The sequence below is a fragment of the Tenrec ecaudatus genome, chromosome 18 (assembly GCF_050624435.1).
Source record: "Tenrec ecaudatus isolate mTenEca1 chromosome 18, mTenEca1.hap1, whole genome shotgun sequence".
Lineage (NCBI taxonomy): Eukaryota > Metazoa > Chordata > Mammalia > Afrosoricida > Tenrecidae > Tenrec > Tenrec ecaudatus.
The window spans coordinates 4,434,302-4,504,482 of NC_134547.1; the positions used below are offsets into that span (position 1 = coordinate 4,434,302).

A 70,181-nucleotide genomic window follows, 5' to 3' on the forward strand; every position below is an offset into this window, starting at 1 on the left:
GCGTCCCAGGCCAGGGTCCCCGAGCAGCGGGCGGGCGCAAAGCGGAGCCGCGTCCTGCAACCGCCGCGGAGCCGGGAGCCGGGCCAGTACCCCCCCCCACCCGCCGTGATGTCAGCGGGGCCACTCTTAAAGGGGCAGGCCGCCCGCCGAGGGTCGGAGCAGGGGGGCTGGGACCCGCGGGCACGGGACAAGGGGACACAAGGGGTGCTGTCGGGGAGACAGGGTCAGTGCCAGCATGGTGTTGGACAAGGTCGCGGGGATCCAGGCGCTTGCAAGGACAGAGAGATGCCAAGGCCCTCGAGGGGGGCCCTGAGAAGCTTTGGGGATCGGTCCCCTCCAAACACGAGGACACGGGCTCACGGCCACACGGCTGGCCTGCCCGAGTCCGTGGACTACATTTCCCATCGACGCAGTGGCGAGGGGCCGCCAATTGTGGGGAAGGGTTCGCCGCGGTGTCTGTTGGGAAGTGTAGTCTATTCGGACTGGCTCCTCCACTCTTTCCCAGCGCACAAGTGGGTCAGCAGGGAGAGGGGGAGGGCGAGGAGGGCATCGCCGCCTGCTTGCGGTGTTCTCCAAGTACAGGGGTTCCTATGAAGGGCGGAGGGATCTGATGGGATCTCCAGTCTCCCAGTGGGGCCTGGCCTGCTTTTCATCCCATTCAGGGAGTGTGTGTGTTATGTTTGCGTGTGTGTACCCGCGTGTATGTGTGTCACACGCGTGTGTCCTAATGGGGAGCCTGTCGCTGTCCACTGTCTGTGCTCTGGGCACCAGAACCTCTCTTTGTCCTGCGCGGATCCCTTTCCAGTGGCGGTGCGCTGCAAGAGCTCACTTGGTGAGGGGTCAGTGCGTGCTTGCGTGCGTGCGCTCTCTTTCTCTCTCTGCGTTTTTCCTTTCTCTCTCCCTCTGGGGTTCTAGTCTCCCGTCTATTTTCTATTCTCTGCTCTGGGTACCTGCTTTCTCTCTGCGCGTACATCTTTCTCTTCCCTCTCTCTCCCTCTATCAGCTGTCTACCTGTTTGTTTATGGAAGACGGGCTATCTGCTCTTTGTCTCTTCCCTCTGCCTCTCTGCCTCTGCCTATCGGCTCGCTCTCTCTACTGTCTCTGCTCTGTCATCTCTGTCTCTTGCTCTCTCTTTCTATTTCTGGCTATCTTCTGTCTCTCTGCTCTGCTCTACCTCCGGCGATCTGTTCTCTGTCTCTCTATCTCTCTCTCCCTCTCTGGCTGTAGTGTCTGCCGTCTCGGTGGGTCTCCATGTTTATGTTTTATCTCCCCCACCCTCCCTCCCCTCTGTTTGTGTCTATGTATACCACTGCCCCCCTCCATTCCCCAAGCTTAAGGAAGGTGGGGGAACACATCCAAACACACTTCAGCATCAGCATCCCAAATTTATTCTCCAGCAGCTGTGGCTGGTGCAGGAGAGGCAGCGTGTGTGGACTGGGGGCGGGGAGGAGGCTGGGGGTGTCCCAGAGAACGGCAGGCATGGGGGCGGGGTGGGGGTTCCGAGCAGGGAGGGGCCATGCACTGGCATAGCAGTGATGAGTTTCTGGGTAGAAATGTCTAGAACGAAAGCCGACCATAGGGGAAGGGTCCTCCATAAATCCCAGGGACCCCACCACCAAGGCGGGGAGAGGGAAGGAGGGGGTTGTTATGGGAACAGGGGGGCACAGCCTCCCAATTACTCTAGAACTGGAGTGGGGGTGAGGGCTCATTCTGGAACAGCCCTCCCCATGAGACTGTCCCCAGAGTGGGCGTGGAGGAGAGGCACAGAACCTATGGGGAGGGGCGTGTGTCTGGAATCCCCTGGAGCGGGGACAGGGTCCAGGAGGCTGGGGAGAAATCTAGAGCTCATTATAGCTCAGTCTAGAACACGGGCAGGCTCCGAGGTCTGTTTGGAGCCTGGGATGCTAGGGATTCTGCTGGGGTGGGGGGGAGGGAGCTGGGGTCTTGGGGGGTATCTAGATCCCAGTAGGCTTTGGAGGAAGTAAGCTGTGGTGGGGTGAAGCTGGAGTGGGGTGGCGCCGGCAGAAGGGGCAGTAGGGACACCTAGTGGCAGCAGCTGAGATTACATGACTTGCACAGGCATCGGGCTAGTGGGGCTGCGGACGTCTGGGTGCAGGAAGTCGGGGTTCACGTAGGTGAAGCCCTGGAAGTCGGACTGGTCGATGCTGGCCAGTACCAGGCGGTCTGGGGGGGTCAGCGCGGGCGCCGCCCGCGTGAAGAACTTGTCGAAGTTCTCGCCACTGCGACCGCACTGTGAAAAATGAAGAAGAAGAAATGAGGGTAGGGGGTGAGGACTGGGGGATGGGGGAGCGAGTGTCCTTATGCACGCCATCGGCTGTCTCCCCAAGTGCAGGACGCAGACAGTCAAGCGCTCCACCCTGAGACACCATGGAAGACAGGCCTGGTGATCCGATTCCTACAAGCCCAGTTCTATTGCACAGGTGGGGGGGGGGCGGGTCCCGAGAGTTCAGTCTCTTCCAGAACCTCTACATGTCCCGCCTCCCATGCCCGCCTAGAGGGGGGGTGTCTCTGCAATTCCTTCAGGAGATTCCCCACCCCCACCCATGCCGCCCCCTAAACCCAAGGGGGTGGGTGACTGACCGGCCTGGGTCTGAAAGGAGGGGCAATCTCCAGCCGCTCTAAGCGCTCCCAGTCGATCCAGCGGAAAAACCCGTGAGCGCGGATTGTGGGTTCCCCGTCAGGCCCGGAGCCTAGGCGCTTCGCAGGGTGCTTGGTCAGGAACTGTGGGAAACAAAACAGAGAGAGAGAGAGAGAGAGAGAGAGAGAGAGAGAGAGAGAGAGAGAGAGAGAGAGAGAGAGAACGGATAGACACCGACAGAGACCCAAGGAACCAGGAGGGGGAGCGAGACATGATGGAGAGATGGGGTTCCGGGGGGCACGCAGGGAAGCAAATAAGAGAGGAGGGCGAGAATAAACAAGAGCAGATGAAATCCGCACTCAAGGGGGTGGGGTAGATGGTGGGAGTAGGGGGCAGAGAGATCCAGAGAGAGGGGTAGGGCAAGAGAAGAATTCAAGAAGGGGTGGGGGGATGGAAAGGAGGGAGATGAGAAGGAAGAGGAGGATGTTGAAGAGTGTGGGGCAGGGGTGAAAGGGGAAGGAGAAAGAGAAAACAAAAAGGAAGAAAGGTATAAAGAAAGCACCCAAGGTTAAAAGCAAGACCCAGGGACAAAGGGGGAGGGATGAGGGATGCCCAGAGGGATGGCAGCGACATGGTGAAGAGAGAAAGACCAAGGTGAAGGTGGACACACACAGAGAGCGGGGCAGAGACCCAGAGTGAAGGGAGTGGGATGAGGGATGCCCAGAGAGAGAGGGGCAGAGACCCAGGGTGAAGGTGGACACAGAGAGAGAGAGAGAGAGAGAGAGAGAGAGAGAGAGAGAGAGAGAGAGAGAGAGAGAGAGAGAGAGAGAGAGAGAGAGAGACAGAGACCCAGGGTGAATGCAGACACACAGAGAGGGGGGAGGCAGAGACTCAGGTGAAGGTGGACACTCACAGAGGGAGAGAGAGAGACAGAGAGGGACAGAGAACCAGGGTAAAGGTGGACACACACACACACACAGAAAGACAGACAGAGAGAGAACCAGGGTGAAGGTGGACACACACAGAGAGGGGGGACAGAGACCCAATGGCCAAACATTCAGAGGGAGAGACAGAGACCCACCCAGCAGGACAGAAACATTCAGAAAAAGAGTGGTATATGTGTGTGTGAGTGTTTCCAGTGTGTGTAGATGGAGAGGAAGGTAGCAGAGACCCAGAGTGGAGGGACAGAGAGACAGAGAAGAGATCCACCGGGGTTGGGAGCAAGAGACCCAGAGAGAGGGGGACAGAGACCAACAGAGAGAGAGGGAGAGATGGAGGCGCAGAAAGAGGAGACAGATGCCCAAGGAGAGGGGCACAGAGACAGAGAGAGGCAGTGGGGGATGGAAACCCAGGGGAGGTTTAGGACAGTTCAGACAGCAGCGGGTGGGGTGGGGGTGCAGAAACCCAGAGAGAGGGGAGGCAAGACACAGTGGAGGGTGTAGGGGCCGAAAGGGGTGGGGGACAGAGATCCAGAGAGAAAGGAAGACAGAGACCCAGAAAGAGGGGGTGTGGGCAGAGACCAAGAGACCAACAGAGAGGGGACAGAGATGCCAAAGCGTATTGGTTGAGACCCAGAAAGAGACCCAGAGGAAACAGAGACACGGAGAGCCCTTGTCACATGTTGATGGAGAGACAGAGAGACAAAGGAACCCAGGAGCCCGAAGCTGAAGTGTACTGACATGTGTTGAAACCCACTGGGGGCAAGCATACTTCCCCCAGCTTGGCCTCCATCAGCCCAGAAGAAGAACTGGAGGTTCAGAGAGTTGAGGGGGTGCAAAGCAGCAGGCGTTTGGCTGGCTGAACCCACCCAGTGTTAGTGGGGGGCGGGCCTTGGCCTCTCCGCCCTCCCTGCAGTGAGTTGAGGTTTGGGGAGGGGTGGGGTCACCCTTGGGATGACGGGCGGTGAGTGGACGTTCCAGAGAACTGTGGACATGCTAAACCTTGTCCCAGCGGATGGAAACCAAGTGGTTGGAGGAAGGAAGGCCTTTGAGTAATGTGCACCCAGCTCGGTAGGAACTACGGGACGGGAAGCCCTCCACAGGAGCAGTGAGGGGCCATGGTGGGCAGGCCTGGTGAGTGTGGGGTCAGTGAGGCGCTCACCCCCTTGCAGATGGCCACGGCTTCCCGGGAGAGAGACTTGGGGTAGGTGACCGTCTGTTCCATGATGGCCTGAAACAGCTCCTCCTCATCCTCCCCATCAAAAGGGGGCTAACGGAGTCAGGGGAAGAGAGAGTCAGAGACACACAAAAAATGGCCATGCCCACACCTGCCCCTGGCCCACCCCAACATCCAATCAGAGAAAGCCGGACCCGCCCCCCTGCTGAGGCCAAGTCTTTCTCCCTTCTCCCCCTCTCTCCTCCCCTCCTCTCTCTGCATCTCTGCATCTCTTTTATATTCTGTCTCTCTTGATCTGCCACACATACCAGCAGGGCGTTAACTAGGCAATATTGTCATTTTAAAAGAGACAGAAAATATATATATACATTTTTTTTCTCCAGGGTGGATGATAGCCCCCAGTCTTATGAGCTTCCAAACACCCACTGCTCTCAAGTCAATTCGGACTCGCAGCCACCTGCATAGGGTTCCCGGTGCTCTTAATCTTTGCTGGAGCGGACAGCCTCATTTTTCTCCCTTGGAGCAGCTGGTGGGTTTGAACCTCCGACCTTACAGTGAGCCTCCCAATGCTGAATCTGCTATGCCACCAGGGTGCCTTGGTTTTGACTCTTGTATTTATCTGGTTTATTACTTTGTCGTCCTATAGTTTCTGGTTTTTTAAATGTTTATTTATTTATTGTTTAGGCATTAAGAAATATTATGCTGAGGAGGAGTTCATGGTACACACCCATCATTGCCATCCAGATCACTGCTGTTGAGGCAATCCTGACTTGCAGTGACCCCTTGGGCAGGATAGAACTGTGGGTTTTCAAGACTGCACGTCGTTACAGGAATAAAGCCTCATCTTTCTCCCACATAGCAGCAGGTGGTTTTGAACTGCTAACCTCGTGGTTGGAAACCCAACTCATAACCCACTACAACACCACAGCTCCCCCATTACATTAACAGGACCTTTTTATAAAACTTTTAGGTCGATGCAGTTTCCCAAAGTGGTTGACACCAACCCCTGGGGGGCACTGGAATGATCCAGGGGAACTCCAAAAACAGATACTTACACTTTATCTTGGATTATGGGGCAGAGCACAATATTTTTAATTGTCAGGGGCCTCTGGGTAACTTTTCTTTCTTTTTGACAAGGGGTGGTAGGACAAATACGTTTGGGAACCTAAGGCGTATAGTAAAATAAAGTTGGGGGGACTTCAGGACCACGGACAGCGTTAACCAACTGCTCACACCTCTCCTTAGACCAGTGGTTCTCAACCAAATGCCAGGACCCTTTAATCCAGTTCCTCATGTGGTGGTGACCCCCAACCATAAAATTATTTTCGTTGCTACTTCATAAGTCCTTTTGCTACTGTGATGAATCTGGCGACCCCTGTGAAAGGGTCATTCGACCGCCAAAGGAGTAGCGACCCATACCTCAGACTACGGTACTATATAGTTTTGGACCAATGGAATTACAACAAAAAGCAACCTATCCGTGAGCTTTCTGACACCCCCTCCTATTGTTATAACCTGCGCCACCCTCGACAGGGGCCATGCCATGTCACCTCTGTCCCCAGATGTCCAATTCCTGCGCTGCGCAAAGGGAAACCACGGCCTGAGACCACGCCCTCTCACAAGACCCCGCCCCGCCCCACGACTCCCGCCTCGCAGAGGCCACACCCCCTTTCCCTTACCTGTCCCGCCAGCATTTCATAAAGCAGAACTCCAAAGGACCACCAATCCACGGACTTCCCATAGGGCTGGTAGGCAATTATCTGGCAAGAGGGAAATGGAAATCGAGCGGCTTAAGACGAATAAGAAGCCAAAACGTATCGGTTTACTTCATGGCGGTGGGATGAGCCTTCGCAAAGCACATCCCTTTTCCATCCAACGCTGTGTGCCCGAGTCCTGTCGCAAGTTCCCTGCTCCCATGCATTTTTCTTTCTCACCCCTTCCTGCATGGTGAGCTTGGTTTGGGGAATAGGGATGGGAGGCAAATTCTGCCCTTTGTGTCTTGTAATGTTGAGAGTGCTGCTGACCATGTTTTTCAAGGATTGGTCACTTCTTAGGCCTCTCTGTTATTCGGTTGCAACGTAGTCCCCCTCTCAGGGTGGATTCAATTCCAGGTTCGAAGGGCGTCTAAGGAGCCACGTCTTTTCTTGTTGGTTCTTGTTCATTGGGATTTAATACATGTGTGATCTCATTCCACAGTTCAATCACGTCCATCAGTACTGGACAGTAGCTACCACAATCAGTTTCCAAACATTTCTTTTCTTTTTTTAAACATTTTATTGGGGGCTTGTACAACTCTTATCACAATCCATCCATTGTGCATCAAGTACATTTATACATTTGTTGCCATCATCATTCTCAAAACATTTGCTGTTTGAGCCCTTGGTATCAGCTCCTCATTTTTCCCCTCTCTTTCCACCCCCTCCCTCATGAACCCTTGATAATTTATAAATTATTATTATTTTGTCATATCTTACACTATCAGACATCTCCCTTCACCCACTTTTCTGTTGTCTATCCCCCATGTAGATCCTTGTAATCAGCTCCCCCTTTCCACTCCACCCTCCCTCCACTCTCCCGGTATCGCCACTCTCACCACTGGTCCTGAAGGGATCATCTGTCCTGGATTTCCTGTGTTTCCAGTTCCTATTTGTACCAGTGTACATCCTCTGGTCTAGCCAGATTTGTAAGGGAGAATTGGGATCATGATAGTGGAGGAAGGAGGAAGTATTTAGGAACTAGAGGAAAGTTGTATGTTTCATGGTTGCTACACTGCACCATGACTGGCTCATCTCTCTGCAACCCTTCTGTAAGGGGATGTCCAGTTGCCTAGAGATGGACTTTGGGTCCCCAATCTGCACTCCCCCTCATTCACCATGATTTGATTTTTTTGTTCTTTGATGCCTGATACCTGATCCCTTCGACACCTCATGATCACACATGCTGGTGTGCTTCTTCCATGTGGGCTTTGTTGCTTCTGCCCTAGATGGCCACTTGTTTACCTTCAAGCCTTTAAGACCCCAGACGCTAGATCTTTTTATAGCCGGGTACCATCAGCTTTCTTCACATTTGCTTATGCACCCACTTTGTCTTTAGCGATCATGTCGGGAAGGTGAGCATCATGGAATGCCAGGTTACTAGAACAAAGCATTCTTGCATTGAGGGAGTACTTGAGTGGAGGCCTAATGTCCATCTGCTACCTGAATACTAAACCTATACATATATGCACATAGATCTATTTCCCCATCCTCATATCTAAATATATTTACAAATGCACATGCCTCCATTTTCTACATGGATTCTTTGATCTCATCTCCCTTTTGCACCCCTCCCCACCGCAAACCCTTGTTCTACTTGCTGTCCCTATAGGGTCAACAATCTTGGGTTTCACAGACCGAAACAAACCTCCATTGATGTAACACTTCTGAGATAGGCTCCGATAGAAACACACAAAAACCAAACCAAACAGAACAAAACAAAAAGATAGACAATTTTGGAAACCAGATCCGGCCCTGCTTGCATCATGATGGGGTGGGGTGTGGGGTGTGGAGTACTGACAAAGTTTGAACTGTATGAGGAGCTGATGCCAGGGGCTTAGGGGGAGAGCAAATGTTTTGAGAATGATGAGAGCAATGAATATACAAATGTGCTTTACACAATTGATGTATGTAAAGATTGTGATAGGAGTTGTATGAGCCCCTAATAAAATGATTAGAAAAAAATTGAACTGTGCAAGTCAGATTTATGCTACTGATTGTCTAGGACCCATACTTCAAGGGTTCTTCCTGTCTCTATCACACCAACCAGTCTGGTCTTTAATACAAACAAACTAAAAAAGACCCTTCCAGATGATTTTGGGGGAGGAGGCACTGCACCCTTTGGAAAAGCTAGGGAGCACACCTTGTCTCTTTTGTTTGGAGTTCTGTTGTTGCTTTATGCTGTTGTTTACTGGCTTCCTGTCACTGTTAGGAGAAGCAAGTCCTCAGGCCTACTTCCTCATTCAAGCTGCTCTCCGTACAGCAAGAACCAGCTTCCTATAAGCCCCGGACACCACCCAGGAACCACAGGAACTGCTGTTTTGTTTTGCATACACAGAAGGTGCACAGGTGGCCTAGCGGGTTACCCACTGAACCAACAGCTAGCTGTAAAGTCAGCAGTTCGAACCCACCAATTTCTCCACAGAAGAAAGACGAGGCTTTCTGGTTCTATAAAGATTTAAAGTCTCTTTCTTACTCCTTATTTGTATTTTTGGTCTTCGTGTTATTACTCTTTGAACCTTACTGCTTCATTTCAATATCTATATATATATAGATATATATTTTTCCTGTTAGATTTCCCAGTCTGTGAAGCACCGGAGTGGATGCCTAGTGAGAATAACTGATACCAGGGTTGACAGGGGAGGCAGGGGTGGGCCGTGGGTGTTAGGGAGGGAAAGAAGATTTAGGGAGTAAATAATGAAGGTGGGAACGCTAGAAGGGACTGTGATTGCACAATTCATTTTAAAGGTGATTTAACCATGGGGAGGTGCTCTAAAATTGTTGCAGGAATGATTGTACAATTCTTCTTGATATGATTGAACGATTGAATTGTCTGATCTGTAAATTATGTGCCAATAAAACTGTTGGGGGAAAAAAATATTTAAAGCCTTGGAATCCCAGGGGGTCAGTTGGACTCTGTCTTATAGGGTCATTCTGAGTCGGAATCAACTCGTCGGCAGTGGGCTTGGGTTGGTCTCAAATATAAAAGTGACCTAAGGCCCCAAGCACAAGAGCCTGCACCCACCTAGAATATTTGGTTAGCTGCACAAAGTCCAGGGTTCAAACCCACCAACTGCTCTCTCCTGGGGAGAAAGATGAGCTTGACAGGCTTGAGAGCTACACAGAGGCCACTACGAGTCAGAATTGACGAGAGGGCAGTGGGTTGGGTATGGGAGCCCTCTCTCAGAGCATCATGGGAAATGGCCCAAATTTCAGAGACCAATGATTTGGAAACCTGAACGCACACCAGATTCACCTGGAGGGGGAGCTGTTGAATATTTAGACATTCACCAACAAATCAATCGACCAAACCCACTATCATCCACTTGCTTCCAACTCATAGTGGTTCTATAGGACAAAGTAGAGCTGCTCCATAGGGTTTTCCAGGCTGCCCTATTTCGGCCCCCTAGTGGCTCTGTAGGAGCCCTGGTGATGCAGTGATTACACATTGGGCTGCGATGCACATGGTCAGCAGTTCAAAACCACCAGCCGCTTCAGGGAAGAAAGACAGGACTTTCTACTGTCCCAAAGAGTTACAGTCTCGGAAACAAACCCACAGGATTAGTTTTACCTGGCCCCATAGGGTCTCTATAAGTAGGTAATCCATTCAGAGGCTGTGAGAGTTTGAGAGGCTCTGAGCTGACACCCCAGCAGTTCAGCAGCCACTCGGGGTTAGGGGGTGGCAGGGATTAGATACTGCCTGCTCCCATAAAGGTATAGGCTCTAAACCAGTGGTCTGACTCTAGGTTATTTTTATTTTTGAGACCAACCCAAGCCCACTGCCGACGAGTTGATTCCGACTCAGAACCTTCCTACTGCTGTGACCCTTTAATATAGTTCATGTTGTGGTGACCCCCCCCAACCATAAAATTATTTTCCTTGCTACTTCATCACTATCATTTTGCTATTGTGATGAATCAGGTGACCCCAGTGGAAGGGTTGTTTGACCCCCCAAAGGGGTCGCGACCCACAGGTTGAGAACCACTGGCTTAGAGTCTCAGAAACCATATATGGGAGCCACTATGAGTCAAACTAAGGAGGCCTGATGTTAGAATGGGTTCAAAGGTGCTTTTTATGGTCAGCAGCTCAAAACCACCAGCCACTTTGGAAGGAAGATGAGACCTTCGGCTCCCTTCGAGATTTACAGGCTCAGAAACCCACTGGGGAAGTTCAACCCTGTCCTGCAGGGCCTCTGCCAGTCAGAACCGGCTTGGTAGCTGTGAGGGGAGTGGGCATGTAGTCCACAAGGGTGAGCGGGTGGAATCTTCCAGAAGCTGACCGCTACATCTTGTTCCCGAGGAGGGGCTGGCACGGCTGGGTGGTTAACCCACTTCACCATCAGGATTTGTTAGACCAGTGTTTCCCTTCCCAAGATGGGCAAGAGCCATGTGTACGGCAGCATTGCCCACAATAGCAACAAGGGGCCCCTGGTGGCCGCAGTGCAAAAGGTCAGCAGTTAGAAACCACCAGCGGATGTGGGAGACGGGAAGCAGCGGTTGGTGTAAGATAGGAGGAGAAGAAGAATTTATAGTCTATCAAAGGGTCATGAGGGAGGGGACAAAAAGAGGAGCTGATACCAAGGGCTCAATAAAAAGTAAATGTCTAGAAAATGATGATGGCAGCATTATGCACAAATATGCTGGATACAACTGATGTATGGATTGTTCTAAGAGCTGTAAGAGGCCTGTGTGCTTTACACAATGGATGTATGTATGGATTGTGATAAGAGTTGTATGAGCTCCCAATAAAATGATTTTAAAAACTTAATAGGAAAAAAAGAACTGTAAGAGCCCCAATAAAATGACCTTTTAATAATAACAACAACATCATCAAAACAACCCATCAGCCTCCCCATGGGAGAAAGATAGGGCTTTCTACACAACTCAATGCTGACTCATAAGGACCTCATAGGGCAGGATAGAACTGGTCCCAAGAGTTTCTGAGACTGTAACTCTTTTCAGGAGTAGAAAGCTGCGTCATTCTCTTGTGGGTGGAGCAGTTGGTGGCTTCAAACTGCTGACCTTGCAGTTAGCAGCCCAGTGTGTAACTACTACTCCACCATGGCTCCCAGGACGGAACACAGGGGCCCGGTCATGAATAATGATGCACTGTCCCAACGCCTCGGGACACAGGCCAAGCTGGATGGTACCATGCTAGGCAAAGTCAATCAAACCCATAAAGACAAATATAGCGATGGGCCCAGCATTATAAAAGAAAATTGTTTGATGATTAAAAAAAAACACAATGGTTTTCACACCAAAAGAAGCAGACTTTGATGGTTACAGCAAGGAGAGGAGGGGAAGGGAGGATGGGGGAAGAAAATTTAAAATTTTTATTTTATTTAAAGACCACTACACTTAACTGGAAGATCCATCTGAAACACCTGTAGGAATAGCTTCCAACCAATCCTGAGGCTCAAAGGCAGTCCTACCCACTTAGAGTACTTAGAGGAGACAGCTTTCAGGAGCCACTCAGGATTTCTGGGAGGGTGGGGGTGGGCGTGGGAGGCTGTGGGGGAGGGGCAGGCCATGCTCACTCAGCCTATTCTGGAAATAGTCACCACCTCCTGAGAAAGTCCAGAAACTTGTGCTGTGCACTTAAGAGTTCCTACCTACGAGCTAGTCCCACGCCTTCAGAGCGTTCCCCCATAGATTCTGCCTACTTTGGCTCTTAAGGCTTCCAGCTACCTCCACTAAGAACACTCAGTCCTGGGGCTTTGTACACAGTGGATGTTTCTGCCCAGAGTCCTGCCCCCTGCCCCTACCCCATGAGAACAACCAAGACTTGTTAGTAGGTCCCCCACCCTCAAAATCAGGCCCCACCCATCCCCAACACTCGCCCACCCGGCCACCCTTGCCCAGAGCCCAGCGAGGAGGAATTAGCAGTTACCTCAGGGGCTATGTAGTCTGGGGTCCCACAGAAGGTACGGGTGGTGCTCCCTGGGAAGACGTTCTCTTTGCACATGCCAAAGTCAGTGATTTTGATGTGTCCTTCCGCGTCCAGCATGACGTTGTCCAGTTTCAGGTCTCTGGGGGTGAGAGGTGAGGAGAAAGGTAGGGGAAGGGTCAGCAGGCTGAATAGAGTCCTACATTGGAATCCTCATCCCTCTGATAGGGCCAATGTCCCTTGAGTTGACGTCAATTTAGGTTGATCTTATGGGGGAGGGTGTATGTAGGTAAGGAGCCCTCATGGCATTGTGAGTTATGAGTTGGGCTGCGAAGCACAAGGTCAGCAGTTCGAATTCCCTAGCCACCCTTTGGGAGACAGACGAGGCTTTCTCTTCTTGTAAAGATTTATATTCCTCGGAAACCCACAGGAGTCCTACTCTGTCCTTTCGGGTCACTATGAGTCAGAATTGACTCCATGGCTGCGAGTGTGTATGTAGCTGTGTATTGCATTCTGTCTTAGGTGGAAAATGAACACAGCACATCAGGGTCCTGTTTGACAATGAATGTACAAAGGAATCCCAATGCTGCAGTGAGTTTAGTGTTTTAGCAGCATAACTTTAGCTGCTATCCCCAAGGTCATTGGTTTAAACCCACCAGCCGCTTGGATAGAAAGACATGCACACCTGTTTCCAATAGAAAGTCTCAGAAATCCTATTGGCAGTGCTACTCTGTTCTATAGAGTCACTATGAGTTTGAATCCACTCAAGGGCAGTGGGTAGGTAGGTCCTACTGCCATTGAGTCAATTCCAACTCATAGTGACCCTATATGGGGTTTATTTGGTTTTCTTTTCTTTTTTGAGACTGTAAATCTTTATGGGAGCAGATAGTCTCATTTTTCTCCTGCAGAGCAGCTGGTGGGGCAGGAATTGGGTTGCACACTGCAAGACCAGCGGCTCAGCTCCACCAGCCCAATGCTCACCCAAACATCTCCACCAGGGCTCATACGTATCCAATGTTCAGGGACACGAGTTACACTTTCTAGAACATTCTCTTTCACTGTGTTCTGGCTGTTCCGTTTCTGGTACTCTAGTGTCCCTGCCCTCTTTCCGTCTCGGCTTTGCTTTGGGGTTATGGTTGACCATCAGTCTCATTCACATAGATTTTCTTTTTTTTTTTTTTCCACCGGAACACCATACTCTCAGATAGCATTCCTTATTCTGTGAGCTGATTTGTAAATTTCCTAAAGAGGCGGGTGACCTCAGGGAGAGTTTTGGTTAAAGGCTTCAGGGTGCTGGTCTCAGCAAGTTCTCTAGTCTCAATTAGGCCATCCTATCAGAGTTCATCTATCCCGGCAATGATCAGAACAGTCGGGCACCATCTAGTGCTTCTGATCTCAGGGCAGATTAGGTCACCGGGCATAGGGTTTTCAATGGCTGCTTTTTGGGGAAAGAAGATAGCCAGGCATTTCTCCCCTCCTCCCCCCCAACTAGGAGCCTAGTCTCTCTCCCTTGAGAGGCCTGGAGTTGCTTACCGGTAGATAATGCCCTGATTGTGAAGGAAGAAGAGCCCAATGGCGATTTCTGCTGCATAGAACCTGGAGATGCGGTGGAGAGCCAGAGATCAGACTAGATTCCACCCACTCCCAGCTCCCCTCCTTCTCCTTCCCAACCTGACCCAAGACTCACGCGGCATGGGGCTCCTTAAACTTGCCCAGTTGCTGGATGTGGTACATCAAGTCACCTCCAGTAACATACTCCATCACGAAATACAGGCGGTCCTAGAGGTCAAGAGGGCGGGCTTTAGCGCCAAGGGCACGCCCACTCTGAGCAGAAGTAAGAGGCTCAGCATCCACCCAATCAGAACGGGAGTGTAAGTGGCCACGCCCAGCTGAAGGTCCCAACGTTTCAAACCCACCCGGCTACCAACTTCCACTCGCCCAATCACCAGTCACTCCCTGCCCTCTCAGAACGGAAAATTGAGACCCACCACCTGCATCGAATTGGAAACACTGGAATCTCTACTGCACATATATGCTATTCTGGCCACGCAAAGGTAGGTGGATCAAGGCCACGGGGCCACTCTGCAGCAGAAAGCGTGCCGGCGTTGGCCGCTGTGAGTGGGAGCAAGCTCCGCTGTGGTGGCCTAGGTTTGGTTTGGGTGCTAACACGTGAAGGAACCCGAGTGGAGGTGCACCTTCTGCAGCGACGCCTCCTCAGGGGCCCATCCACCTGACCACGCCCACTCAGGACTCAACTGCCTGGCTATGGTCACAGAAGGCCTCATTCAGCTGGCCACGCCCACTCATCCATCTATCTGGTCACGCCCATTCATGACCCACCTGGCTTAGCTATGCCCACTCACGAGCCAGCCACTTGGCCACGCCCACTCAGCCCCAGCCTCGGCCACACCCACTCAGGACCCATCCACCTGGCCATTCCCACTCAGCCCCAGTCTGTCAGATCCAGCATGGACCCTCCTGGCCACGCCCATTCAGGGACCCACTTGCCTGGCCACGCCCACCAGGCCCTATCTGTCTCCCCAAGCGGCCCACCAGAGCATTTCAGGGTCCTTGCCGTGTCCTCAGCTCAATCCCATAGCCAGTGGCCCATCCAATTCCTCCAGGGTCCACCCACCTCAACCGCCACTCCTTACCGGAGTCTGGAAAGTAGAATGCAGCTGAGTGAGGAAGTGGGGTCGGCCGCCTGGGCCTCGGCCCCCCAGTGCCAGCACGCGCTTCTCCACCAGCGTGCAGTCCACGTCATCGTCCTGCACGATCACGTCCTTCTTGAGGATCTTGATGGCGTAGAGCTCGTCAGAGCCCCTGCGCTCGGCCAGCATCACCTGCAGGAGGCAGACCTGGTGATCCAGAGCCTGTTGGGGACTGTGGGCGGAGGGGCGGGGCGGGGCGGGTACAGGATGCTGGTCCGCACGCACCCTTCTCTGAGAAGCATACTACCCATCCCCCCCACCCTTGCCTATCTCTCTCCCTGGAAACCTGGTCCTCCCTCATCCCCTGCACTTGCTCCTGAAGGCTCTGGCCACCCCCTGACATCGCTGGCGCCCCTCCCCAGAGTCTAACCTTTCCAAAGCTGCCTTTCCCAAGAACCATGAGGAAGCTGAAGTCGGAGATGTGCAGGCGGCCCGAGCTCAAGCCGAAGAAGCAGCGCTTGGAGTCCGTGGGACTGGGAGATGGAGACGGGATGGGGGAGCCGGTCGGGCCCATCCGCACCCGCTGTGAACCAGGGGCGAGAGAGCAGGAGGTGAGTGTCAGGATCCAAACAAATTGAGAGCCCCAAAAGAGCCAGCCTTCAGAAATGAAGGAGTGGAATGAAGGGGTGGGGTATACACGAGAGGATGAAAAATTGTCTGCCCCCTCCCTGCTTACAAACGTTATCTGGCTCCCTGTAACCTTTATGTATTATCTAACTCAGGCTTGACTTGCTGTAGGTAGCCCAGGTGGTGTATTGGTTAAGCCTGGGGAGCCAGCCTGAACCGTCAGTAGTTCAAAACCACCAGTCACTCCTCAGGGAGAAGGATGAGGCTTTCCACTCTTGTAAAGAGTTAGAGTCTGGGAAACCCCCAGCAGTTCTACCCTGCGCTGTAGGATCGCCGAGTCCATGGAGTTGATGGCAGTGAGTTATTGTTGATGTAGAATTTAGTTCCTTTGTTGATTGTTGACATTACTATCCTGGGATAGTTGGGTTATTTTTTTTTAATCGTTTTATTAGGGGCTTGATAGTTGGGTTTTGTGTTGACATGATTGGGCCAGGATTCCCAACGGTTTGAGAATTGAGGCCTCCCCCACCCCGTGATGTGACCTAATTATCATGTAATCAACTCCAAGACAGGATCTGCTGTGAGCAGCAACAAACAACGAAACCAAACTCACTGCCATCAAGTCGATGCCGGCTCATAGCAACCCTACAGGACAGGGTAGAATTGTTCCTGTGGGTTTCTGAGACTGCAATTCTATACCATAGCAGAAAGCCCCATCTTTCTCTCCTAAGGAGCAGAGAAGCTGGTGATTTTGAATTGCTTCCCTTAAGGATTGGAGTCCACTGCATAACCACTATGCCACCAAGCAGCCAAGATGAGGGTGGCGCGCAGTTCCCTTACTCAGGTGATCACTAATCCTGATACAACTGAAAGGAGGTTTCCTGGGGTTGTGGGCTACTTTCGATATGAATCTCATTGTGTTTGGGGCTCACAGTGACTCTAAAGGAGAGAATAGAATTGTCCCTGTGGGTTTCTGAGGCTGTGAAATTTTACAGGAGCAGAAAACCTCACCTTTTCCCCTGAAGACCGGCTGGTGAGTTCAAACAACTGACCTTGTGGTTAGTAGCCCAATGCTAACTCGGCCACCAGAGCTCCTTTCTTACAGAAATAGACCCCGTGGAAAGCTTGCTTAATGGTTGCTGGTTCTGGCTCATGCATCTGGTTGGTTCACCTCCAGCCTTTAGACTTCAGCCAATGGCCTGCCATATTGTCTGTTGATCCCGAGAGCCACCGGCGGCCTGCTGTGTGACTAGTCAATCAACCTATCCTCTCACAAGTCTGACCTGCTTACCTTGGACCTCCTTGGGTGAAGGAGACGGGGGTAGACAATAAGAGGGGACGGGTCAACCCTAAATAAGCAGAGACACCCAACTTGGAGGAGGACAAGAGTTAAAGACAAGAGAAGTGGAGGTGTGTGCTGCTGCGGAAGCAATCCTGCCACACGGTGATCCAACACTAGATGCCTGGAGAGACAGGCAGGCTGAGCAAGTGTGGGCAGGAGCGTGGGAGTGCACCCATGAATATAAATAGGTTTGATGGTGCCTATTTGTACCTGGGTATTTCCCTTTGCTGCAAGCATATCCCTGAGTGTGGTGGGGCACACAGGAGGCAAAATGTTGAACACTTCTTAGACATAACCAAACACCTTGAGGGAGTGAGTCACGGAGCCTGGGGGCTCAGGGCCACGATGTCGGGAGACACAAAAGTAAAAGCAACCACACACACAAAAATGATGAGTCTGTGTGGGAAACTAACACGGAGGGAAACAGGACGAGGACTATATCCCCTAACCTGACAGAGGGAGTCTGGAAAGCTGGTAGTCCATGGTAGGGAAGCCTCCACGTTGGTAAGTTAGAGATAAAGTCCAAGTACACGATCCTGCTTTAAATAGCATTCCCACAGACTCTCCCCTGAGCAGCTATGCTGCCTTCAAGTGAGCACACGTTTGGTTCGATCTCCCTACAGAAGCAACAATGATCCTTTTGCTCTCTCTTCCCACCGTGACAACCAACCCCCCTTGTACCTTTCCCCAATGCAGGTATTAGATTTCCTCACCTGGGAGCTCAGGGACCTTAATGTAGATACCACCCACCTTGTGATACATGTAACTACTGAATATGCATGTCTTCTGGCTACCTATAAATATCCCAAGATAGTAAAGCTTCTCTCTCACTTCTCCCAGTTACACGTGGTCCATCAAGAGAAGTTGAGTTGAGCATGCGACCATACACTGTGTCTACTCTCTCTCCTATCCTCTTTGACTTTACTATCACTTTTATATATTATCGCCGTACAATTGTGCCCACTGGTCCTTCGGCTGTTGGAGGCTGGTTTCCTCTGACAAGGGACTCTGGTCTCTTCTCTTTACCTAGAGCTCTGGGGGCCCCATGGTTAAAGTGCTCAGTAGCTAATGGAAAGGTCGGTCGTTGGAACCCACCAGTTGCTTCCATAATGAGTCACAGCCTCAGAAGCCCCATGGGGCAGTTCTACTCTGTGGTACAGTGTGTTGAGAAGGCAGTGTCCAGGGGGCTGGGTGACGTAGTGGATTAGGCTGCTAACCACAATGTCAGTGGTTCAAGTGCTCCACCAGGCTTTCTGCTCCTGTAAAGATCTACAGCCCCCCAAAACTCACAGGGTAGGGGGCAGTTCTGCTGTGCCCTGTCGGGTTCCCTGTGTTGGAACCCCTTTGGTGGCATGCACTTCCATTTTCTATGAGGCCATGTGGGTAGTTTTGTGTCTTTCTCTTTCTCGGGGTACCCTGCAATCAACTTTCAGGAAGCTCTCTGACTCTCAGGTGGTGCCAGGACTCCCTGGTGCCCAAGGCTGTCTCTGTAAACGAACACATTTCTTCCCTGTGTGAACATCATCTTCTGTCACTCTCCCCCGCAAAAGGAGCTCACCCACAGCAGGGGCCTGCTCGGCCAACACCTCAGGAAATAGGTGTTTAATGAGTGAGTGGACCGATGAGAGCTCTGGGCCATCATCTTGGGAAGTGGGGGGTGGTGATGGCACTAAGTTCAACTTGCATAACATAATCCACAATGTGTCCATGTTGTCGCTCCTACTTGGGTGAGGAGAGACTGGGATCTTAAAGGCTTGAAGATAAACAAGTGGCCATCTAACTGAGAAGAAGCAAGGCCCACAAGGAAGAAGCACACCAGCCTGTGTGATCATGAAGTGTCGATGGGATCAGGTATCAGGCATCAAAGACCCAGAACAAAAAATCATATTGATGTGAATGAGGGGGAGGGCAGAGTGGAGACCAAAACCCATCTGTAGACAATTGGACATCCCTTTACAGAGAGGTCACAAGGAAGAGACGAGCCAGTCAGGAAGCAGTATAGCACCGATGAAACATACAACTTTCCTCTAGTTCTTTAATGCTTTACCCCTCCCCAATGCACCCCCTCCCCATGATCCCAATTCTGCCTTACAAATCCAGCTAGACCAGAGCATGTACACTGATACTTATAAGAGCTCAAAACACAGGGAATCCAGGACAGATAAACCCCTCAGGACCAATAATGAGAGTAGCGATACCAGGAAGGGAAGGGGAAGGTGGGTGGAGAAAGGGGGAACTGATCACAATGATAAATGTACACACACCCACAAACACACACCCGCCAGGGGGACGAACAGAAACATAGGTGAAGGGAGACAGTGGTCAATGGAAAACATGAAAAAATAATTTATAAATTATCAAGGGTTCATGAAGGAGGGAGGGTGGGGAGGGGTAAAAATGAGGAACTGATACCAAGGACTCAATTAGAAAGCAAATGTTTTGAGAATGATGAGGACAACAAATGTACAAATGTGCTTGACATCATGGATGGATGTATGGATTGTGATAAGAGTTGTACGAGCCACCAATTAAATGATCTAAAATGAGGAAAGATGTTTTGAGTAAAAAGTGCGGCATGATTTTGTCAATAAAAAAAAAGATTAAAAATACTTTAAGGTTTAAAAAAAAGTCTTGTGGGTGGACATCAAAGATGGAACTGGTGGCCGCTCTCCTTCCAGAGCAAAAAAGAATAAAGACCATCAAAGACACTTGCTGCGGCTGTTAGGGGCCATCAAGTAGTTTTTGACTCACGGCAACCCTGTGCACACCAGAGCGAGTCACAACCTGGTCCTAGGCCAGCCTCACCATGAATGGAAGAAAGCCACCAAAGGACAAAGGGACCACACGAACCCTAGGATTCAGGAAACCAAGTCCAGAAAACTAGTTGTTGCCTAGTGACCGCTACCCACCTCTTTGAAAACCAAACTAAACTCACTGCAATTGAGTTGATGCCAACTCACAGATCCCCTGGACGTCCGTCCTGTGGGTTTCTGAAGAGGCTGTAACTCTGGACTGGAGCGGAGAGCAGACTACCTCATCTTTCTGTTATGGGGCAGCTGGTAGATTTGAACTGCTGACCTCGTGGTTCCCCCACCAGCGAGCAGCCCACTACACCACGAGGCTGAAAGGGACCACCAAAGACCGGGCGGGAGAAAATATGTGAAGCAAAATTAAAAATCATAAGGTGCACCGGTGGGTGGAACCTGCAAGACCATGGCCCTTAGACATCCTTCAAGCCTGGCACTGAACTCCACCTCCTGATTTGCCTTTCAGCCAGGTCTGTAAGGAGGCCAGTAGCACCAGGAAATACCCATTCCTTAGAACAACAAACCACTAGTGATCAAAGGGGCAGCGCTAGCCAAGAGACAAAGTTCAGAAGGCAGGTGTGGGTGTAGGTGTGGGTGGGGAAGGTGTTGGACAGGAGAGAGTAGGAGGAATAAGAAGGAGAAAAACATGAAGGACTTGGGTGAGTGACGTCACATTGTGGGGCTGGCAACCCAGGACGTGACACAGAGTGTGTATGGAGTGTTGAGTTGAAAAGCGATTTGCTTTGTAAACAAACGTTCACCCAAACCACAATCTAAAAAGTTAAGAGTGGGAAGAGGGAGTGTTAGAACCAATTGTGATGACATATCTACAACTCCGGTTTGATTGTTTTTTAAGCGATTTAACGAAGGAAGTGGATGATATGTGAATGTTGTATCAAGAAAGCTACTTAAAAAAAAGGAAAGGAAAGGAAACCAAACTTGATTACCATGGAGGGAGGGTATGTTAATGGTGGTGGAATCGTTTGGAAAAGCACATGAATCATGGTCGTACAACATGAAGCGTATGAGCCTCGCCACTGAATGATACATGTGGAAGGTGTTGAATTGGAGAATGCGTCGTGGCGGTATAGTCTGGCCATCATGAAAAAGTGTAAGGATCACATGAACAACCATGAGTATAAGGAAGAAGAATGTGTTCTAGAATGCACTGCGGTGTCTACTGCACGGTTCCTCTTGATATGATTGGAGTATTGAATTGTATGGCATGCGGATGAAGTGCCGATAAAACTGTTATTTAAAAAAAAAACGGTTAAAGGTGAATGGAGGAGAGAAAGGCTACCATGATCAAGTCAAGCATCTGGGAAAGTCCCCACTGACCACCTTTCCTGCAGTTGCATTAGTGGTCTCACCATGTTAGTCCAGTGTCCCACACCCAAACCACAACCAGAGCCCAGCCCAACCCATGGTGAGCCACATGCGTCTTGGGCTAATTAGACTTCATCTCACCACCCTCTGTTTTAAGCATCTACGCTGTCCTACGCTTGAGAGTAGGGATAGGATTGGATTCACCCCGAATCCCTAGGATTGCTCAGCAAGTGCTAAACCTGGAACAAAGTAGAGGAGGAAACAGCATGCATGGAATTGAAGGCAAACATCAAAGGGCGGGGCGGGGGAGAGAAAGAGACCCTAGAATGAAAATATCTCCTTCAACATCTCATTCTACTCACCTCATAGAGTTCCAGGGGGTAGTTACAGGCCTGGGAGAGAAGAACACCAGGGTCAGGGCCCTGAGAGAGGAAGGAGAAGGGGCCCACACTACACCCCGCCCCCAGTCGTGGGGATAAATAAGAACTACAATTCCCATCAGACCCAGGGGCTAGAGCTCCCTAGAAGAATAGAGAAGGGATCCCCAAGGCCTCTTGGAAAATGTAGTCCAAGGGATAGTGGGCACCACTGGGTGTTGGGAGAGACCAGCCCTGAGCTTTTGAGGGCTGTGCTAGGCGCCCCTGGGGAAGCCAGGGTCTGGGTACCTCAAACTTCTGGAGGAGGCTGCAGTTGTCAGCATCAGCCACCGGCACATTGTAATACTCGCCTTCCTCCTGGTTCAGTAACTTGTACCTAACATGCAGACGGAGACCAGGACAGGGCGGGGGCCGGGGAGACGGGGGCACCCATGGGAGAGGCCGAGACAACACCCGAAAGGAAGAAGAGAGACAGACACAGAAACAGAAAGAGAGGAAGATTGAGGTAAGAGGAGGAGAGGGAGAGGAGAGAAAGCAGAAGAGTGAGAGAAAGAGAAGAGGGGAGGGAGAGGGATGGAGTTCCAGGGATGGAGGGAGAGGAAGGGTGAGATCAGGAGAGAGAGAGGAAGAACAAGAAGAAAGGAGGAAGAAACGAGAGATGAGGAGGGGGAGGAGGAGGAAAGAAGGAAGCGGCAATGAGGAGGAGGAGGTGGCAGTTACATCATCTCCTGTCAACTTGAGTGAAGGGGTGGAGTCTAGCGTGTCAATCAGGTCATAGCCAATGAGACCTCTGGGTGGGCATGGCCTTCTCCTGGGGATTCTGGGAACTCCTGTCTTCCTCCCTGGAGGTGGGACACACACTCTCCCTGCCTTCCCTTCCCTGCTGCGGAGATACCCAGAGAGCTGGAGGAAAACCATGGAGACCTGCCACCAGTGTTGAGATGCTTCGACCTCCATTGGATCCGCAAGATTTTTCACTCACCGGCCTGTGATCTCCCTGCATTCGGCATCATTGCATGTGTTGTGTGAGTCTACAGAGGAATTTATGGACTGGTATCGGACAGATGGACTTGATCTGGCCTGGGCTGGGATGTTTTCTCAATGTACAATTACTCTTTGATAGAAAGCTCTTCTTATCCACATAGGAGTCTCCCTGGATTTGTTTCTCTGGTCACCCCAGCCTAACACTAGGGGGAGAGGATTGGAGAATGAGGAGGCCGTGAAGGAGCAGGTGAAGACGAGGGGGAGTAGAAGGAGATGCAGAGTGCATGAGGAGGAGGAGAGGAAGAATAGGAGGAGGAGAGGAAAGGGGGGAAGAAGAGGCGGAGGAGGACATGAAGAAAACGAGGAGAGGTGGAAGAAAAAATGATGACAAGGAGGAAGAGGAGGGGGAGAAGGAGAATAGGAAGAGCGGATGAAGAAAATGGGGAGGAGGAAGATGGAGGAGTTGTAGCAGGGAGAAGAAGGCAAATAACCACACAAGTGGAGGAGGAGGAGGGTAGGGAAAGCAGAGGAGGAGGCGTAAAGGGGGGATGGGGAGGGGGAGGGCTTGAAGGAGGAGTGAGTGAGGGACAGCAGCAGATGGACAGAGGGACACGCTGAGGCCCTGGCCCGGCCCCTCCTCACCAGCCGTCCACAGGCGCCTTGAGCAGCTCCGACACCCCAAAGGACATGGCCCCCATGAAGTCGTTGCGGGAAGTCCGATCCCAGTCCCACACCTCCACACTGAGCCGGCGTTCCACGTCACCCGGCTTCAGGTTGCTGCAGGAATGTGGGGTGCAGTGAGAGGCAGTGGTCTTGGCTCCCCAACCCTTCTTCATCTCGGGGAATTACCCGGTGGGTGAGCTGGGGTCCTCAAGCCTCTGTTAATTGTTCTGCAAAGCACTCTTCTATCTCGGTTTCTTCTGAAGGGGGTCCCAGTCTCAAACTCAATCTCAAACTAATTCAATCTCAATTTCAAACTCAAAATCATTGCCATTGAGTGGAGTCTGACTCATGGAGACCCTGAAGGACAGAGTAGAAGTGACCCCTGTGGGTTTTTGAGACCTCAACTCTTAAGGAGAGTAGAAAGCGTCATCTCATCTGCTGAGCGGCTGGTGGGTTTGAACTGCTGATGTTGTGGTTTGCAGCTCAACACATCACCCACTGCACCCCCAGGACTCCTTTCTTCCACCCTCTGGGCATCTTATAAATACAGACAGTTACTCTGGGCTCTCTCAGGAAGTCTTGGTCCACTCCTCCCACCCGTCTCCTGGATTCTCTCTTTCACTCTGTGCTGTGTACATGTGTGTGTCCTTTTCTCTCTTCTCCCCTCCTTGCCACTCATGCCCCCCACCCATATACACTCCCACCAATCCAACCACCTATCTACTTCCCCGACCATTCAGTCGCCTACTCACTCACTCCCCCAACCGGTCACTTCCCTCACTTTTATAACTACCCCACACATCATCTATCCATCCCCAACCCATCCACTACCTCCACCCAACCAACTACCCCATCCACCAATTCAATTAACCCACATCCTTATCCACACCCCACCCTAGCTGCTACCCCATCCATCCAGCTATCCCCATTTGACCTATCCTATTATCCCACCCACCATATCCAAATTTCATATCCACCTATCCAATTATGTCACACTACACCCCACTCCTATCCACTACCCCCATCTATCCAACTACCCCACTAACCTATATCTAACTACCCCATCCACCTATCCAACTTTCATACCCCCTATCCAATTACCTCACCCTACTCCTACCCTCACCCATCTGACGACCCCCATCCATCCACTACCCCTATCTATCCAATCACGCCACCTATCTTTACCCCCACCTACCACATCCTCTCCCATCCATCCCTCCCTCCCCCATGCATATCCCACCAAAGTCCTCCCTCTCACCCTCTCCCCTTCCACCTAGCATTCTGTCTGGTCTGCATGGATCTTTCTGTCAGTTTGTGGCTCTTCTTCTAAGACGCTTTCTCCTTCTTTGGGTCTCCCTCCCTCTCCTAGCTCCCTAGGTCATTTCAGCTGTCTCCCATCTGCCTCTTTCTTTCTACACATCCACTCCACCCTACCTTTCCCTCCTCTGAACACCATCTTCCTCAGGACCCTCCCTCTCTTAACACCCTTCCCCCTTCTGAACACGTCTCTGAGTATCTGTGTGTGTCTGTCTGTGGTCTGTGGTCCTGCTCTGAACCTCCCTTTGTTTCACAGGCCCTACATAAAGCTTCCTGGTCGTGCAGTGACTGAAGTAAGCACCTGCCAACTGATGCAGCAGACTGCCTCATCTTTCCCCCAGGGAGCAGCTGGTGGGTTTGAACCACCAACCTTTGGGTTAGTGGCCTAACACTTGACCCACTGACCCCACCAGTGCGTCCCTTTCAAACAAACAAACAAACTCACAGCCATGCTGAATCACAGCCACCCTATAGGACAGGTAGATCTGCTCCTGTGGGCTTCTGAGACTGTAACCTTTTAGGAAGGAGCCCTGATAGGTAGGTGGTTGTGCGTTGGGCTGCTAAGCCTGTAAGGTCGGTAGTTCAAAATCACCGGCTTCTCCGCAGGAGAAATACAGGACTTTCTACTCCTGTCAACTGTTACAGTCTTGGAAACTCACAGGGTGGTTCTCACCTGTCGCAGTTGCCCCCTAAAGTCAGCCACAGTTACAGTCAAACCCATGGGAGTCAGGATGGTCAAAGGGCAACAGAAGTGATTAAGTGATTACTGCCCCCTCCCACCTCTGCCACCCACGAAGCACAAGGACCAACCGTTTCAGAAGCATGCCCGCAGTGTGGTGGGCTGAAACACTCACCCAGTTTACTCTCCCTTCCATCTCCCTAGTCCCTCCACTCCCTACTCTGCTTCCTCTGACTCTTGAGATTCCCTCTGTCATAACGCCTCCCACCAGGTGATCTTGTGGCACCTCAAGCTTGTTCTCGCCCCGCCATCCCCTCCGCCTCCTCCAACCCCGGGCTCACAATACGAAGGTTTCGTTCCACACGGGGTTTAGCGTGGCTTTCACCGTCCGGGTCTTCTGCTTTGTCAGGTTCCGAGGGTCCGGGATGAGCTTTAGTTTCACGTAGGGATCTGACAGGCCATTGGGGTCCATCGGAATAAGGTTACGGGCCTCCCCCACTGAGGAGAGAGATGACTAGGGTCAGGATGGGGTGGCCATCTCTGCCCATCTGCACCACCCCCCACCATCTCAAACCAAGCCCACTCCTGTGAAGTTGATTCCACCTCATAGTGAGCCTAAGAGATAATACTTTGGACACATCATCAGGAGGAACCTGTCCCTGGGGAAAGACATCCTGTCTGGTACGTTGGAGGGGCAGCAAAAAAACAGGAAGGCTCTCGACGACATGGATGGGCACAGTGCCTGTACCAATGGATTTCAACCTAAGAAGAACGGTGAAGATGGCGCAGGACAGGGCCTTGCTGTGTTCTGTTGTGCACAGGTTCGCTGTGAGTTGGAACAGACTGGACACTACCTAACAACACCAGGCAAAGTAGAGAAGCCCACCGCGGCCCCAGGCTGTCAATCTTGACAAAAGCCTCGTCTTCCTCACACAGAGCGGCTGGAGGGTTTGAACTACTGACCTTTCCATTAGCAACCCCAACGCTCCACCTGCCCATATTACCACACGGGAAATCCGAGCCCGTTAGGATCCTAAAACCCCAAGCCTCCACTGCTTCCACTGTGGATTCTAACACAAGGTATGGAAGACATGGGCAGAGGAGAAATTAAGGGAGGAGCCCTGGTGGGGTATGGTTATGCGTTAGGCTGCTAACCTCAAGGTCAGCAGTTCGAAACCACCAGTTGCTCCTCGGGAGAAATACGGGGCTTTCTACTCCCATGGTCAGCAGTTCGAAACCACCAGCTGCTCCTCAAGAGAAATATGGGGCTCTCTACTCCCGTGAATTCCCACAGTCTCTGACCCCCCCACAGGGGGTAGCTATGGGCCAGTTCCACAGCAGTGGGTTTGGTTTGAATCTTTATGGAAGCGAATTGGACCGCTTCATCTCTCTCACATGCGTGTATGTGTGTGCACGCACTGGCGACTTTAAACCACCACTTAACTCGCCGCGCCACCAGCGCTCCCTAGAACTTGGCCCTCCCATTGCACCTGGACAAGAATGTGGATACCTAGAACAGGTTATCTATAGAGTCAAAGGTCCAGTAGGAACCTTGGCGGGAGTGGGGGTGGGGTGGGGGAGGGAGTTTTTGATGATCAAGCATAGGGGAAGAACAGCTCAGAAAACGCCCCCTCAAAGAACACCAACTTGGCCGCCAATGTCGTGGAATTGTGCGTGCGCAGAAAGGGTTGGAGCAGACACGGAAGAGGAGAAAAAGAGGGCGGGGAAAGAGGCTGGAGGCGGGGCTGTGAGCGAGAGTGGGCGTGGCTGGCCCAGTGCTCGGCCTTCTGGCGGGCGGGAGCTATTGCGTGGGCGTGGCCTCTTGAGGGGCACGGTTTCCCAGCTAGGCTTGAGCCCCGAGAGCAAGCCAAACCATCTCCACCACCACCACCACGCACCTACACACGCACGCATGCATTCCCGTGGCATCAGTTCCGACTCTGGGCCACTCCACGTGTGACAGAGCCGAACTGCCAGGCCTTTTCTCTACAGCACCCCGGGGCGGATTTGAACCGCCGACTTTTCCTAGATCCTCGTCTGAAAGCAAAGTGACAGCTACCTAGAGGAGGGGTGAATTCAGTGGCACCCTGGCCCACACCAAAGGACCTCTCTTGGTGCTTTCTGATAAGCTCTGAGCTGCTAAACTCCAGCAGGTTGGTGGTTCGCATCCTATGAGCTGCGGTGGCGCGGAAGAAAGAAGTGGCAGTCCCGGAAAAAAGAGTCATAGGCTTGGGCAGGGTAGTTCTACTCTGTCCACGGGGTCAGAAATGGTCTCATGTCCGGGATTAGGGGCGCAGGGAGCATTGGGACTGGGTTTCTCCGCAGGGCGAGGGCGGGGGGCTCACCAGTGATGTGGATCTCATCTGAAGTCGGGGCGCGGATTTCCAGTTGCAGGCGTCCGCGGCGCTCGGTATGGTCCACCCCGCACAGGGAGGGCACGCTGCGCACACAGCGGCGGTGGACGTTCATCTCGCAGCCTGCGGGGCGCGGGGCGAGGAGGGGGGGACGTTGGAAAGACCAACATTGGGGATCCTGCTTCGAACTGCAGGCCCCGTCCCTTGGCATTGGCCTGCCGAGGCCTGGCCCCTAAACCGCCCACCTCCCCACACCCCATCACCGAGGGGATAAAGGACTTGGAATGAAGTGGCGGGCCCCATACTCACAAGAGCATTTCATGCCCTGGTGAACCAGTCCGTAAAGGAGGGAGCCACAGTGGTCGCAGAAGGTGGGGCTGCTATAGCTGTGCAGGCGGAACTTGTGCTTGTTTCGGGGGTCCTGGGGGTGGTGGGAGGGTGCGAGAGGCAGTGAGCGCGGAGGGGGGGGGGCGGTGTCTGTGTCACCAAGCCCTTGGTTCCCTGTCACTCACACGTTCACCCTCCCTCCCATGCGTGCGCCCTGGTGACGCTGGGGGGTTTGCCTAGGGGCTGCTAACCTCAAGATCTGAGAGTTCGAACAGGCTCGACCAGGAGGTTAAAGAGCGAAAGTCTGACGGTTTGAACCCGCCAGCTGCTTCTCAGGAGAAAGATGAGGCGGTCTGCTTCCATAAACATTGACAGCCTTGGACGCCACCTGGGAGTTTTACTCTGCCCGCCCCCCCAGGGTCGGCTATGGGTCATGATCAACTTGGCAGCGGGCTTGGGTATTTTTGGTGTTGTTGTTCCAACCAAGGGAGGAAGACAAGGCCAGCTGCTTCTGAAAACAGGGCAGCGTCCTAAACTCCACGAGGCTGTTCAACTCTGCCCTACAGGGGTCACTGTGGAGTCAGGTTTGGCTTGGGGTTGCTGGAGCCTCTACGTTTGAACGCAGGTGATAGAGGCGACTGTCCTGTGGCCTTTCCAGGAGCAAACTATGAGCGTGTGGATCCTAGAGGATCTCACTGGGCAGGTTCCAATGTCCACCCTTTTTGCTCACAGCCAAATGCTCACCCACTCTGGGCTTCTGTGGGACCTGAAGGAATGGGTGATTGAAATGTCCAAGAGCGTCCAGGCAAGTCTTTTGTGAACCGATGTGCCCCCGCTCCCCCACCCCCCACATCATCCCATAGTCCCTGCCTTCCACTGTTCCCACAAAGCAGTTCTCCAAGGACTTGAAGTCCACTCGGAATTGTAGATCATCCAGGGTCAGCCTGTGTAATGCAGCAGCTGCACTGGTTCCCAGCCTTTGCCTGGTGCCTGGGTCTCCAGTGGGTTGAGAAATAGGACTCTTCTCTCCCAGGGAGTCGGGGAGACGAAAATGAAAGAACAGCAGGGCCTGGAAGGTTGATTGCGCTCCACTGGGCAGTTAGCCTTCCTGCTCGTTTTATTAGTGTGGTGATCATTAGCGACTGCCGTGCCCACACAGACCTGTATGTAGATCAGCGTCCTTCCACTTCCCAGCGGTGTGGTTTGGGGGCAAGCCTCAAGCCCCCAGAGCCTCCCGTCTGACAAATGAAAAGAAATAAATCCATCTCTTGAAGCAACGCTGGCGATCTAGAGGCTGAGTTTGGTCTGGTTATAACCTTATGAGGTGGGAGCAGACTCGGCCTTATGCTGCATCTCAGATAACTGCGGTGAGCAGCTGGCTGATGGTGGAGCCCTGGTGGCGCAGGGGCTAAGCACCTGCTGCTAATCAGGACTCTCACGTGGGGCTCCCCGGGAGGAGATCTGGGGGTTGGGATGGCTGCTCTCTTAGAGGTTACCCGTGGCCCTCCAGTCGGTTCCGAGTCACAGTGACCCTAGTGGGCAGAGTGGAGTGGCCCCCTGTGGGCTTCTCAGGTGGTCAATCTCTACGTTCTTCCAAGGAGCGACTGGTGACCATGCGCCTAACACTCAGCCCTGCCCGTCGTCCCCAGGCCTCCCCTGTAAAAAGATGGCAGCTTAGAAGAACCATGGGGGTGGGGAGGTGGCCCTGGACTGGGAGTCTGGGAGTCAGGCTGGTCCTCAGTAACTAAGCACAGCCCCAGGGGTGCAGGTGAAGCCGGTGGCCAGGGCCGCAGTGAAGGAGTCAGAAATGTCAGAGGCACTGGGGGCCGATGGCCTCTGAGATGTTCTGCAAAGGACAGTCTCTGTAAGCCTCATTTTGTCCGTCTGCCTAGGGAGCAGGACGCCTCACCGACTTTTGTCTCTTTCTCTCTGTCTCTCTCTCCTTTCTCTCTCTCTCTCTCTCTCTCTCTCTCTCTCTCTCTCTCTCTCTCTCTCTCTCTCTCTCTCTACTCTTTGTTTTTGCCTCTGTCTCTCTCCATCCTTTTCTTTCTCCCTGTCTCTCCCCTGCTTCTCTCTCTCCCCTGCCTCTGCCCTTCTCTCTTTCTCCCTTTGCTTGTCTTCCTCTGGCCCTCTCCTCCTTCTCTCTCACTCCTGCCTCTTAGTCTTTCCCTCTGCCTGCCTCTCTCTCTGCCATCATAAGTGACAGGGCCAACAGAGGACATTCCTGGTGGTTGCTCTGTCTGTCCGGCAGCACTGGACCAGCAGCCCCATGGTACAGGGCTGGACACAGGCTCAGAGAGGAGTTTGCTAGTGGCCACTCAGAAAGGGGCAGCGGGAAGCAGGATGGAGCTCACAAAAATCATGCAAATGCATTGCCACCGAGTCACTGCCGACTCACAGTGATCCTACAGGACAGGGTGGAACTGCCCCCGGGGGTTTCTGAGACTGTAACTCCTTACAGAAATAGAAAGCCTCATCTTTCTCCCTTTGGAGCAGCTGGTGGGTTCAAACAGATGACCTTGTGGTTTGCAGCCGTGTAACAGACTATGCCAGCAAGACTCCTTGGATGAGGATCAAGGGTGATTATTCGTGAAAGTCACTGGTGCACCTCTGAAGAGACAGTGTGTGTGTGTGTGTGTTTGTGTGTGTGTGTGTGTGTGTGTGTGTCCTTGAGTTCATACCTGCAGGTATGTATGTGTGTGCTTGTTAAGGAGGGGTCCCTACAGGTACAAGTATGTGTATGCTTGTAAGGTGAGGGGTCCCTGCAGGTACACATGTGTGTACACTTACTGCTGGATCCCTCCGGAATCCCCCCCTTTGTCAGTATCCCCCAAACCACCCTACACATCCCTCTTCTGTCTGTCTCTCAGGTGCCCAGAAATCTGTTTCCCTCAGCACTTCTAGCCCCAGCCGGCCCGCCCCCACCCCCATGCCTGAGATGGACATGTTGCCCCCTCGAGCCCACTCTCCAGGTCTCGGTCACCCACTCTAGCTCCTGGCCCTGGACCAGCTGGCCCCTCCATCTAATCTCTCATCAGCATCTTTCTCTCCACATCTCTCTCCTTCTGTGTTTTCAGGGTCCCAGCCAACCTCCACCAATTCCCACTCTGTCTCCCACCTGTGTCCCCAGACTGTCTCAGCGCCCCCTCTATTTCCCCTTTCCAGGCCAAGGGCAGGGAATCTGGGCCAGGCAAGCTCCCCTATCTCTCCAGCCCCCCTCCCCTCCCAGCCTTAAAAATAGCAGGAGAAATTGGGACGGACGCCGAGGGGGTGAGGGCGGGGTGCGGCCGGTGGAGGAGGAACCAGGTGTCTGGGCACTCACGTCCGTCTGGGGCCCCTTCCCAGCGCCTGGACACTCGAAGGTCACAAATTCGTGGCATCGCCGGTGGACCACAAAGCTGCACACTGCAGGGAAGAGTCACAGATCCAGAGAAAGAGACCCAGGTGAGTCCAGAGAGACCCCAACACAGAGAGACATCAAGACAGAGAGACCCCAACACAGAGACAGAGACCCCAACACAGAGACAGAGACCCCAACATAGAGATGTCAAGATAGAGAGACCCCAACACAGAGACAGAGACTCCAACATACAGAGCCAGAGAGAGATTTCAACAGACCCCCAACACAGAGAGAGAGTGAGACCCCAATACATAGAGAACACAGACAGAGAGACTTCAACTGAGAGACCCCAAGACAGAGAGACCTCAATAGTGAGATCCCACCAGAAACCCAACACAGAAGGGAATTTCAGCACAGAGACAGAGACCCACCAAACAGAGACAGAGACCCCAACATAGAAAGAGGTGCAGAGAGACAGATATAGACCCCAACATAGACTCCAACACAGAGAGCCAGAAAGAGACCCATATATAAAGAGACACAGAGAGACAGAGACCCCAACACAAAGAGTCAGAGAGAGACCCCAACACAGAGAGACTGACTCTAACCCACTCAGAGACCCAACTCAGAGAGAGAACCCAACACACAGAAAGCCAGAGAGAGGCCTTGGCAAATCCAGGGAGAGACCCCAATACAGAGAGAGAGAGAGAGAGAGAGAAAGAAAGCCCCAACACACACACACACTCTCTCTCTCTCTCTGAGACATCAACAAAAACTCTGACAGGAGATCAGAAGCCCCAACAGAGAGAGACAGAGAGACTCCAACCCAGAGAGAGACCCAGTACAGAAAGATACAGAAACAGACTCCAACACACACACACACACACACACATACACACACACACACATACACACACAGTGAGACCTCAACAGAGTGGGACCCCCACACAGAGAGAGACAGAGGTAGAGGGTGGGAGACATCAAGAGATAGGGTGTAGGGGTAAGGGGAGAATTAGAGGCGAAATCCACACATTAGAGAAACACAGAGACAGAGACCCATAAACAGACCCTGGGCAATGGACGATGAACTTAAATTAGAGACAGACAGGCACAGAGACCCCAGAACCTTGTGAGGAACCAGGAGCAGAGACCCCACAGGTACACACCCCCAGGGGACAGAGAGCGCCCAGGCCAGCTGGGCAGAGACCCCACTGGGCTCCGTTCAGAGACAACAGCAACGTGGGCACAAGTGAGTCTGGGGGCGCCCGCTGCCGGCCGCACCCCCTCCCTGACTCACTCTGTTCTCAGCAGTGGCAGCTGGTGCTGTAGGACTCGCCCCCCCCCCCTTCTCCCACCCTCCATCGCCACCAGTCCCCGCCTGGGGGACCCCCCACCCTCCCATCGCTGACCCCACCCGGCTTGCCCTTGCCTAGGATGGCTCCGGTTGCTATGGAGACGGAAGTGGAGAGGGGGGGCTCTGACTGCATCTTCAGGCCTCCCCCCTCCCCCTTTCAAAAAAATTCCGTTTCCATGGCAACAGATTCTCCAAATATCTGTCCCCACCTGGAGCCGGCCGAGGGAGGGCCCCTGGCACCACCTCCGCCTGCGGCCCCGCCACAGAAGCTTCCCTCCCCACCCAGGCTGTGTCTCGGCCACACCCCCCGCCCCTGGCTCCCCCGCGCCTCTCTGGGGACCCGAGAACACGTGTGCCCAGAGCTGCCTCAGCTGGGGGTGGGCAAGCCTCCACCCTCCGAGGGTCCCAGAGCTTACCTTGGCACTGCAGGCCCTGTTTTCCAATGCCCCTGGAAGAGGCAAAACGCAGAGGTCAGCACCCACGGGGGTCCCCGAGGCCCGCCCGCCTCCTACCGCAGCCAGCCCTCTGCCTGCAGGACCCCGGGGCATGAGACACCGCTCATCCACTGACACACACACACCGCGCCCTCCGCTGCTTCCTACATCTGGGGGCTCTGGCCCCTGGGCCCCTCCTCCCCCAGACCCACCCAGCCAGGTTTCTTCCCCGCTCCTCCCTCAGGGAGCACACTCTGAAACCCCCACCTCTTCAGACCCAGGAGTCCGGCCCCCACTTACGGATCCTTCCTCCCTGGGTCTCAGGAAGGCTCCCAGACCTTCTTACCCCAAGCCCCCAACCCTCTCCTACTTCACAGTAGGAGTCTAGTAGGGGACCCCCAAGCCTCCTCCCTCAGACCAGGAGTCCTGACCCCAGACCTCCTCCCTCAGACTCGGGGTTCCCGACCTGCAATCCCTGTTTCCAGACCCGCAGTCTGAGCCCCGTGCCTCCTCCCTCTTGTCCCAGGACCCTGGGTCCAGCCTGCGCCCGCAGTCCCCTGCGCTGTCCCCCTGGGATGGGCGCCCCCGCCCCCGGCTCTCACCAGATGAAGTCCGTGCAGTGGCTGCAGAAGGTCGGCTGCTTGAAGAAGCGAGCGGTGAACTTGTGACTTTTGACTTCGTGGACCACCTTCTGTCGGAGAGCCCCCTTTCTGCAAAATAGGGGCCGGGGTCCCCCCTCGGGGTCGCCCCCGCCGGGGCCCAAGCCCGCCATGGGCCCACGAAGCCGGCGAGAGGGACCAGGCTGCTGCCCGCGGGCTGGGGGTGGTGATGGGAGGACTGGTGGAGGGGCCGGGAGCCCCCGGGAGGCTGGCGGCGCCGCGCGGAGCTCCTGGCGGTAAGCAGCGAGGCTTCCCCGGTGCAGAGCGCACAGCCCCGGGCGCGGCCCGGACCAGCCTTGCCAAGGGGCACCCGGGAGCCCGAGGCACGGGCGCCGGCGGCGGGAGATCTGGCACCTGCTGAAATGTGGGAGCCCCGGGTGTGGGGATGGGGGGGCGTTGCCATGACGACTGTGGGGCGGGGTTTTGTCTTAAAGGCGCCCCCCCACTGCACCCACCCCCCCGGAACCGCGGGACCAATGCCTTCCCCACGCGCACACGTGCGCACGCCCACTCAAGGGACCAGCTGGAGGGAGGGGGCATCCGCTGAGCCTTGCCCCCCACCCATCTGTCGTCCTCCCGTCTCCGACTTCCCAGATCTCCGCGCCTCTGACGGTCACTGTGTCAATCAACAAACTCCGTTCTTTCCAGGGCGATAGCTGAGGCTCCGCGGCGCCTCGCTGGCCCCGCAGCTGCTGGTGCCTTTGCTGCTTAGGGTCTGTGTGAGGTCTCTCATGGTCTCCTTCCTCTCCTTGTCTCTGTTTGTCTCTCTCCTCTACCCACTCCCACCCCACCCCACCCCTCTCTCTCTGCCCGTTATTTCCCTCTCCGGAGATCTGGGAATTTCTGTGTGTGTATCTCCATTTCCTTCCCTGCATGCTCCCCGCTGGGCCTGTCACTCATCCCGGGACCCTCTCTGATCCCTGTGTCCTTGACCCTTTGGGGTCTCAGTATGTCCTACTGCATCGCTGTGAACCACTCCCACCCCCAGTCTTCTTCTGTAAGCTGGTTTCTAAATTCTTGGGTTTCCATCTCTCTCCCTGTCTCCACTTGCCTCTCTGGCTCTGTGAATGTCTTGTTTCTATCTCTCCCTGTCTCTTGTCTCTCCCTTGCTCTGAGTCTCTCTATGACAATCTGTACATATCTCTGCTCCCTCTCCTGCCTCTGAATATGTCTTCTGTCTCCTTATCTCTTCTCGTCTATTTATCAATCTATTTTTCATACTCTCCTTGCTATGTCTCTGTCTCTCTCCTGTTACTCTCAATATCTGACTCTCTCTCCCTGTCTCCACCGGACCCCCACCTCCATCTCTCTTCTGTCTCTGAATCTTTCCCCATTTCTGAATTTCTCTCTCCGGCTCTGTATTTCTCTCACTCTATCTCTTTCCCCCTCCCCTGTCTCTGAATCTCTCCTTTTCTGTGGCTCCCCTCCCCCCACATCCCTCTCTCTGTCTCTCTTCCCATCCCTCTCTCTCTGTGTCTCTCTCCCCCGTCCCTCTCTCTCTCTGGTCTCTGTACAAGGTATAACCAGAAAATAGTCAGGCCAGCCTGAAGTGTCGCCAGAGGACTCAGGCAGGCTCTTGGCGAGGGGAATGACAGCTTTACCTTGAGAACCATTTCCATAGGGAGACAGAGGGATACCGAATCTTCTGGAGGCCTCTCCAAAAGGAGAGGGGAGGGGATTTTGCATATGCTCAGAAAGAGGAGCAGCCTGGGAAGGAAAAGTGGCATGTGGAAATGAGGTTGAGGGCTAGGTTGAGTCCTTGGCTTCGTTGTGTCTTCTCATGCTGTTTTCTGCTCCATTGGCCGGGATGTGGCCATGGCCTTGGTAACTGTGCTGTGGAACGATTTACCTCACTCCCCAGTGGGACTCAAAAGAAGACATTTCACTTATTCTTGAATAGGCTTGCCTGTCCTCTGGCCTAAAATGGTAGCATAGCTGTTACATGCTGGGGTGTTAACTGCAAGTTTAGCAGTTTGAATCCAGCAGCCGCTCCATGGGAGATCACGCAGGCTTTCTGTGCCCATAAAAAGTTACAGCCTGGGGGAAAAAAAAAGTTACAGCATGGGACACCCGGGTGCCCCATCCTATAGGGTTGCTGTGAGTTGGCTGTCGGTTTTTTAGGTTTGTTTCTTTGTGGCCTGAAATTATAAGCTAATTACTTTTGTTAAGCTAATTACTTTTTATCCAAATTTTATGCCTGACAACAAAACAGGAAGAAACCTTAGGACAAAGCATACTAAAATTATGAAATTTATTTATTCATTTTTAACATAGATTATTTGCTTTTTTAATCATTGTAATCCCTCACCTCATCTTCAAAAAGTTCACGGAAGAATCCCATTATCCCTTTTTTTTAAATACTTTTATCGGGGCTCTTACATCTCTTATCACAATCCATACATTCCTCCAATGTGTCAAGCACATTTGCACATATGCCGCCCTCAGCACTTTCAAAGTATTCTCTTCCCACTTGAGCCCCTGATATCAGCTCCCCTTTCTTCCCCCTCCCTCCCCCACCCACCCTTCCTCAGGAAACCTTGATAAGTTATAGATTATTATTTTCATATCTTACATCATCCTCCATGCCCCCCTTACCCACTTTTCCATTATTTGTCCCCCTGGGAGGGAGTTCTAATTGATCCTTGTGATCAATTCTCCCTTTCTCCCCCCCACCCTCCTCTGGTCCTCCTGGTATCTCTATTGTCCTTGTTGGCCCTGCCCATTATCTTTTAACTTCATTTTTTGAGAACATCTTAAAAACTCTTATTTCTTTTTCTTCATGAACATTTTGATGCCCTCTTATATTTGCCTGCCCCCCCCCCTCTCTCTCTGGCATAGTGGTTACTCATTGAGCTCCTAACTTCAAGGCCAGCAGTTTGAAACCACCAGCAGCTCAATAGGAGGAAAGAAGAGGCTCACTACTCCTGTAAAGAGTCACCATGTTGGAAACCCCCCAAAGGACAGTCCTACTCTGTGCTATAGGTCACTGAGTTTGCGTTTATATCCCACACCTGATGGTGATGTTGGACAAGTGCTGGATTGCTACTTTCAAGGTGGGTGGTTCAAACCCACCAGATGCTCTGTGGGAGAAAGATGAGGCAGTCTGCTCTCAAAAAGATTTACTGCCTTAGAACCCCTATACAAGGTCGCTATGAACTGGGATGGACTGGAGGGCAGAGGGTTTGTTTTTGGATTTCTGAGTATGTCCTTCTCTCCCTGTCTCTGAATATTGAAGTGTCTCCTGCATCGTTTTGTGTCTCCCTCTCCCTGCAAGCTCCCTATCTCTCTCTTTCTCCCTGTCTTTCTCTCTCCCTGTCTCTGTATACAAGAGCATCTCTCCCTCCCCCCTCTGTATGTCTCTCTGAACCTATCTCTATGAAGCTCTCTCTACCCATCTCTGTACATACCAGTATTTCTTCCCTCTCTATATCTGTATATCCTTCTCCCCGTCTCTGTAGATAAGAGAATCTCTCCCTTTCTATGTCTCTTCCCCCAGCTCTCTCGCCCTTTCTATGTTATCTCTCCGTCACCCTGTATCTCTCCCCCATCTTCCCATCTCCCTGTACCCACCCCCGCTGCGTCCCTCTCCCTATCACTGTATCTTTCCCCCTGTCCTCTCTCTCTGCAAGGGGGGGTGGGGTTTCCTCTCTAAGCTTGCGGCTCTCTTCCCGCTGCTCTGACCTAAGAATGATGTCTCTCTTCTTGCAATAGTTTCTGCTTTCTCTGTTCTGTTTCCCCCTCTGGGTCTGTCTGGCTCTGGAATTCTCTGCGTCTGGAGCCCAGGGGCTGGGTGGGTGTGCAAACGGTTAACGGGCTGTGCAGCAAATCCAAACGTCCACCCAGAGGCGCCTTGAAAGTCTGCCCAGGCAACTAGATTCCCCAAAGTGCAGTTCTCCAAGAGAGAATCGGTCTCTGCTTCCTCTGCCCTCATCTCTGCCTCTCGGTCTCGGTTCCTCCCAGGACTATATTGCTTCTCCGTGATGGGATGGTCCCTGCTCTGTTGCCAAGGGCAACCACAGCCCGCCCCGGGCTGCTTCCCGCAATGCCTCCCGGGACTTGTAGTCCGCGCCCGCGGGCCGGCCGTTTTGGAGGTGGGGCTAGGAACTCCCTCTCCCGGCGTGCCCTGCGGCACGGGTGGGCGGGGAGAGGCGGCGACGCCCGGGGACTCCCCGACGTCCTCTTCGTCTTCTCTCGGACGTTTTGGGGTCGGGATTCCGGGATCCCGGAAGTTGGGGGGGGGGGGCGGAGTACAGGAACCCGGGTCCTCCCCGACCCTCACCAAGGAGGCGTTTTTGACCGCGGTTCTTATGGCCACCTCCGGACGTGCGATCACCTCCCCAACCTCCCCCTCCAGGGCAAAAGGTAGGGCAGGAGGGTGACCTCGGACGCTGACCCCGCCGCGTTCCCTCCCAGCGCCTTTGGGTTCTGTCCCAAGTCGCCACCATTATCCCGGTGCCTTTCAGAAGCGGGTCAAGCACAGGGTGAGGGGCACGAGTGTGCAGTGGCCCTTTGGGAAGCGGGGCCCTTTGGTCACCGCCCTGGGGTGGACACTTGGGAGACAGAAGAGTGACAAGGAAGGTGACCCTTCCTGCGCTTGCTGCATGACGAAGTTGCCCTGAACACCGGGACCGGATGGCCCGTCACGGTTTCAGCCCAAGACAGAGACCAGGCTGTTTATTCTGCAAGCTCTGGGCGGACCGACACAGTAGGGCCTGCTACCTGGAAATTGCTTCAGAGATTCCGTGAAAGTCAACCAGTTACACGCCCGCCCCCCAACGGTGTGACCAAAAGCAGGCTTTCCAACGATTCCGGGAAATGTATGTGACAAAAAAGGAAACAATGATCTATACCTACATTTCTCCAAGGGGTACCGGATCCCAACCCCCTGAAGCACTATCGAAAACAAAACAAAACCCCACATTCACTACCATCCGGAGTAGAGACCCTACGAGGTGGAACTGCCTTTGTGCAGTTTCGGCAACTCTTTCCTGGAGGAGAAAGTCTCATCTTGCTCCGGCGAGCTGCTAATGCCTTTAAACTACTGACCTTGCTCACAGCAGCTCCGTGCTTAACCACGGCACCACCAAGGCTAAGAAACGGAACCACAATTCTTCCATGTCTTACCTAAATGGGGGCTGCTTCCTGCCTGGCTACTCATCTTTTTTAAATTTTTAAATCATTTTATTGGGGGCTGGTATAACTCATCACAATCCACACATCCATCCATTGTGGCAAGCCCTTTTGTACTTTCGTTTCCCTCATCATTCTCAAAACATTTGCTTTCTACTTGAGCCCTTGGTATCAGCTTCTCATTTTTTCCCTCCCTCCCCACCCCCCCTCTCCCGTGAACCCTTGATAATTTATAAATTATTCTTTTTTCATATCTTACACCATCCAGCGTCTCCCTTCACCCACTTCTCCGCTGTCTGTTCCCCAGGGAGGAGGTTATATGTAGATCCCTGTAATCTGTTCCCCCTTTCTCCCTCACCTTCCTTCCACCCTCCTGGTATCGCCACTCTCACCACTGGTCCTGAGGGGTTCACCTGTCCTGGATTCCCTGTTTGGCTACTTATCTTGAAGGCCTTGTTTAACTCCTTCCTGAGTTAGAAGGCATCTCTACTGATTAATTTTGGATTTCCTACATGTAAATGTTAAGTGTGGGAACCAGAGAACAGGAAGAGAGTGTATACCGATGAATCCTTTATTATCATATATTAAGAAGCCTGGCAGGCTGGGTTTCTGGGGTGGAGGGAGGCCTTCACCATTGTGAGTTGGAGGTGAGTCCCAATCACATTCTTGTAATGAATATTGTTCACCATGATATCCTCCCATCAGGGTGCTGCCTTAAGGTTACCTCTTACAAGCACATGGCTGATTACTATCTATTTGGCAACTTTAACTACAGGAGCAGACATGTGCTATTGCTCTCCAGGCTCTGAAGACAGCCACGCCCCCTTAGCTGCCCTGGGCACTGGTGTTAGGTTACTCTTCCAATGTACTCAGGGACCTTTAGGGTTAGGGTACAGCCCACTATGTGGTTACCTGTAACTAGGGGGGATTGCACACCCCCTGAGTGTATATAAGCCTTGGTTGGAAATATATTCTCTCTCTCTGCACGGACCTGGCTCCTGAAGTCAAGTTGATCCTAGAGGTGAGCAATCTCATGCTTTATCTTGTGTGATGTCTCTTTAATTTACCCCTCAATGACACAACCTCCCCTTGGACCCATTGGATTATGGGGGCTCGTACCCCACAGTTAAGTTATGTTATATATTATATTTCTAGCATTTCGGTTAACAGCAAGCTAACTCTCTCACGCCCTCTATCCACTACAGGATGCCAATGCAGAATAGAACCACCCCATTGGGTTTTCTGGGATATCATTTAAAAGAGATATATTATTGAGTTTTTTGGTAGACATTTACCCAGAATATTAGGTTCTCATTCAACACTCTCCACATTGGGGGAAGGACATCATGTTTGGTAAAGTAGAAGGGCAGCAAAAAAGTGGAAGGCCCACCACAAGATGAATTGACATGGCGGCGGCATCAGTGGACTCAGGCATAGGAACAACTGTTTTGTTCTGCTGCGTGTAGGGTCACTGTGGGTCGGAGCTGACCCCGTGCCGCCTAAGAACAACAACACGTTAGGTCAACTTGCCCATCAGGCCCACTCTCATTGTTGCTTTAGGTACAAAGGAGACCCCATCTCAAATACAAGTTTTGTTTTTCAGTTCCAGATGTTAATAGTTTCTAGTTTTCTTTTTTGCAAGATACAATGCTTTTATTTATTTTTAATAAATCATTTTATCGGGGCCTCTTACATCTCTTTTTTTTTAAATCAGTTTATTGTGGGCTCATACAACTCATCACAATCCATACATGCATCAATTGTGGCAAGCACATTTGTACATTTGTTGCCATATCATTCTGAAAACCTTTGCTCTCCACTTAAGCCCCTGGCATCAGCTCTTCATTTCCCCCCCTCCGTCCCTCCCTCCCCCTCCCTCATGAACCCTTGGTAATTTATTATTTTTTCATATCTTACACTGTCCGATGCCTCCCTTCACCCACTTTTCTGTAGTCTGTCCCCTAGGGAGGAAGTTATATGTAGATCCTTGTAATCAGTTCCCCCTTTCCACCCCACCCTGCCTCCACCCTCTGGTCTTACAACTCTTATAATACTCCATACATCAACTGTACCGAGCACATTTGTCCATCTGTTGCTATCATTTCCAAAACACTTTCTTTCTTCTCAAGCCCTTGGTAGTAGCTCCTTAAGGGGAACATTGATTAAGTCTTAAAAGTGACAGACAACATAAAGATACAGATACATCATCCAGATGAAGCGGGGCATTAGCAGGAGGTTAAAATGGTGACCCCAAACTCACAATTGGGAAGCTAGATTTAAAAAAGGGCATGGGAGGGCAAAGCAAACTGTCACAAAAGCATGACACGTGGCAGATCAATACATCGCAGGCACAGGTGGAACCATAGAAGCACGGACGGGACCACGATTGGGACAAGTCCATTGTTAGATAGAACGGCTCACAAGATTGGTCTAAGGCCTTCTGACCAAGGCAGATTGGGAGAGATGGCTAGGGCATCATTCATGATTATGGAACCCCCAGGACTGTCCCCAGGAATCCTGGTGGCATGGTGGTTACAAGTTGAGCAGCTAACACCTCAAAACTGCCTCTCAGCCTTTGGGGAAAAGACTCTAAAGAGTGACAGTCCCAGAAACCCTTGGAGGTAGTTCTACTCTGTCCTTTAGGGTCGCTGTGCATCACCTCCACTCGATGGCAGCGAGGGGGGGCGCGGGATTCCTTGAGGGGCTTTAGTTAAGGTATCGAGCAGACCTGACTTTCAGTTTCCTGTGTGTGTGATTTTTAGCATGTGCACTGTTGTTGACACAATGCGTTCTAGTGGGGAGAATACAGTCAGGATGGATTTAAGACAGGACCAAAGCAAACCTCCAACCCCCTCACCCCACCCCACCCCTCCGCCTTGTCTGGTTGTGAAATTTTTCGGTATCTTGCTTATAAGAACACCCTGAAAAGAAGAGGAGGGAAAAATAACACACTAAAAGAATCGTGGTGGAGGGAGCGTGGGGTGGAAAGGGGGAACCGATTACGAGGATCTACATATAACCTCCTCCCTGGAGGACGGACAACAGGAAAGTGGGTGGAGGGAGACGTCAGACAGCGTAAGATATGAAAAAATAATAATTTATAAATTATCAAGGGTTCATGAGAGAGGGGGAGGCGCAATGAGGCGTTAATACCAAGGGCTCAACCAGAAAGCAAGTGTTTTGAGAATGAGGATGGCAACAAATGTACAAAAGTACTTTCCACAATGGATAGATGTATGGATTGTGATAAGAGTGGTGCGAGCCCCAATAAAATGATTTTAAAAAAATAAAGAATTGTGATGGGGCTGGAAATTCAGAATTTCCCTAAGCTTTTGTTTATTTCAGTCTCACGCGGGTTCCATGTTCATTTTTATGTTCCGCACTCAGCAGGAGCCCTGGTGGCATGGTGGTTACCCATTGGACTGCCTTATGAAAGGTCAACAGTTCGAAACCACCAGCCACTCCACGGACAAGGCTTTCTACTCCCATAAAGACTCTCCACAGTGTCTGAAACCCACAAGGGAAGTTCTGTCCTGTCTTACAGGGTCGTTGTGAGGCAGAATTGACTCTATGGCAGTGAGTTTGGTTTGGGTTTGGTACTGTCCGCTAGTGCGTGACCTCCATCAAGGGCAAATCCCTGACCAGAGGGGTGTAGAAGCAATCCTTTTTCTAGGTATTCTGTCTGAGGGCAAGATTATTATTATTTTAACAATATTTTTAAACAATATTTTTATTGGCATATCCTACTCATTCCAATATGTCCCTTCCCTTGCCATTCAGTTCTGTTTTCAGGCCCATGGGGTGGGGTTATATAATCGTCAATGCTGTGGACTCCCATCTCCCCCTCACTTCCCATACCCTCCGGGAACCCTTCCTCCTGTCACTGTCTCTGAGGGGTCATCTACCTTGACTACCATGTACAGAGCGATCTTACATGTACAAAGGAACAACCGCAAGTCCAACATGACCAATGAGGTATATCACATAGGGACCATAAGAGTAAAGGGAGCACCTCTTAACGAACTACAGGATAGCTATGTAGTTCATTAGTGCCACACCACACCCGGGATTTATCCTCCGTTCCACGAGGCCCTTTGAAGGAGGTCTGTCCAAGTGTCTTGCTGGTGGACTCTGGGTCTCACAACATGTAGTCCCCTTCATATCAATTTGGATGTGTGCTTTTGAACTTCTGATACCTCTTCCCATCCACACCTGATGATTACACAGGGTGGTGTGCTCTTTCATGTGGGCTTTGTTGCTTCCCTGCTGGATGGCCGCTTGCTTAACTCCAAGCCTTTAAGACCCTAGACGCTATAACTTTTGATATAGCCAGGCACCATCAGCTTTCTGCACCACATTTGCTTATGCACTCATTTTGTCTTCAGCAATCATGGGTATCATATAGTGCCACAGTATTAGAACAAACCATTCTTGTACTGAGGTAAAATTTAAGTAGAGGCCCAAGTCCGTCTGCTTCCTTGTTGCATTTGTATACATATATAGACAAATATACATGTATTCATATATATGTAATATATATTCACACACATATATTGGGTTTTGTCTTTTGTTTTTTACTCCTACCCCATTATTATGCTTGAGGGGGGCAAGATTGTTTACATAATTGGCTAAAGGTCAGATAGCATTCAATGGAGGTTCCATCTGGTTCTCCCACTGCCTCCACCCGGTCCGAGCAGCTCAGGCAAGTGCCCGCCCCGCAGCCAAGATGCCCCAAAGGAAGGTCAGTTCTGACTGCTGAACAGGTGGTGAAGGAGGAGCCCAAGTAGAGACCAAGGAGGTTGTCAGCCAAACCTGCGCCCACAGAAGTAGAGATGAAGCTGACAAAGGCAGCAGGGAACGATACATCTTCAGACAAAAAAGTGCAAGCCAAAGGGAAAAGGGGGAACAAAGGGAAAACCGGCGGAAGTCGCTGAACCAAGAAACTAGAGCCGACCCACCTGCCGAAAATGGAGACGGAAAACGAGGAGAGTCCAGCCTCGGGGGAAGCAGGAGGAAAAGAAGCCGAGTCTGAGGAAGGTCCAGCTACCATGTCTAATCTGCGGCCCTGCTGTCTCCCTGCCAGTACAAACCACAGGAATATTTTCCCCGCCACAGAGGAATATTTTTATCAACTATTTTGTAAATGCAATTTTAAAAATAGCTCTAGAAACATTTTTAAGGAGGAAATGCCACCTCATCCCATTTTTTCCCCAAGTGTAAATACTTTTTATAAATGACTCGAAAGCATTCCCCGGTTGTTTATTTATTTTTTGGTACAACCACAAAGTAGTGGGATTTTGAATTGTGGGGAAATGTGACTGTCTTGGGTGTCAACATAACATCCCATGGGAAGAGGGTAGGAGTGGGAGGCGGGGGGTTGGGAGTTTTTGTATCCCTAACACAAAACATACTTCATGGCAAGTTGGAGTCGCCGTCATACGCTTGTATGACTTGAACATTTAAAATTTCATTTCGATGTTGTTGGTTTTTTAATAAACTGTGTCTGAAAACCATTCCTCCCCTTGGCTTTTTTGTCAGAAGTGTGTGCGTTCTATGACACGATTGGTGGTGGTAGTCAGTTTTCCTGATACCTTTGCGATGTGCTACGAAGGCTTGAACACTGGAGTGTGTCCTGTGCGTGACATCAAATTGTGAGTGAGTGGGACTTAAGATGTAAGAGTTTATCAACATTTGAAGATAATGGTACTTGATAACCTCTTGAAAAACGATTTTGCTTCCAAAGTTAAAGCTGGAAAGTCACCAGAATTTAGAATAGAATTGTATCTACATGCCATTTTAGGAATTGGGTACGTGCATTAAGAATTGTGTACAGAAAGAAGGGTTGGAAACTGATTGTGGTAGCAATTGCACATTGGACTTGATGTGATTGAAATTGGAAATGATATGTGTGTTAAATCCCAACTAATAACAAAAATAATAAAATAGCTTAGTGAGTTAAAAAAAAGGATTGTGTACAAATTGTTTATAATGTCTCTGTACTGATCTCAAAATAACCAATAAAATGCCAGTGAGCCCCCCAAACAAACAAACATTCAATGTGGCCTTAATCTATTTGAGGGCCCTGGACACGGATTTGGAGTGCCTTTGCCTGCCAAAGCCTTTTGCAAATCAGGATGCTCAGAATTTAAGCTCTAATGAGTTGTTAAAAACAAACAAATTCATGGCCACTGGGTCAATTTTGACTCGACTCAACTCAATTCCTACTCACAGTGACCCAATAGGGCACGGTAGAACTGGTTCAGTGGGCTGCCGAGACTAACACTTTATGGAAGTCCAAAGTTCTGTTTCCAGTATTCTTGGTCCCTTCCCCTTCTTGTCACCTGTGCTTTGGGGCAAAGGATAAGCGTTTGACCACAAATAAGTGAATTTTCTTTTTCTCACTTTTTACTGTGAATTAGGTGAAGGTTCACAGACAGATCCGCAGTTTCACATTCAAGTCAAACACATTTTGTTGGAACTCACACATACCAATCATCTGTGTTCGTGCTCTCGGGCCGCTTCCTCCCCAGGTTCCCTGTTCCTCCTCCCTCTTCTTTCCCTAACCCTCTGACCTTTGTTCTTGGGTAAACACAGCCCTTTTAAAAAAAATCTCAATTGGTGGATTATTCAAACTAAAGGGTAGACATTCAGTTCCAGAGCAGAAGGGTAACTAAGGGCCATAGACTAAGGCAGCGGTTCTCAACCTGTGGGTCACGACCCCTTTGGGGGCTTGAACGGCCCTTTCACAGAGTTTGCCCAATTCATAACTGTAGCAAAGTGACAGTTATGAAACAGCAACAAAAATAATTTTATAGTTGGTGGGGTCAACACAAAATGAGGAACTGTATTAAAAGGTCGCAGCATTAGGACGGTTGAGAACCACTGGACTAAGGGATCCTACCCGTTTCTATTGGACCAGTAAGCCTGGTCACTCATACTTTTGGCTTCTGTTCCGCATTTTTTTTATCATTTTATTGGGGGCTCATACAATTCTTATCACAATCCATACACACATCCATTGTGTCAAGCACATTTGTGCATTTGTTGCCATCATCATTCTCAAAACATTTGCTTTCTACTTGAGCCCTTGATATCAGCTCCTCATTTTCCCCCTCCCTCCCCACTCCCTCCTCCCTTATGAACCCTTGATAATTTATACATTATTAATTTTGTTCTGTTCCACATTTTTCTTCTCCTTTTTAAAAAACAAACAAACAGAAGACCGTTTTATTGGCCCTTGTACATATCACACAATTCAGTTGTCCCATCGTATCCAGAAGAGCTGTACAATCTTTACCACAATCAAGTTTTCAGAACATTTTCTTCTTCCTCGTACTCATTGTTATTCATGTAATCTTTTTTTTTCTTTTTGGGTGAAAATATACACACCACGACATTCTCCAATTCAACAACTACTCTGTGTAATTCAGTGCCATTGATGATACTCTTTGTGTTGTATAACCTTTATGGATATATCCCTCTAGAAATTGTTCTACCACCATTCAAATAAATGGAATGCCCCTTAAGCGAAAACACTTCTTCTTCACCCACTGTAACCATTAGTGAAGTTTGGTTTCTTTCTTTCATTTGTAGTTTTCTTGATATGATACTCACATAGCTTATACTTCATAGTGAAGTCGCTTTTAAAAAAGAATCATGTATGTTTGGACTAAGCTAAAGCAGGTCCGGCTCCTGCACCTGATTCCCTGCACATCCCAAAGGTCAGCAGCAGAAGCCAGATAAGGCAACCGCCAGGTAAGATCATCAGTGAAACCAGATGTTCTGGGTTTGAAGAAAGCCACAAGGCGTCCACAAGCAATTTTCGGAGTGTCCAGACCCCATCTACTCATTGCCATATATGCCTCACCACCCCTTTAGAAACCTGCATCCCAGCTGCTGAGCACCACTTCCCTGACCTGTTGGCCTAAGTCACAGAACCTCATCCAGGAGCTCCCCCTAATAAAGCTATTCCTGTTTCTGATCTCCCTTGTCCTGTCAGTTATGTCTGTCCGTCTCCCTGTACCTCAAGTTCACCTTTACAGTATATACACCATCACAGTCAGTTGTGATGCTCCCTCCCCCCACCGCTTCCCACCTTTTTCCTCCAACTCTTTCCAGGACTTTCTAATGTGGCCTTTTTCAGACCAAGTTTGTAGTCATCGTGTTGTGGATTCAAATAAATGACAGCCACAATATCATTTTGAAATTTAGAAGAGTATTCAGCTAGCTGGGCTACCGAGGACAGAAATTAAAGTTGTTGCCCCTCATAGCAACCCTGAGTGGACCTCTCAGTCCATCTTCAAAGGCAAAAACTCGTTTATCATTAGTCTAGGACTCAAGCGAGTGCGGACAGAAGCAGAAAGGAAAATGAGTGGGTTAATTGTAACTTCCAAAAATGCAAGTAAGCAGTGCAAGGTACATGATACATAATAACAGAGTTGATGACAACTTCCTGGTCAACATAACAAAATGCATGACACCAGCCTTATTGAAGAATAATCAAAAGGCAACATTAATTATAATGTCTGAACCCGGGAACATGAGAGTACATTCTAAAACCTGCGGAGACCTCCCAGAAGGGAAGGGGGAGCGGGCAGGTCAACTAGCAGTCAGCTTCCCGAGATGGGAGGGAAAGTGGGCAAGTCATCCGACAAAAATGGAGTTTCTTTTGCTCATCTGCCTCAGTAGCTGGGTACCTTCTAATTCTTCTGGTCTCAAAATTGTGGTCTGTCATGGACTAAATAGACTAAATTGTTGAACTAAATATTTGTGGGTTACAGAAAGATTTCTCCCAAGCTGTTGCCCCCAAATATATGCCAAACCTAGCTGCTAGCTACACATGGTAAATGACTATACACTGGGAGGTCAAGGAAAGTAGTTCAGGTTATTCTCCCTAAGGATTATCAGCCATCTAGAGCAAGCAGACTGTATAGTCTGTCCCACCCTAAGTAGGGCCCACTCCCTTCTGATAAGGACAGTAGTAGATTGTTTCCCTGAAGGAGAGCCCAGGGAGATCAAGCCCACTGAAAGGTGACCAGTTAGGCCGCCATCATGAGTCTACGGTCCGCCCTTGTCACGTGTATACCTTTAGTCCCTCCCCTTCCTATTATGTGCTCACCCTTAGCTCATCTCCTTCCTGTTACGTTTATGCCTATTGTACATCCCTTACCCATGATGTGTATGCCTACTATACAACCCCTTCCTGTGATGTGTGGCTTTACCTGTAATTAGGGGGTATGCACACCTCCAAAGATATATAAACCTTGGTTAGTAATAAATCGCTCACTCGCTTGCTTCTGCCCTCCCATCTCCCACCTCCACGTGGACCACCAAGAGGAGCTGAGCTGAGGTGAGCATGCCACCATGACATGTGTCTGACTTCTTTGTGATTCTCTCTCTCCCAGCTCTCCCGTTTCTCTATGACTTTATTATAATCTTTCTATATCTCAACCATACAGCTGCACCTACCGAACCCATGATTAATTGTGGGGAGCTGGCATCCCCCACAAATATTTCCATGTCTTCAGATTTTCATCACTAGATAATTTTAAAAAGTGTGTATATATACATATATATCTATATATATAAATATATATAGATATATAAATGAAAGGTCGGAAGAGGGGGTAGCCTCTACCAAATGCCTAAGCTAAACAAAAATTAGCTGGCCATGCCACAATGCAAATGTTAGAAAGCAATCAGGCACACATTCGACACCTAAGGGGCCATCCAAAGCTGGGCATGCTCAGACCAAGGTCACCTAGGTGCAAGTGACAGTCAACCTGGGCACGCACACTAGACACCGTCAACATTAAGTCACACATGTGCCTGAACTCAGCCAATACCCTCCACCACGCCCCCTCAAGTGGGGGTAGAAGGCGATAAAAAGCAGAGACCAAGGGCTGGCAGGCTCTTCTCCTGGAACACCATGTGGTTTTTTTTTTTACACTCCCCTGGCTCATCCACCTATAGTCAGTCTCGAACTCTTGTGCAGCAGTCCCCTGTGTGGCCTTGCACACTTTCCAGGGAGAGCGTGTACTATTTGAGACTGCAGTACCCCAAACTCCCTTTTCCCTCATAAAAATTACTTGAATTACAAAAGTGCTTCCGCCGCCTGAATTCTTTCAGCGTTGGGAAGCAAGAACCAGGGAGAGCCATCCCAGCAATCCAACATAAACAGATACAGCACTCGGGGCGATATTGTTTGTTTTGTAGGGCAATCTGTACTTAGTTGAAAGGCACCCCTTTGGAATGATTTCAGTTCAAAGTTTAAAACGTGTGGTTGTCTCTTGCTAGTCCAAGGTATCCAGCTCTTGTGGTAGTTACATAATCTGATGTCAACTTGAGACTATTAAGAGTGAAGGGGTGGAGTCTAGCCTGACAATCAGGTCGCAGCTTGGTGACCTCATTTGAAGGTGTGACAGAGATAAATAGCTCACTGGAGACTAGACTTATACTCTCTGCTTCGTCTTCCTGCTGACAAGACACACTGAACTATGTGGATGCGAGCCAGAGCCCTGGAGCTGAAGGAGACATGTGGAGATCCATACCAAAGCAGAGATGCTTCCACAGCAGCTGGATCTACAAGACTTTCCACCCACTGGCCTGTGATCTTCCTGCATTAGGCATTATTGCATGGCTGCATGAGTCTGAAGAATTTATAGACTGGTATCAGACATATGAGTTAATATTGGACTTATGCACTGGATCTGCACTGAGCTGGGATGTTTTCTTAATATACAAGTCCTCTTTAATATAAAGTTCTTTATTACACATATATGAGTCTATCTGGATTTGTTTCTCTAGTCAACCCAGACTAACACACCTCTCTCTCTCTTTTAAAAAAAACTTATTTTTTTAAGATTTTGAATTTTGTTCTACCATTTTCTCTCGTTATACCCAGGACCATCTGTTGTCAGCCCAACAGTCAGAAAAATCCTTCGTTGTTCAGAGCTCCATCTAGTTCTGGTCTCTGACTAGGCTCTATGGATGCATTTTTTAATGTAAGTCTGTGTTTGTATTTTTCCTGTGCATAAATGTGTGTGTGTGTCTGTATGTTCCTCTCTCTTATTTATTCACACCTGTTTTACTCCAGGCGCCCCATGTGGACCACTGACCGTGGGCGTGGTTGGCGCCCTGCCATGCATGGGAATGTAAGGCCCGGGAAGGGAATGTACGTAGGTCAAATTCTCTACCATCATAATTCAGAGTCTGGGAGGCTGACGCTGGTGGAGGTAGGGCTTCCCAGTGTTGAGCTAGAGATGACCTCCAGACACTGCCTCCTGACTAAAAATACCCCGGACAACATCCCCCCTAGCAGTCTACTTTAGAGACACCTCTTAAAAGCACAAGCTCTTAAAAGCTCTTTGCAGGCACAGGAGACTATCTTTCTGTAAGAGAAATCAGGTTCTATTGTCCATCCTCCCCAAAGTGACAGGTCCCTAGATAAGGGACAAAGGAGGTTGTCCTTTCTAATACCTGCGCGAAACAAAAGGTAGCTGTCCATGTTATTATAATGGGGTTGGAGGGAAATCAGGCACACTAATTATACACCTAAGGGACAACCCAGAAGCGAGCATGCGCACATTAAGCCCCTGGGCCCAGGTGAAATCAACCTGGGCACAACCTACCTTTGGCGTCAGCAGTATGACATCACACAGGAGCTAAACTCAGCCAATAAGGTTGGCCAATACCCTCAGCGATGCCTCCCCAGCTGGAGGGGATGAATGCACACAGCTGACAGGCCGCAGGCCCATTGCTGCCTCTGCTTTTGCTAGGTGCATGCTGCAAGCGGAGGGTGAGGTTTCTCCCACATACGGGTGCTCACAAACCTGTGTGCCTGCTCAGGGCCTGCTCGGGTCCTGCACGCTCTTGTCCTCTGGAATTTTCTGGTTCCACAAGCGTGGTTTTTGTGTTCCTGTCCCCAGATTCTTTCCACGTGGATTTTCACGGTCAGTCACAAACTCCTGCCGGTTCCCACGCAGCTGTGGAGGCTTTCCTGAAACAGCGAGTGCTTTTAGAAACTGTCACACCTGAAGCTTCCCCTTTCCTCCTAAAAGTCACAGGGATTCCAAACGCACTTCTGCGTGTAAATTCTTTCAGCATTGTGAAGCAAGAACGGAGGTTTCCCAACCCAGACATCTAACAAAAACATCCTTCTGATACCAATCGTAGATTGTTCCCCTGTAGAGAGTTTAGGGTCACCCAAAGTTGAGTCAGCTCAGGAGCATCCACGATTAAGTCACCATCTTAATGCTAGTACCTGCCCACGGTGTTACCTATGTGCTGACCGGGGCTTGCTAGCTGCAAGACTATGTAAGCGTATTCGAGAAGACACTCGCTCTCACTCCTGGCTTCATGGTGAACCCTTGCACGTTTTATCTGTTGTGCTTTATTCCCCCCCTCCCCTTTTAATTGCACAATCACTATTCGGTTGTAAGATTGGACCTTACAGCCATCATCTTCTTCTTCTTTTTTTTTTTTTACAGCCATCTTTTTACCAACCTTGGATCCACACGGCTTTGCATCCACCAGCCTGTGATCACCCTGCTTCTGGATTCTGCATCATGAGCCTGCAGTTACATGAATTTGAAGAGGGCTCCAGCTAACCTTGGACCCATGGGCTTGAGTTGGCCTGGGCTGGGACGTCTTCTGGATAGAAAGCTCTTTCCTAAACATCGACGAGTGTCACCGGATTTGTTTCTCTAGACCACCTGGCCTGATAGACCATTCCTCTTGATCATTTCTTTTCTATACCTGTGGTCTCATTACCATCGTTGTCTTTATGAGATTGACCAACTTTGCCGAGTGCAATGCCTTCCTAATTTGTCCATGTCATGAAGGGTTTGGCCGCTTCATCGTGGTTTGGGGGTTTGGAGGCAGGCTGTCACTTTGGGAGCAAGTTGGCAGGTCTTTGTCCTGTAGTCAGCCACTGAGTGGGTTCCAACTGCCCCGCCTTGCATTTAGTGGCCGTGCACTCTGCTGCCACGCCACTGGGGCTTCTTTGCAAGACTTTAAGTCTTCATGGGTGCAGACAACCTCATCTTTCCCTCTTGAGCAGCTGGTGGGTTCGAACCACCGACCTGTGCTTAGCAGTGCAGGGGTGACCCACCCCACCACCAGGACTCCTCAAAAAAAGAAGAAGAAAAAAACCCAAACTTACAGCCATGGAGTCAATACTAACTCATAGCGACCCTCGGTGGGTTTCTGAGACTGTAGCTATTGACCAGAATAAAAAGCTCAGTCTTTCTCCTGCAGAGCTGCTGCTGGTTTTGAACTGCTCAACATGGGGATCACAGGCCAACTGGAAACCGCTACACTACCAGGGCTCATATGGGGCCCAAACAAAACAACCACCAAACGTATGCCCTCCAGTCAATGAATCAATTCTGTTTCATAGCGACCCTATAGGATGGGGTAGAACTACCCTTGTGGGTTTCTGAGACTGGTAACGGTTGAAGAAAGTAGACGGCCCCGTCTTTCTCCTGCGGAAGGAGCCCTGGTGGTATAGTGCTTGCCGGTTGGGCTGCGACCTGCCACGTCCTGTTTAAAACTACCAGCAATCCCACGGGAGGAAGATGGGGGTTTCTATTCCAGTAAGGACTGAGTCTTCGCAGGGGCAGTTCTACCCTGCGATTCAGAATGGACTCAATAGCAGTGCACTTGTTTTCGCTTCTTCTGCAGAACTGGCTGGTGGTTTCAAACCGCTGACCTTGCGGATCACAGCTCAAAGCATAGCCACTATTCAGCAGATCTCTGTACGCTACGTGGAACGGGAACTGGAAGGATCTGAGCAGAAAGGCATCTGGACTGGAAGAACTGCCTCTGGCCAGCATGGACTGCAGGTAGAATGGTCCAGGAGGCCAGGATAAACACTCAGGTGAAAGACGAAGTTTGGGCTGGCTCAGGAGTGAGAGGAGAAGGGGAAATGGTATTTCCCAAATCAAACTCCCTGCCATCAAGCTGATGCCAACTCATGGCGACCCTACAGGACAGGGCAGAACTGTCCCTGTGTTTCTGAGATTGGAAGCACAATGTCACCAGGGATGGTGTGTAGGATAGACTGGCTCACCCGGGAGGAGAGGGAGGCAGGTTTCCAGGCCTGTGGGCAGATGACTGAGGACCAGGGAAGATCTGTTCATATTTGGAAGGCAGCAATCTCATTCATTATTTATCTTTTTCTTCGTGATTGCTTAATTCCACTAAGCATGAGGTCTTCCAGGTTCATCCATGGAAGGAGGCATTTTTGAGTCATCATTGTGCTCCAATGTGGTAAATCATTCCCTTGTGTGTAGGCACCTAAGTTTATTCATCCATTTGCCCACCGGTGAGCATGTAGGTTGTTTCTATATTTTTGATAATTGTGAATAGAGCTGCGATGAAAATGGGTGTGCATATGATAAAACAAACACTGCCAGCGAGTCAGTTCTGACACACGGCAACCCTGTTGGCCTGTGTTTCCAAGACTGTGACTCTTTGTGTTTCCAAGACTGTGACTCTTTATAGGAACAGAAAACCTTATCTTTCTCCTTTGGAATGGCTGATAGTTATGAACTGCTGTCTTTCTGGTTAGCAGCCTAATGCATAACCATGATGCCATCAGGGTGTGTGTGTGTATTGTCCCCCCAAAACAAAACACTGATGCTCACTTGTTTTGCGGCAGACGGGGGACTGGTTTTGCCACCACGACAATGCATCTGCTCACGCAGCCATCTCAGTGGGCCAGTCTTTGGCAAAAAAAAAAAACCCAGCATTCCTCTCTGGCCCCACGCACCTTACTCACCTGACCTCACTCAATGCAACTTTTGTTTCCTCGAATGCCGATTTGACAACATGGAAGAGGTGAAGAACAAAGCAAGGGAGGTGCCATCAATCATCCAAACAGATGAGTGTGAAAAATGTTTCCAGGAATGGAATCGCAGGTTTGACAAATGTATTAAGTGTCATGGTGAGTACTTTGAAGGTGATAAGGTTGTTTTGTAAAATAAATTTAAATAGTTTTTTGGGGGGGAAATGTATTTTGGGGTAGCTCCCGGTATTCATACCATAGTAAAACTTCTGAGCGCAGGCCCTGGGCATTGTGTGTGTGTGTGTGTGTGTGTATGTGTGTGTGCGTGTGTGTGTTCAGCTGCTCACAGGTGGCTGCAGGCTCAAGTCCACCCTGAGGTGCCTCAGAAGAAAGGCCTGGCAGAGGACTTCCAAACACACAAGCCAACATGCATGGAAAGCAACAGTAGGGAGGGCAGTTCTGTTCTTACACAGATGGGGTCACTGTGACTTGGGTTTGTTGCCACAGCAGCGGCTTGTGTTCTGAGGTGCTTCTGGGATCCAAGAGGAAGACGATCGATTCATTCCAATCCCGCCCAGCTCACTGGGTCTCAAGGGATCATGTGGAAAATCAGACTCACTCCAACTGCCACTGAACCGATAGTGATTCACAGTGACCCTGTAGGAGAAAGTGGAACTAACCCCATGGGATTCCTAGACCATAACTCTTCACCAGCGTATAAAGTGTCATCTTCCTCCTGCAGGGCAGCTAGTGGGTGGTCTTGAACTGCTGACCTTCCCATTAGCAGCCCAACGTAGAACCACTGCGCCAGCTAGGCTACACTATGCCACTGCCCGAGGCCATGCCAACTCAAAATGACCCCTGTAGGACAGAGTAGAACTGCCCCTGAGTTTCTGAGACTAACTCTTTATGGCTGCAGAAAACCTCATCTTTCTTCCCTATAGAGGCTGGTGATTTCGAACTGCTGACCTTTCAGTCAGGAGCTCAATGTGTAACCACTACTCCACCAGGGCTAGGCACCATTATCTACATGTGGCCCCGCCCCAACCATGCTCTTGACATGTGTAACCCCACCCCACCCCTCCAAGGGAGGAAAAAAAGACTCACTGAAGATTTGATTCTGACCCACAGCAACCCTATAGAACAGGGTAGAACTTCCCCTATGGGTTTCTGAGACTAATGCTCTACAGGAGTAGGAAGCCTCATCTTTCTCTCGTGGAAGAGCGGGTGGTTTCAAAGTACTTCCCTTGTGGTTTATAGGCTGATCAGCATAACCACGCCGCCACCAGGGTTCAGAGGCTCCCTGGCAAAGCATTTCCAGACAGCGGCAGAGCAACTGTGGTCCCTCCAAGCCCCTTCCTCCCACCAGACCCCGAGATCTAGGCCTTCTCCCCATATCCTGGGACCCTTCCCAGTAATGAAGAGAGCACACGTGTCCTTCTTTAATTTTATATGGAGGTGTAAAAAAAAAACCAAAATACAATGCACATCATAGGTGAGTGGGCATCGGGGAAAGACAAGCCTTCTCCTCGAAGTGAGGGCAGGAGCTGATGACACCAAAAGCCCCCACTGGCATTAAAAAAGAAATAATATACAGACGTGTTCTTCTAGATGTCATGTGACATGCAAGCGCGTCCCAAAGGGACAGGAAGCAGCAGCAGGGACATAACTAACACAGGCAGACACAAGTGCACACCAATGCCCTGACTCGGTGCCTTTCTTGAAACTGTGGGGGCAGCCATCCCCTCCACTCCCCACCCCAAATCAGAAAAGCAACATCCCACTGGCAGAGTAGGGCCACCCAATAAATACTGTCCTCATGACCTGAAAAACGTATACGGTCAGGATTCACATTGCCTTTAAGGCCGCCCAGGGCAAGTCGTTTCTCCTCCCAGACACACACAAAAGCACTGTTTTTAATACTGCAGTTGGAGGGCCATGGGAGTGTCCCCCCCCACCCCAAGGGAGAGTCAAATCACCGACTTCAAAGTAACGTGGCTCTTCATCTAGCTCCTGCCCTCAGACCCAACCCTGTAGATCACTGCATCCCTTGAAAAGTATCTCCAGGCAGTGTTGTGTGGCTTTTTGCTTTTTTTGCAAGCCTGATGAAAATTCTGTCAGGGACCACGCTGAGAGCGTCCCTGTAAATGGCTGACCTCCAGAGTATTTTTCTTACCTTCAGGGAAGGGCGATTATCCCTAGATGCATAGCCCCTCTCCTCCCCAAACACACACACACACACACACACACACACACACACACACACACACGCTAAGGCACAGCTAAGGCTAGCGGGCATGCTTTGGCAAGGAGGCCCCTTGGGGGGCCCGGGGTTCAAACAGCTGCAATGAAGGGTTGGTAGGATGTGTGATGACCTCAGCACCTTTGGAGGTGGGGGGAGGGGAAACAAACCTCAGGGCTCCCGAGGAAGAGTGCGAAGAGGAAACAGGAATACAGGAAAGGTGGGGAGAGGAAACAGGAAGTTGGGAGGAGGAAGCAGGAAGCGGAAACCTGGGAAGAAGAAACAGGAAGGCAGAAAATGTAAAGAGGAAATAGGATAAATAACCGTGGGAAGAGGTGGGCAAACAAACCTGAAAAGGCAGAGGAGATGAAAACACGAAGGTGGCGAAGCTGAAGAATGAAACACCACAGGGCACTGAACAATAAATATCGGGGGCCTTGGGCAGTCGCGGCCCAAATCGAGTTGCTGCCTCCCAAGATGCCCAGGTAAAACACAAAACAAAAATCCAAAATGTGGGCAACACAAGAACCCAAGTCGGAAAGGGAAGAGCAAGGAGGAGAAAAGGCGAGTGAGAACCAGAGGGGAAACCGGAAGTGGAGGGATTAGGAGAAAGGGGGGCCGGAAGTGGGAGCCAGGAAGAGGAAGCAGGCCTAATAAGCACGTCAAGGGAACCCGGAAGCTGGAGTGAGGGGAAACGGGAGCGAACCCTGTTGGTCTTTCAGACCTTGACGAAGACCAGGCGGGTGGAGTACGCCAGGTCGGCCAAGTAGGCCAGCAGGTTGATGCCGGTCAAGATGGCAACCGTCAGCTTGCGGTCCCAGGTGCAGACGTAGTAGGCGTGTGCCATGCTACAGCTCACATCCCTGCCCCTCCGGGGCTGGCCGCCATAGCGCTCGTTGAACTGGTAGAGGGGCCAGATGACGAGGGCGGTGGCGTAGAGGATGACGGAGAGGAAGGCCAGGCCCGAGAGGAAGGTGGGGAAGGGGATGGGCAGCGCATTGGTGCAGTCACCTAAGTTCAGCAAGATGGCCACAGCCGCCAAGATGAAGCAGATGGCGTAGACGGCCACGCACCACTCCAGCGCCGGCTGGGACTGGTACAGGTTGGGGCTGCTGATGAAGGCGAAGATGATGCAGGCCACAAAGGTCTCCAGCACCTTCAGCAGCCCCGGCACGGTGGCCATGTAGCCCGTGATCTCACCCGGCCGGGCGCGGGTCCAGGTCACCTCGAGGGCGTAAGCCAGGAAGGCCACGCAGGAGAAGGTGGTGGCTGCGATGGCGTGGTCCCGCACGCGGCCGTGGGCCAGGAACTGGACGAAGGTGGTGGGGTAGATAATGGAAGTGGAGAGGCAGAAGAGGGCTGCGTAGAAGGCGAAGGTGATGGGGAAGTTGCGCCAGGAGAGTGGGAATCGCTGCTGGAAGCCGAACACCTCCACGATGAGGATGATCAGGGTCACGGAGAAGCAGAAGCACCAGGTGAACATGCACCAGTTGCCCATGGACCCCACCCAGGCACCCACGTTGGCCACCAGTGAGAAGGCGATGCAGGTGGACAGCAGCTGCAGCAGACGGAGGAGGCCCAGGGGCTGGGTCAGCGCCCTCGGGGACCCCACGATGGTGGGGGAGCCCGCCGTGGTGGTCGTGGTGATGGTTGTGCGGGTCACCGTCACCGGCATGGCTGGGGAGGGAAAGAGAGCACACACATGCTAAATTAACTTCCACATTCAAGTCTCCATTCTCCAAAAAAAACTAGTCACCACAATCAACTCACAGTGAGGCTACCTGCCGGGGGTAGAACTGCCCCTGTGGGTTTCCAACACGCTAACTCTGTCCGGGAATAGAAAAAAACTCGCTTTTCTCCTTCGGAGTGGCTAGTGGTTTCAAACTGCTGACTTTGAAGTCCAAAACTCAATGCATAACCACTGCACCACCAGGGGAAGCATGGGGCTACTAGCCACAAGGGTCGGCAGATTGAACCCACGGGACATTGCATGGGAGGAAGATGAGGCAATCTCACTCAGTAAAGACTAATAGGCCCTGAAACCATATGGAGCCGTTCTAGCCTAGCCTACTGAGTGAGATGCGGTCAGTTACTCATTATGGTCCTTCTCGTCATAACCCCCCCCACCACCACCCCCCACCCCTCCCCCCCTCCCCCACCCCCCGATGAAGTTTTGGTTTGTAAATGATAACCTCTATGACTGATTACAATCCCATTCTGGAAGGGGGTTCTCGGTTTCAGGGTTAAAGTGGGATCTGTCTTTGTCTCCAATATCCTAAAGGGTGTGGCTTAAACCGTCCTTTGTTCTCCTCGGGTAGGGAGGGCCCGCCGGGAGTTGGTCTTGAGGAAATAAAGATGGAGAGTACTGGCGTGCCTGACCCCTGCCTCATGGCAAGGAGGAAGACAGAGGAGGTCAGATATGTGCGGATAGAGATGTCCTTGGGAGTTTACGAGGCCATAACTCTTTACGGTAGCAGAAAGACTCTTCTTTCACTCTTGGAGTGGCTGGTGGGCTCAAGGCGCTGACGCTGCACCACCGAATCTCAATTGTTAGAAACGTACCTTACAGAGAGTGGAAGATGAGCATTTCCACTCCCAGAAAGAGAGCCTCAGAAACTCACCGGCACAGTTCTAGCATGCCTTCTAGCAACTGCGCTGTGAATCGGCGCCGACTCAATGGCAGCGAGCAGGTTTGGTTTGGGTTTTATATGAAAACAAGGAGCCCTGGTGACCCCCTCCACCCACCCCCACCAAGGGAAGGGCTCTACCGCTGCCCTACAGGCTGGCAATTTGAAAACCACCCACCAACAAAATAAAAATCAACTCCAGAAGGCTAAGTTCACAGCTTGGAAACCTGGGAAGCAGGTCTACTTTGCAACCACACCGAGAAGCCACGAGCCTGAAGGGACTAAGAACTAACCAGCAGCAACAACACAGGCTATACAACTTTATGACTCCCAGCATCCTTCCCCTCTGTAATGGTCAAACTATGGACCCTCCCTCCCCAGTATGTGCTCTGAGTCCTAAGGCCTATGGTTAAGTTATGGTGTAAGGAGCCCTGGTAGTGCAGTGGGTTCAGTGTTGGACTACTAACCACGAGGTTGGCAGTTCGAACCCACCAGCTTCTCCAAGGGAGAAAGACGAGGCTTTCTATTCCTGTCAAGATTTAGTCTTGGAAATCCACAGGGGCCATGCCATGCTGCTCTTTCCTATTAGGCTGCTGTGAGTTGGAATGGACTCGCTGGCAGTGTTTGGTTTTCGGGGCACACGGGTGGTGGGAGGGAGGGCGATCTGACTCACATCTGCCCTATGGGACAGAACACAACTGCCTCTGTGGGTTTCCCAGCGGGAACTCTTTATGGAAATCAGACTGCCTCAACTTTCTCTCTTGGCTCGGCTGGTGGGTTTGAACCACCGGTCTTGAGTTAGCAGCCCAAAGCCTAACCCACTGCACCACCAAGGTGTCCATTGTAAAGACTATAGTCTCAGAAACTCTCTGGGGTAGTCCTTCTCTGTGCCATAAGGGAGACTGTGAGTCAAGATCAAGTGCGTGGCACAGGGCCACTGCTATCTGCTAGCTATAACCTATCTGCTAGTTAATAATAATTATTGGGAGTATACAAGGCTCGCATTGTTCCAATTTAGAGGTCATGTTAACTTAGGGTGTGTCTAATTTGTTTTGAGCAACGGCTGATTAAACAAGGACGCACAGTGGATTGAGAAGGCAGAGACTGGGTCACAGGAAGAGGATGAGAAAGATTCAGTAGAGACTAGGGCCTCCCACCAGTGCCCCCTACAGAGAGCTAGCCTTCCCGGAGAACCAGCATCCCGAATTCAGACTTCCAGCCTCCACAACTCCTGGAAGCAGCGTGCAGAGGGCAAAGGATGCATTGCAAGTCTGCTACACAGGACCTCCTTGGAGGGCTGAGGAGCAAGGATGTTGCTCTGAGAAGAGGTGCATCGGACCCAGGCCATGGTCTTTCCAATTGCCTCCCATGCATGGGAAAGTTGGACACTGACTAAGGAAGACCAAAGAAGGTGTATTGTATTGTGTATTAGAATTGTATTGAATTGTGTATTAGAGTGCCAATTCTGAGTACTATGCCCCGGTTTGCAGATGGCTGTGAATGACAGGGGAAAACCTCAGGTCCATTTGCTCTGCCCCCAAGTGGGTTAATGTGGGAAACAGAGGAACAGAAGAGAATGCATGCAGACAAATTCTTTACTCTCATATTTAAGGAGGCTGAGAAGCCAGGACTTTGGGTGATGGAGGCCTTCACACTTGAGGATTAGAGATAACTCCCAATCACATCCTCATAACTAAGATTAATCCCCACAATATCCCCCCATCCTAGTGCTGCCTGAAAGTGACCTCTTACAAGCACCTGGCTGATAGCTCTTTTGCCAGAAGCCTTATCTACAGGAGCAGACATGTTGCTCTTGCTCTCCCTGCTCAGGGGATGGTCACTCCCCCTTACCTGCCCCCAGACTGGTGTTAGGTTACTCCTCCAATGAGCTCAGGGACCTCTGGGGTTAGGGTACTGCCCACTTTGTTAGGTATGTGGTTACCTATAACTTGGGAGGAGGGGGGGACAGTGAGAAGGGCCCTTGCATGCCCCAGGTGATGTTGGGTATGCATTCTCTCTCTCTCTGCCCGGGCCTGGTTCCTGAAGCCATGGCGGAGGTGAACACTCCACAACTCTTGTCTGTTTCTTAAATTTCTTCCCTTCAATTACACAATTGTCCCTTAGGACCTGTCCAGATGTGAGGCTGGATCTCATATAGATGAAGACTCCTTGAATTCCTTGGGACCATTCACCAAGAACGTACATAATCTGGCCGCCTGCCAGAGTATATTGGAAAGATAATTACCCCCACCCCTCTCCAGCCAGCCCCGGGAGGAGTAGTCTCTCTTAGGGATTTGCCTGGGTCTAGCCTTGATGGAGGCCACTGTACTGGCAAAGGTACTGTGGGTCGATTAGTCATGAGCCATACCCTATCAGTCACACCCCGGATCGGTCCTGGAACAAACTTGTAAGCTCTTCCATGGAACATGATGTTTGTGCTCCAATCACGGCCTGCCCCCGACTCTAGTCCCACCTGTGACTGTGATGTGATAGTGTTCCAGTTCCATGCTTTATGTCCCGTTTCTGAACTGTGGGACACCACAATCACCTATTGCTAATGGGCTCCCTGCTTCAGAAACCGCGTCTGTGTTTTTGTCTTGTCTTTCTCCCTTCTGAAGTCGTTTCATGCTCTCCTTCCATTACATTTGAGACCAGGGTCTCCTTTGAACCCCCAAACATGGCGAAGCCTATCAGAAGCACCCCAGACTGCCGAAGAACCAACACATCTGCCTTGCAGGAAGTTCAGCTAGACTGCTGCTGAGAGGGCCAGCAGTGAAAAAGAGGAAGGCCCTCGACACGACGGATGGATACAGTGGCTGCCAACAAAGGGCTCAGGCACAGGAACCATGGTGACAGTGGAGCAGGACCAGCAGGGTTTTGTTCTGGGGTCCATGAAGGTTCCTGTGAGTCCAACCTGACTCCGGAACGGACTCCAGGGCACTGAATAGGAACAACAAACCCCAAGGTCACTCATTCCTGTTCCTTAAAACTACCTGCTCTCTCAGGGAGCAGACAAGCCAGTCAGGGTGCTGTGTAGCACTGATGAAACACAACTTTCCTCTAGTTATGAAATGCTTCCCTTCCCCCCCTCCACTATCAAGATCCCAATTCTACCTTGCAAGTCTGGCTAGACCAAAGGATGTACACTGGTACAGATAGGAACTGGACACACAGGGAATCCAGAGCGGGTGATCCCTTCAGGACCAGTGGTGAGAGTGGCGATACTGGGAGGGTGGAGGGGCGGTGGGTTGGAAAGGGGGCACCGACTACAAGGATCTACATGTGACCTCCTCCCTGGGGGACGGACAACAGAGAAGTGGGTGAAGGGAGATATCAGACAGGGCAAGATATGACAAAAGAATAATTTATAAATTATCAAGGGTTCATGAGAGAGAGGGGAGCAGGGAGGGAGGGGAAAAATGAGCTGATGCCAGGGGTTTAGGTGGAGAGCAAATGTTTTGAGAATGATAAGGGCAATGAATGCACAAATATGCTTTACATAATTGATAGATGGATTGTAATAAAAGTTGTATGAACCCCTAATAAAACTATTAAAAACAAAACCAAACCAAAAATAACCACCTGCTCATGGCAGTACTGGATAAGGAGGCTGCCTACCTCCCTACCCCATCCCAATTCTCTCCCTCTGGACACCCAGGGCTCTGGCCCCAACACCTCTCCTCCATGTATCCAGCTTCTACAAAGTCCAAGGGTCTAACCTTCACAGACCTCAGGGACCCCTGCTAAGATGCAAGGGGATGGGTGGGCTCCCAGTTCCAGAGCCAACAAGAATTATGCCCCGCTCCTTGTCTCAGCTCCTCCAGACCTAGCTGCCTTCCCGCCTGCTCCATCCCTTGTGCACCACAGTAGAACTGTTCTCCACAGGGAGTTTCCACACCTGGCATTTAGGAAGCAGAAAACCAGGCCTTTGTTCCAAGCTGCCTGGATGGGTGGGTGGGGCCGGGTGGGGGTGCAAGGGGGTTGTGGGCCAGGTGGGGCCACCAACATGAGGCACTGCTAACTCTCAGCTGAGAAAAGCAAACTCCAGTACGTACTATTAAGTCAAATGCAATTCACACGGAGTCTATAGGAGTAGAAAGCCTTCTCTCTCCCCCAGGAGTGGTTGGGAGCTCTGAGCTGTTGACTTTGCTTCAGCAACCCAGTGCCTAACACACTGTACTACCAGGGCTTCTAACTCTCAGGAGATGGATTATTTCAGCCCAGAGGAAGTCCAGTCCCCTGCCCACCCCTCCTACCCACCACGCCCACCACCCCACCTCTCCTCAGCAACCCAGGCAACTGGTTTTCCAACTTCTAGCTGGTTCTCAGTTCCCCAATCCCCTGTGCCCCGCTGCCGAACCTTCCAAGCAACAAGTATACAGTTACCCAGCCTCAGAACGCTGGGTTCCCTCCCCTGGAGTTTCCTCAATTCTGGGAGGTGGAGGGGAGGGAACACTGGGGACAGGGACATCTGGCTGGTGTCCCTCAGACCCTCAGGAACACGGGGTCTCTTGGGGCTGAGGCCAGCGGAACCATTCCCAGGCCCTACACAGACTAACCTCTACTGATAGTCCCACTCCCTTTAGGAACCCCAGGCAGCCTCTCTGGGGCCCCGGGGGAAATAAAGCTTCCTCCTTCTGCAGCTTGCGACACAGGAGGAGACAGCACGGACTTTAACCCCTTCAGGGCACAGCTCCACAGGTCTGGGGTCCTCCATTGGAACCCAGCTCCTCCTCCCTTCCTCCCTCGGACCAGGAAACCTGATCTCTAAACCCTTTCTCCCTCGGATTGACACTCCTGACCCCCAGCCCCTCCACTCTCTGACCAGGAGTCCTGACCCCCAGCCCCTCCACTCTCTGACCAGGAGTCCTGACCCCCAGCCCCTCCTCCTCCCTCAAGACCAGGAGTCCTGACCCCCAGCCCCTCCACTCTCTGACCAGGAGTCCTGACCCCCAGCCCCTCCACTCTCTGACCAGGAGTCCTGACCCCCAGCCCCTCCTCCTCCCTCAAGACCAGGAGTCCTGACCCCCAGCCCCTCCACTCTCTGACCAGGAGTCCTGACCCCCAGCCCCTCTACTCTCTGACCAGGAGTCCTGACCCCCAGCCCCTCCACTCTCTGACCAGGAGTCCTGACCTCCAGCCCCTCCACTCTCTGACCAATAGCCCTGACCCCCAGCCCCTCCTCCCTTAGACCCGGGAATCCCAATCCTCAGGCCCCTCCTTCAGATCAGGAGTGTTTGTCCCTCCCTTAGCGCCAGAGCCCAGACCACTCACCTGCGGTTTCAGTCTAGGACGCAGACCGAGAGAGATCCAGCCGAGAAGGCGGATTGAAATACCTGGAAACAGGTAGCGGAGACGTCAGCGCCCTGAGGAGCCAGGGATCCACCCACCACCTCTCCCTGGGGACCCGGAACCGACCAGGGTAAGAATTTGGCCTTGAGCCCCAAGGCCTCCGGGCGGGGACTCCGGGAGCCCAGCCACGCCCCCACGGGTCTGGCTACTTGCACAAACAGCGTGGGCGGGAGTTTGGGGAAAAGGGCGCGGGGCACCCCTTGGAGTCAGCGGCCCGGCGCGGAGTCTTTACTCTGTGGGGATTGGGACTGGGTGGCGGGTAGCCAGCTGGGCCCAGGGCGGTGGCCGCGGGGGCTGGCAGACCGGCCAACTCGGCGGCTCCGCGCCTTATAAGGGCGTCCCAGCTCGGGCCGGCCATCTGGAATGTGGCGGGGACCCCCGCCCCCGTCCGGCTCCATGTGTTCCTCTTCCGCTGCCGGGATCCCAGACTCTAAAAAGGTCAGGGCTGGGGAACTAAAATCCCGGGTCCCTAAAAGTGTACATCTGGGGTGCCGACAAACGGAAGGGTGAAGGAGGCCCGGGTGGGTGAAGCGGTTTGCTAATCCGCCCAGTGGCACGGTGGGGGGAAGGAAAGCCAGAGGATCCTCCCCAGAGATGATCAATATAGAGGTATCTATCAAGTCGTGATTCAGCTCTCTCATGGTGACAGAAAAGAACTGGCCCCACTGGGCTTTTGAGGGGCTTTTAAAAAATTTTTTTCCTGGTGGCTGTTGTGTTTTTAATAGAGCATTTGCCAGGCCTTTCGTCAGTGGTGCAGCTGGGTGAACAGAAACAACCAACTTCTCAGGTAACAGCCCAATGGAGAACCACTGCACCTGCAACGCCCCTTCATCAAGTAACCCTGGGTGGCATAGTGGTTAGGCTTTGCGCTGCTAACCTGGAGGTCAGCAGTTCGAAACTACCAGCGGCTCCGAGGGAGAAAGATGAGGCTTTCTACTCCAGTCAAGAGGTACTGTCCGGAGCCATGAGGCCGGCCATTACTTGGAATTTATTAGGACCTGCTTGGAGCTGTGAGGCCTGGCCATTACTAGGAATTTTATTAGCCTGAGCTCTGGGCATTCTTTTACCCCAGCCTACCTGACAGAGCACTGCAGCTGTAAAGCTTGAGCAAACAAGGGGTAATGCTCTTTAGATAAGCACCCGTGTCCTGCAAAAGATCATCTTCCCCTATGCTTGATTTGCATGTACATGCCACTCCTCTGCGTACCTAATTGAAGACTTGTAAGCCCTTACTGACTCGTGGGCAGGGCATGCTCCCCTGAACTCCCTGATTGGCCTGTTGCCAAGGTAGCCTAATCTGCATGTGGGGCTGAGGCTCCCCCCCTTGGCTGGCCCTTATAAGCTGTGACTCTTTGTTCATTAAAACAGGACTTGATCAGGATATTGTCTTGTCCTCATTCTCCGTGCCTCTTGTACCCCCCCCAATTCCCACTCTCTCCTCTAGGACCCACGGTGAATGTCCCGCACGAACGGGACAAGGTACAGACTTGGAAATCCACAGAGGCAGTTCTACCTTGCCCGACAGGGTCCCTGTGGACTTGATGGCAGGGACCTGCAGAGGGACCCGCAGCAGAAGGACCCTAGTGGACTGCCACATTATCTTTCTCCCCTGCAAGTCACTTGTGGGTTCAGACTAAGCCACAAAGCAAACTCACTGCTGCGGTCGAATAGATTCTGATTCAAACCAGATGATCAAATCTGCCATCAAGTCGGCCCAGGCTCAGAGCCAATAGGACAGGGTAGAAGTGTCCCTGTGGGCCCCTTTGGGACAGAAAGCCATCATTTTTCTCCATCAGTACGGCTGGTGGGTGCGAACCGCTGGCCTGTTGGTTAGCAGCCCAAACACATAACCCACTCCGCCACCAGAGTCTAACCCACTGCGCTCTGACTCAGAGTTGGCTCTAGATAGGGCTTCCTTCCTAGGAATCTTTCCAGGACCAGACAGCCTTTATCTTCCTCTGGGTGAGAGTTCTTGCTAGTTGGCGGTTACCCCTAAGCCACAGCGCCACCAGGACTCGAGGTGGTGTACTGAAGATGGTTAGAATGCCAAGCCCTACAGGACGCAGCGGTGTCCTAGAGCAGGGGGATCCAGTGGGCAGTCCCTAACGCCCCCACGGGCCCGGAGTCCCTGACTGCGTGGTGAGCTGGGGACCCGGACTCCAGCCCTGGGGTGAGTCGCCACGACCACACCTCACAGCCCGCAACCGGGGAAGTGCGCCTAGTTGCCCAGGTCTCAAGAAGGTGGGCTGTTTCTCTCTCGCCCCTGGAGAGGTGGAGGAAGGCGGGGGTGGGGTGGGCAGTATATGGCTGCTTCATTGTGGGTGAAAGGTGAATTAGCTAGTGAAACCCGGGGTCCACCTCCGCCCCTCCGAGTCACCAACCGTAGCTTGCCGCCTGAAGTCAGCGTTCTGGAACGCTCAGGCGGAAAGGACGAGTAACCTGGCTCGGGTCCTAGCTGCCCGACCACACCCAGCGCCTTCTTACTCCCCACTCCCACCCCCGCCCCCGCCGAGGCCACACCCCGACCACGCGGGAGACTCCGAAGCCCGCCTTGGCACGGTGACGACACCCGACACCCACGCGCGGATCTGCGCGCCCCCCACCCCCACCCCAATCTCGCCCAGGGATGCTTGCTGGGCTCCAGGACACCTCGCTGGGAGGCGCAGCCCTCAGCCTTTCGGGGAGTCGAGCGCTCGCTTGCTGCCAGGGATGGGGAGGGCGCCAGGGATTCTGAACCCCAGCCATGCTCACAGACACCCAGGGCATCCCACCCAGGCTCCCCGCCACCCAAGAGGCAGGCGTTCACTATTCCAATTCCCTGGCAGCTGCGATGGAGGAGTCCAAGCCCCCAGGTCCGCCTCCCCGCACCCAGGGGTCCCGGTCCCAGTTCAGCTCCAATGCTGAACCGGGGAGTACTGACTCCCTGCCCCTCCTCACTCAGACCAGGAATCCTGACACCCCCAAACTTACTCTGTCAACCTCAAGTCCTGATCCCCAGCCCCAATTCAATCAGACTCAGGAATCCTGGCCCCCAGCCCTCCTCCCTCAGACCAGGAATCCTGACCCCCAGCCCCTCCCTCAGACCAGGAGTCCTGACCCCCAGCCCCTCCCTCAGACCAGGAGTCCTGACCCCCAGCCCTCCTCCCTCAGACCAGGAGTCCTAACCCCCAGCCCCTCCCTCAGACCAGGAGTCCTGACCCCCAGCCCTCCTCCCTCAGACCAGGAGTCCTAACCCCCAGCCCTCCTCCCTCAGACCAGGAGTCCTAACCCCCAGCCCCTCCCTCAGACCAGGAGTCCTCACCGCTGAATCTTCCCCACTCCCATCCGGGAGTCCGAGACCCCGCCCCCATTGTTTCAGGGTAGATCTAGGTCCCCAGCCCTCTCCTCTCTTAGGACCTAGGAGTCCGGGTGCAGTCGGAGTCTTCCCAGGAATCCAGGCGTTCTGACTCTCAGCCCTGCGCTCCCAGACACTCACGACCGTTACTCCGCCCTCAGGGGTCCCCGCAGCCTCACCTCGTGGGCAGCGGCGGCTGCAGCCGGGAGAGCAGGCGGCGGCGACAGCTGCGGACCAGAAGGGTCTGCAGACTGGGTGGGGTTGACAGCCTAGGGAGTGCACAGGCGGGGCGAAGACCAGAGCCGAAGTCAGGGTGGAGGGGCCCCGGTGCTGGGGACTTCCCCCGATCTGGGCTACCCCAGCCCCACCTTCTACGGGGCGGGGTCTGACCTGGCCCCACCCACCCACCCGCCTGCTTATAACAGTACCCGCCAGAAGGGTGGAGGGCTGAGGTCACGGTTGTCCGGGTGACCAAACAGGAAGACACAACAGCTGGTTCAGTGAAGGCTCCGTTGGGGGGCTGGCCTCCCCCTACAGCCTTCCAGAAATCTCCAGCGGAAGGCCGTTGCTGTAGCAACCCGCCTGTATGGGGTTTGTTTAGTCCTAAGTGCCCCCCGCCCCACAATCCCTTCTCCCCGCCCCCTTCATCTTTGCCAGCCCGCGCCTGCCCTCCGCTGGGCCAGGGGTGCCTATACCTTGAACACCTGGGTTGCAGCGAGCTGGGGTGAGGGTGGGGGACCCAGAATCCTCTGTGTCATGGGGTTTGTGGGTCCCTGAAAGAGGCGGATGAGGGTGCTCCTCTCCGGGTTGCAAGGGGTTAATCAGAGTGGGAAGCAGACTTCCTGGACCCCGAGTGGGCTAGGGTGGGGGAATGAATTGGGGGAAGTGGGCACGAACGCCTGCGTCCCACGTGGCACCTGGGCTGGGGCCCCAGATGTCTGCCTGCAAAGCCAGGGACGCCGGAAGCCCGAATCCTGGGCTCGGAGCTGCCCGAGCTATTTTTGACCTTGCATTCCTGGATCCAGGGAGGGGCTAGGGGCTACATTCCAGTCCTGAAATCAGGGCGAGGGCTTGGGGGCTCTGGCAAGAGAGGAGGAGGACCCCCATGGGGTGGGATGCCAGCGCCCCAGAGCAGGGAGGAGCCCCCCCTGAGTTGCGGGTGGCTCCTCTCTTTAGGGGCGCCTCTGCAGCGCAGGGATGGGCGCGAGGAGGGAGAGCCAGCCTAAGGCCGTGTGCTGGCCCCGAGCGGGGCGGAGAGCCGGGACGCCCGGTTTCCTCCCTCTGAGGGACTCACCCCGTTCCGCAGTCGTCCCTCCCGGGCGCGGCCTCGGTGGCGCTGGCACGGGGCGGGGCCTGGTGGCGGCGCTGCGGAGGTCTGGCGACGGCGGGCTAACGGGGCGCTGTCCCCACCGTGGCCTCTGGGCGCCTCCGTGACCCGCCAGCGAGGAGTCTTGGAGGCTGAACCCCAAGGTGAAAACCGCCCTAGTAGCCCAAGGAGTGGTGGGGGGCCGTTACCCGGGCGACGCGTGCTGCGGAGATGGGAGGGGCTGTGTGCTGGGCCGAAGGGAGGGGGGTGGGAGGGAGAGAACGCGCGAGGTAGGTCCTGTGGCTTCACGTTTTTATGTCCCTGCAGGAAGGGACATCGTGCTTGGAAAGGTCGAGGGGCGGCGACCAGGAAGAGGACCTTCAACAAGATGGATTGGCCCAGCTGCTGCAAGAATGGGCTCCAACATAACACATAACATAATATTATGAGGTTGACTCAGGACCCGACCGTGTTTCCCTCTGGTCTCCATGGGGTCGCTATGACACAGCCACTGTGTCAACCGAACCTGACAACCACCACAAACCTGAAGGTGGGCGCCTGGAACCCCCCCAACAGCGCCGCGGAAAGAAGGCCTAGCGATCACAGCCAATCAAACCTTATAGGGCAGTTTTGTTCTGCTCTGTAATACCGGAGAGTCACAGAGTCAGAATCAAGGGGAGCCTGTTAGAGGTTTCGTGCTCCTGAGAAGCATACACAGATTTCGATCAAGAAATGGCTTACACAATTGGAGAACTATGTTAAGTCCCCTCCAGGCCTGGTCCAGTCAGGCTTTCTCCTGACTCACAGGAGGGGGCTGATGGGGTGGAAGCAGATAGCAGGCGGCAGGGGTTCAACGCTGATGGAATGAATCCACCCTAGGTGAATCGACAGCAAGTGAGGACTCAGACTCAAGATCTGGCTCCATCTCAAGGTGAAGGGCCAAAGAGGATTCAACCCTGCTTTGTCTCATCAGGCTGTGACCCACTTGATAGGTTAGGCCCCACCCCTACTACGTACCCAGGAGTGTCTAATTGACATGATCCCTAACCATCACAGAGAAGAGCTAACCACAGCCCAAAGGCTGAACTCAATCGGCACCCACCCAGCAGTGCCCAGGAAGAAAAGCCTGGCCACCTGCGGGAAACTGAGGACTGGTAAGAGAGTGTATATGGACAAATTCTCTATCATCATGATCAAGGAAGCCTGGGAGGCCAGGGTTCTGGGTAGAGGGAGGCCTTCATGTTTGTGAGTTGAAGATGAGTCCCAGTCACATTCTCATAACTAAGATTAACCCCCACTATCCTCCCATCATCCTGCTGCCTTAAAGTAGCCTCTTACAAGCACATGGCTGATTGCTATAGGACCAGCAACTGTATGCTCTCCCTGCTCAGGGGACAGTCACTCCCCCTTACCTACTGCCAGCACTGGTGTTAGGTGACTCCTCCAATAAACTCATTGCGGTCCTTACATAATCAGTCAAATTGTGAAGGGGTGGAGTCTAGCCTGTCAATCAGGTCACAGCTTGATGACCTCATTTGGTGTGGGAAACAGATTTCTCCCAAGTTGTCTCCCCGAAATATATGCCAAACCTAGCTGCTTGCTACACGTGGTAACTGACTATACACGCGAGGTTGACGAAAGTAGGTCAGAGGTTAATCTCCCTAAAAACTATCAGCCATTCTACAGCAATCAGGTTGTATAGTCTGTCCCACCCTAAGTGGGGCCCACTCCTTTCTGATAAGGATGGTAGTAGATTGTTTCCCTGTAGGAGAACCCAGGGAGGTCTAGCCCACTCAAGGGTGACCAA

General features: G+C 52.0%; 2 protein-coding genes and 1 long non-coding RNA gene across 6 annotated transcripts; 1 reads left to right on the forward strand and 2 right to left on the reverse strand.

Moving 5' to 3' along the window:
* Nucleotides 1–2,062: 2,062 nt before the first annotated feature.
* PRKCG (protein kinase C gamma) lies at nt 2,063–33,708 on the reverse strand. The gene is made up of 18 exons (XM_075536874.1): nt 33,539–33,708; nt 32,919–32,950; nt 31,131–31,213; nt 27,791–27,902; nt 27,473–27,604; nt 25,469–25,625; nt 23,111–23,245; nt 21,773–21,860; nt 21,470–21,499; nt 15,436–15,588; nt 15,009–15,197; nt 14,042–14,133; nt 13,888–13,950; nt 12,358–12,496; nt 6,394–6,474; nt 4,700–4,807; nt 2,602–2,742; nt 2,063–2,251 (listed from the first exon to the last, which is right to left on the reverse strand). The coding sequence occupies exons 1-18, from the start codon at nt 33,706–33,708 to the stop codon at nt 2,063–2,065; spliced, it is 2,094 nt and encodes a 697-aa protein (XP_075392989.1).
* A 4,115-nt stretch (nt 33,709–37,823) lies between these two features.
* LOC142432597 (uncharacterized) lies at nt 37,824–51,659 on the forward strand. Its single transcript, XR_012780902.1, has 3 exons — nt 37,824–37,957; nt 49,629–49,728; nt 51,214–51,659. It is a non-coding gene; the product is annotated as an uncharacterized LOC142432597 (long non-coding RNA).
* Nucleotides 51,660–55,594: 3,935 nt separating this feature from the next.
* Nucleotides 55,595–68,550, reverse strand: MYADM (myeloid associated differentiation marker). 4 transcript variants are annotated; one of them, XM_075537475.1, is made up of 4 exons: nt 68,363–68,549; nt 67,248–67,337; nt 63,657–63,718; nt 55,595–57,432 (listed from the first exon to the last, which is right to left on the reverse strand). In XM_075537475.1, exon 4 carries the CDS (start codon nt 57,428–57,430, stop codon nt 56,474–56,476), a length of 957 nt encoding a protein of 318 aa, XP_075393590.1. In that variant the 5' UTR covers nt 57,431–57,432; nt 63,657–63,718; nt 67,248–67,337; nt 68,363–68,549; the 3' UTR covers nt 55,595–56,473. The 4 variants fall into 4 exon arrangements, with proteins under 4 accessions (XP_075393590.1, XP_075393592.1, XP_075393589.1 ...); XM_075537477.1 differs by lacking the exon at nt 67,248–67,337 and having other exon boundaries at nt 68,363–68,550; XM_075537474.1 differs by lacking the exon at nt 68,363–68,549 and having other exon boundaries at nt 67,248–67,406.
* Nucleotides 68,551–70,181: the final 1,631 nt, after the last annotated feature.

Coding starts and splice junctions, on each gene's coding strand:
- PRKCG (XM_075536874.1), bottom strand. CDS start 33,708: ATGGCGGGCTTGGGCCCCGGCGGGGGCGACCCCGAGGGGGGACCCCGG. Junction 25,626..27,472: donor AGATGAGATCCACATCACTG/GTGAGCCCCCCG, acceptor CTCTCTCCTCAG/TGGGGGAGGCCCGTAACCTT. Junction 4,808..6,393: donor ATGAAATGCTGGCGGGACAG/GTAAGGGAAAGG, acceptor TGACTCCGTTAG/CCCCCTTTTGATGGGGAGGA.
- MYADM (XM_075537477.1), bottom strand. CDS start 57,430: ATGCCGGTGACGGTGACCCGCACAACCATCACCACGACCACCACGGCG.